The sequence below is a fragment of the Cucurbita maxima genome, unplaced genomic scaffold (assembly GCF_002738345.1).
Source record: "Cucurbita maxima cultivar Rimu unplaced genomic scaffold, Cmax_1.0 Cma_Scf00033, whole genome shotgun sequence".
NCBI classification, from domain to species: domain Eukaryota; kingdom Viridiplantae; phylum Streptophyta; class Magnoliopsida; order Cucurbitales; family Cucurbitaceae; genus Cucurbita; species Cucurbita maxima.
This window is the reverse complement of record NW_019272049.1, coordinates 1398370-1449648: the sequence shown is the minus strand read 5'-3', so window position 1 is coordinate 1449648 and position 51279 is coordinate 1398370. Positions and strand designations below refer to the sequence as shown.

Below are 51279 nucleotides of genomic sequence, written 5' to 3'. Positions count from 1 at the left end.
TTTTTTTTTTTTTTTTTTTTTGTATTTGCTTAGAGAGGCAATTAGGAGGAACTTAGAAGTGAGAGTGTGAGAGATACATTTGTAAACACTTTGGTTACAGTGAATAGCTACCACCAGTGGATGTAGGAAATTTTTTTTCTCTCCAAGCTATGTAGATCTTTGTGTCTCTTTGTTTAATATCTGTTTGTGTGTGTGAGCGATCAATTTTGCTTCCACTTTCGCTACAATAATTAAGTATCATAACATTTTGGTTGTGTCATCCCGCTACAACAATTAGGTAGATTCGAGTAGTCTAGGATAATATTTTCATACTTCCCACCTTTTTCATTCGTCTTTCATACGAATAGTTTTATGAATGTTTTGAAAGATGATCTTTCCTTAACTATATAGATAGTTTTAAATTTTTTTTGAAAAGAATCTAAAACCATTAACTATGACAATATTTTGAGTTGTTCATCAAAACTAAATATTAATATTTTTTTAAACAATGGTTCGCCTTTCGTGTAAAGTTTTTTACCCACTCACGACCCCTATTTCATTATTTTTAAAAGACGAGTTGTTATACTTCAACTTATTAGAATTAAAATTGTGAGATTCCATATCGGTTGAAAAGCAGAACCAAGTATTATTTATAAGGGTGTAAAAATCTCTCCCTACTAGACCCATTTTAAAATTGTGAGGCTGACGACGATACGTAACGAGTCAAAGTAGAAAATATCTTCTAGCAATGAGCTTGGGCTATTACAAATGGTACCAGAGCTACACATCGAGTGGTGTGATGTGTCAAGGAAGACGTTGGATCCCCATGAGAGGTGAATTATAAGATCTCACATCAGTTGGAGAGGAGAACGAAACATTTCTTATAAGGGTGTAGAAACCTCACCCTATAGACGCGTTTTAAAATCGTGAAACTGACGAAAATACGTAATGGGCAAAGCGAAATGCATCTCCTAGCGGTGGGTTTGGATTCTTACAATTGGTATTAGAGCTAATCACTAGGAAGTGTGGTGATGATGTTAGCCCCCAAAGGGTAGATTGTGAGATCTCACATCGGTTGGAGAGAAGAATGAAACATTGCTTATAATAGTGTGGAAATCTGTCCCTACCAGACACGTTTCAAAACCGTAAGGCTGACGGTCATGCGTAACGAGCTAAAACGGACAATATCTACTAGAGTTTAATTTCAAATGTCTAATTCGGCCTAACTTGGTGATTGATTTGACAAAATAGCTTTTTCTTGCACTTAAAAGCAAACATGACAATTCCTTTGGTTTGGGACAACAAAAATCAAATAGGACTTGAGAGTCATCATCATGCTCACACCACCAACCCCTATCAGTGCTTGCAAATCAATATAAGAATCCTAATCCTACCTCTTTGTGCAATCTTAGCCTCTCAATTTGTAGCCCTACAAGCAATCATATACATCTAAATCATTTTCCCTTTGAATAAAACATTATCACCCAATGGATGAAGATCAAAAGCTAATCTCTTATTGGTTGTTGAAATGACACAACCCAATTTTAATTTGTTTGAACAAAGAATAAATTTAAAGTATTGTTTATGTTCATTAGAATGATTTCTTTCGCTATTGTTGGATTTTCGTGTTAGAAATACCAACTTATTACATAGTGGAATCAACAAAGTACAAGGGAATTGTCCATGGAAATTATAATTACGTAGCTAATCAAACCACCTCCAACTCGAGGTCTTGCACCTTACGAGAAAGAGTAATAAAAAAGGTGGCAAAAGAACCGAAACTGCTATAGATGGTAGAAAACATTCTCAAATCGAAGTGTATTTTCATCCTTTTGTCAGTAAACAACTGATATAACGCCCCTAATTTTCTTATATAGATCAGAGACGTCATTGCATACATGAATGTCTCTGTTAATATATGTAGAAAATTTAATAAAACCTTTCAAATGAAGCCATGGACCTATACATTTAATTTAATCATAAGAAATAAAAGTAACATCAACGTCAAAATAAAAACATCAGTAGTTTCTTAGGTGGCTTTCATTGAAAACAATACATACTACTATCATATCTTAGATTCCATGGTCATTTAGCATTCACGATCATTCGTGCATGGACGCTTTACCTTTACCTATAATATAAGGGTAGCACGTGGTTTGAGTATTTTAAGAAATACTCAGTAAGTAATTTCACCACCAAGGCCAGGTAATGCAAACGCACACATTGAGATCTATCCTTTTAAAAAAAATATAGCATGATCTTGAGCTATTTCCAGTCCAGGCAGAGTTGGATATATGGTACTTCCCCCACACAGCCCGAGCATGCGAACATGGACCAACTAGGAAGCCATCACGAAGGGAAAAACCAGCATGATATCATGGCGAACATAGATATCGAAGATATACATGAGTACTAACATAATATAACAGGGAAGTACCCGATGCACATGACATATAAATGCATGAGGTCCCTAAGACTTAAAATCATAACACATAATAGGTATCATTCATGTCAGAGTAGACATAACGCATAGTACTCATCAAGGCTTTTATAATACCTCATCAGATTAGAATAATAGGTTTGTAGGGATAGTCTTCGCTTTTAGAAGCGAAAGGTAAGAATGCAAAAGAATGTCGTGGACATGAGGTGCTGAATCCAGATTTCGAAACTTAAACATGAAACGTTATAAATAAAACTCATGTTTATGTTAGATTTTTATATACTTAATAATTTCTTAAAACCCGATCATAAAAATTAAAATGATTTTTCAATACTTTGTTAACCACCAACAAATAGGAACTACTTTTTAATGTAACATTTTATCCTTGGCTAATTTTTTTTTTTACGAGACATTCCACACAAAAATATTTATAATTTGACGGTAATATATATTTCTTTTATTCAAACTTTGGTACATCACTTATTGATATTATCTTATTTGGTGGGTCCAAAAGCATATAGTTCCACAAAATAGAAGTAAACCAATAAAAAAACGCCACACCCTTCATCATTGGAATAATAATAGAGAGAAGTGGAGTAGCACAAGCTTTCTCTCATTCGAGTTCAACAAAATAAATAATGAAAGAACTGAAAATGGACAAGTCAAAAGGCAATCAACACATGATTCTATGTGATAGCCTTGAAGAAAACGAAATTCCATTGCACCCACCACTCTCTAACCATATATATATATGTTCTTTAGAACAATGAAACTATGGGAAGCACAAACAAAGCAAAACAAAACAAAACATGCCTGAGAAGAAGAAAATGAAGGTAAAGAAAGGATGGTTAGCTGTGGAAGTAGGGTTGCTAGAGGAAGATGGAAGAATAGAACGATTTGTGGTTCCGATATCCTACTTACATCACCCTCTTTTCAAGAACCTCTTGGACAAAGCTCAAGAAGTCTATGGCTACCATGCCAATGGCCCTCTTCGACTTCCGTGCTCGGTCGACGACTTTCTCCAACTTCGATGGCAGATTGAGAAAGAATCCGACCAAAACAACGACAAACAAAACCACCAGAACCATCGCCATCGTCATTACCCTTACCACTATTACGTTCCGCTTGCTTTGTCTTTCCAGTCTTGTTGAAGAGTTTTGTAAGTTTGAAGTTTTTAGGGTTAGAACCCTAATTCCAAAACATGTGTTTTGGGTTTCTTCTTGCTGTATATCTTTTAAAATTGGCAAAGAAGATGGATATGTGTTTTGGCTTACAAGGTTAATGAATTGGAGGTTTACAATAATTTGAGTTAAGATGCTTTCTATATGTTTAAAGAATTTTAGATCCAAGAGCTCCATCATTTGACAAGACCTAACTTTGAGATTCTAGATTAAAGAATTCATTGAGAAATAGATACATCAATTTACACATATAAAATTATCATTACAATATTAGAAAATAGCCCGGGTTGTTAATTCGTTTTAAGTTATAACGATTTGAAATTAAATTTTTACAGTAGAATTCTAATTTATGGTTGTGGGACTTTTTAGGTAGAATTAAATTTCCAAGAGCAATATTAAGATAACATCAAAAGGTTGTAGTAGTTTTGGGTTAGACCAATCAAGTAAGTGGCTTGGTTGGAAAAATTGTTTTAGGTATGATGATGCATACCTAGTGGCTCTGCACGTGTCATATGTGTGATATGCTTTGATACGTGAGATTATGTTATGCTATATGATATGCCAAATAATATTATGATATAAATAAAATGTCATGTTATGTTACGACAAACTATATTATGTTACGAGATGTCATGATGTACTATGATATGTTATGTTAGGCTATGATATGCTATGACATGTCATGATTTGTTTTGAAATAAGGAAATCTATGATGCACAACTTTCCTATGTCATGACTTGGAAACTATTTTATCTATGAGATGATATATAATATATACACATAATTATTGAGTTTAATATGTGAGGATAGAATGAAGGTTCTTGCATTATTTATTACTCTATGATGGAAAGCATGAGGACCTCATGCATAATTGTATGTTCACGTGCATCATTATACTTCCTCATTATGATGAGTACAGATGTGTACACAATGAGACTAAAATGACCATCATGTTTACTATGATGCTACGATGGTTGCTATTCCCTCCAAGTGTCCAGTAAGAGCTTGTCAGCGAGTTATAGCTCGACCAGTAGGCCCAGAGGGTGTGCGAACCTATCTCGTAAGCCCACGCTCGCACATGTGGATCTTATGTAGAGAAATACTACACATCCAACTTAGCTCGGACTAAAAAGCCGCCTAAAATAATGAAATGATATTTTAAATGATAGGTCCCCTTATGTTGCATGTGATTGCATTCCCGACCCCAATAGTGGGGTCACTTACTCAAACCTTGGACTATTCTTATATTTCAGTTAAAGGTAATGCACCCTTGTACGGATGACGGAGGGTCACGTTGGTGACCATGAAACTTGTGTCAGAGTAGTTGCTTTTTATTTATCCTGTCGCCCTTAGATTAGATCAAGACATTGTTTTATTGTTCTCTCTGTTTTATTTTCAAGTTTTTGGATACATGGTTTATTCTCATTTATATATGTATTGGATCGATTTAAGGTTTTATTTTTAACGTTTACGTCCATGGTATTATGAACTAAACTACTTAAAATTAATGTTTTCTACATAAAAAAAAAAAGGTCACGTCTTGCATATGGTAGCAACTCTATTGTAGTAGCAAAACAGGGGCGTTTACCTATTACTTGGGTTTCTGGTATTTGAGTTTTGTCTCCATTTAGCCTTAAAAATTGAGTTGTCGCCTCTTGATCATACTTTATTTTCCCAACGTCTCCTTATCAGTTTGGGAACACTTGCCTCAACATAATATTGACACGTCTCTTGGCTAATACACTCCTGACTCTCGACTCTCTATCTTCTTTAGTAGGATATGCAAAGTCGATTAAAGACAACACTCCTCGTATTCAATTTCTAGTTGATTACCTTTTTATTTAGATGCTTGCAGTATTGATTTTTTCATTCCTTAAGGTTGACACAGACAAGGGGCATAGACATAGCGCTGCCTATCAATCAATAATGTCTTACAGTGATTTACACGTTGCATGAACGCCACTCAACATGAGGAAGCCCGCACTCAATTCAAAAACTACTCGTGTAAGAGAGGAAGAAAAAGATGAACACCCAGAATAAAGTGGTTGGACACAGGGCTTATATCCACAATAGCAAAGACAATACAAGCTTGAAAATAAGTTCTCTTCAATAATATTTCCTTTTAAGTGTGTGTCTCTTAACAAAGTAGTTTGCTTGGGCCACTAAGGCCACTAAAGCTTCATATTTCATAGCTACATCAACCAAGAAAGCATTGGGATGGCCTTGATGTGAAGGCACTAGGATCTCTTGGCCTATTGGAGGAGAGTCCATTGAGTTGGCAGGGACTCTTTAGGGTTGAGGATGAGCTTGAAAAGTTAGTGTCATTTTAGGCCGTAGATGATTATTGAGTATTAACTCGAGTAACTCTGTGGTAAGACGTTATTCAATCTTCTTTTGTAGGATTCACTAGCCCTTTCTTTGATGTTGTATTTATAGTATGCTACCACATACACTGATTAATATAAATTCTTTAGAATCTTCAAACTCTAGAATGCTCGTTAGATTGAGATGAACCGAACAAGTTTCGTTAAAGAGTAGAGGCTCATCTCGAAGTAAAACTTCAACTGATTGTGATTGTCTAAAAAAAAAGAAAAGAGCAAACATATTTAGAATATTTGTTAAAATCACCGGATCTAAAAGGTAGTGAAAGTTCCATATTTATAATGATTTAGAGAATCAAATAGATTGAGGAAATGGAGGGAGGAATATGACACAATAGCTACCACTCAAAAGTGTGAATATATCTGAAAATATTATTACTGAATGAAATAATACAAAGTTAAAAATGAGAAATAGAATTGAAATCCAACGTTCAATCTTTATTGATATTCACAACGTTTAAAAGGTAGATACAAACTACCATCTAATACTACCGATAAAGAAAATATAAATTAACTAAATCTTGAGAATAAAATAAAATATACTACTAATCAAATAGAAAAATATTAACGGATTACGAATATCTAAAATATATTCTATAATTAATATATTCTTCAAATATTAACTCTAAATATTAATGGAACATCTTAATTAATTCAAACTAGCAATAAGTTGTACTAAATTATGATAAATACATCAGCGAGCTCATGGTTACTTTTAGTTTAGTCCCACAACCATACCTGCAGCCTGGGTCGTTTTGCACATTTGATAATGTGGCTTATATCTACAACAACGTCCACAAAGAACTGTACGGCTACCGCCCAACATGGCACAAAATCAATGGCGAATATTGCCCTGGCTGGCGCCGACCCACCACCACTTCTATGATGTTACTTCTTTTTCCCACTCTTCTTTCCTTCTCATTCCTTTTCTTTCTCTCAAAATATCCATCCTACATTTAGAAGGTTGATCAAAAGGAAACTGAATCAGACAGATTTCCTAAAATTCTTTTCTAAATAATTCTTAATGCCCTTAAAAGAAGGTGAGAAGTAGATGAATACTTATGTAATTTGGAAGAAATCGAAAAATTTCTCAAGGATCGTATAAGATTCATTTGTTTTTTTTCTATAACAATTGATTAGAGCTTTACGTGGGTTCGAATCTTATTGACAAGTCTGTAAAGATATTAGATTGTTGAAGAAAAAATAAGATTTCTTTTGTTCATTTCCCGTCATGGAAAAAAATAGTTAATATATTGAAGATAATTACGAATATAAAAAATACCATCTCAATTTATTATATTTCACGGGATGTGATATGATTCTGAAGGATGAGGCATAGTTCCAATAAGATTTCATTCTTAAAAAAAAAAAAAAAAATTACTTATTTATTTCATTTATTCCAGGATCGAAACAATATGGGATAACGGTACACCACGACCAACATGAATCCTTATGTAATGACCATAGTTTTCTACTAGCCTAAAGTCACTACTATATGCATGACGTAACTTTTTATGCGAAAACATTCATTTAAAACAACTTTATAAAACAATGTCATGGACTTATACTCTATACAAGTTCCATAGGTTTTAGTTGTGATGTCAGTCGTATTGCTTTTACCTGAAATGACTTGAGTATTTTCAGAAATATAAATGCAAACACATTATTGGGGTTAGGGAATGCAAACACATACAATCATGAACAAGGACCTATCATCCAGTACCGATAAATTGGATGTGTTGTAATTCACTACACATGACCCAGGCTTGCACACCTCCTAGGCCTGCATGGTCGGGTTAGTTGGCTGTAGCCGAACGCCTGAAGGTACAATAAACCCTCGTATATCATGCAAGACATGATGATCATCATCATAGTGTACGCGTTTGTACTCATCATAAAAGATGAAATATTCTAATGTAAATGAACATACAATATGCATGAGGTCCCTATACTTTTCATCTTAAATCATTCATGCAACACAACTTCACACATCCTTCACATATTACTCTAGGTAACGTGCATGCATAAGCATTTATACATTCATCATTCATACCATTACTTAGGGGTTGTGTATCAGAAAACAACATGCATATCATGGTCATATGAGGTATTATCATACTATGTCATATCATCGTACATCTCACATGATCATATCATTTTACATCATCATCATGACGTATCATAACATCATAGTACATCACATTATCATAACATAATGCATCGACATAACAGATCATAACATCATAGCGTATCACATCATCATAACATATTACATCATCATAATACATCATATTAACATGCATGACACATGCAGTGGTCACTAACCACGTGTCATCATACATAAGACAATTCTTCCTATCGAGTCGTTAGTAGTGCCACTTATTTGATTAGCTTAAGTTGGTGTCATCAATTTATCTTCAAGGAAAGTTCGATTCTGTCTCTTGAAATTCAAGTCAACCTATGTGAGCACATAACATCAATCTCAAGTTCAAACTTCTGCAAAACTGTTTCGCTAAATTTTATAATGGTTCATGTGGTGAACTTCATGCGGACATTAGACACTTTGCATGATTAGATTCTTGGAGTGTTTATATAGGTTTGTTATAATCTTATTTTTATATAAACAATTTAAATTAAATTGCTACATATCATGAGATGACTTTATGAATACGTAAATTGTTCTAGTTATTTAGTTTCTAACTAAAATCTAAATAATTGCAACAAAATTGGGATAAAAGAAAAGGAAAATCTAAGATATAACTTACTTTAATTTCGTAGAACATATGGATTTTTTTTTTTTTTTTAAACACAATTCTAAGAGATTTATAATGAAATTGATGAAATTTTGAAGAAAAGTGAATTGAAAATTGACATACCAAAATGACCTCGAAAATATAATATTATTTCTTAATTTGTGCAATACCGAGGACGAACCGTGTACATTTTGTTGGAAGTTTATGGAAAAATGGTACGTTTTGTAAAAATAACTTTTATGTTAGATGGATAATCTAAGAGGGAATTCTGTTTTTTTTTTTTTTTTAAATCTTTCCAAGTTGTTACATCTTCCATCCCATCCATCTCCCTTGTCACATGTACATTACTTACTCCACACTTTTAAGAGTAAGACTTATAGACCAATACAAGTTTTTTCAATATAAGGAAGACATGCACATGCATCCTAGGAAAATTTTCATGTTCGGGTAAAGGTTTTGACATGCTAAGAACAAAAGAATCTTGAGAAGGGTTCTAAGATAACGAACCAAGTGAAAATTGAGATTGAGTTGCAGAAAAATTCATCTAGTGATGTTGTAGCAGATACTCAAGAAACTTCTAAGATTATTGCTGAGGAACTAGAGGTGAAAAAAGTAACACTTGAGTGAGTGTTAAGAAGATCATCTAGAGTCATCAGAGTACCAAATAGGTATTCACCTTGATTACAGTTGTCTAATGAAGAGGAACTACAATCATTTGATGAGACCCTACAATTAGAGGATACAATCAAATGGTAGCAAGCCAGGATGATGGGATGAGTTGGATGTCTAGGTTTTAGAATTGTGTTGCTCTTACATCTACTTCGGTTGAGTACATGACAATAGTTGAAGCTTAAAAGAATATGATTTGAATGACAGACTATTTAGAAAAATTAGGCAAAAAGTAATGTGTAAAGATTCTTTACACAGATATTGAGAGTGCCATAAAGTTGGTGAAGAACCCGGTTAAGAATGTTTGATTAATCCACCACATCTAAATGGTGTGAAAGTTATCTTATTTATAATCAAATAAATTACAAGGATATGGAAAGAGTAATAAATGGAAAGATACCTATAGTAATAAGGCAAATATCTAAAATTTTCCTTATAATAAAATATCAAATATAATATATACGGTAAACTATAATTTATTACTAAATATCCTTAACAAAGAACCTGGTCTATCATTCAAATATAAAACACATCAAAAGACGATACTATTTCAATCACAAGTTAATGGAAGAAGGTGATATGTGTTTGGAGAAGATAGATGGTGCAAAGAATCCAACCGACATATTGACAAAATGTGTTGATGTTTGAAAATTGACATTGTGCAAAGCCTTAATTGATCTTGTGCAGGGAAGAAATTGATGGTTGTTTGAGAATAAATTTTTTAGTTGACTAGATCAGTCCAAGTGAGTTATTAGATCGGGAAGTGGTAAAACTATACATGGTAAATGACATATACAGTAAACAACTATGTACAGTAAGTGACTATATCTCGTAAAACTATATACGGAAGATAGTTATATATAATAGATGTCTATTATGTATAATTAAGTGAACTATATGTACCTTTTAGGTCGTGCTTTAAAGATGTACTTTCTACATTATCTATATTCTCTATTAGTGTACATACTTAAAAACATCAATATATATCTTAATTGGAAAGCACAAGGTCCCTCCCTTCTACTTATGATTATATATGCGCATCGACACGTGATGTACTATGATGAGGCTTTAGAGGGCTATCCACTATCCTTAGTAGTGATGAGTTATTTATGATTGACTCACATATGTATCTTAGTTAGTAGGCATTAGATCGTCCCTCTCATATTTATGATGTTATTATGATAGAACTTAACCGGGTCAGTAACCATAGTAATGAGTCGTTTATAGCTAACACACAAATTTAACTTAATTGGTCTGACAAGATTCCTGCTAGTTGCACAACAAGACCTGTTAAGTTTAAAAATATGACTTTTATGTTTCAAGATAAGTATGGATGAATGTTAGGACTAAGTAACGGTTAAGTAACAAGAGTCCACAATTTTATATTAACTCATGCTACTCATCTCTTTTTAGATGGTACTTGAGTCTATATGGCATGTGACGAGGGCATTCAAGACAAGAAGGCTATTAGAAAAATTTGACGTGAATTTTGTGCAAGGTTCATATAATTTATAATAAAACAATTCTACTTCCCACATTTTTTTCACTTTGTCCTTCATCTCAACCGTTTCACAAATATTTTAAAAGCAGATCTTTCGTAAACTATGTGTAGTTTTAAATGTTTTGAGTGGAATCCAAAATCTTTAATGGACAATATTTCAAACGGTTCATCAAAACTAAATATTTAAAGTTGGTTTTAACAATGTTTTTCCTTCCGAGTAGTCTTTTTACCCTTTATTTCAATAGCGGCCACTATTCGATTATCTTTCAAAAGACTCATTGTTACACCACCTAAAAAAGGAAAGGAATTAGAAGCAACTAGAGGTTTATCTCAAATGTCTAATTCATGATATCTTAAATCATTGATTTGACAAAATAGCTTTTTCTTACGCAAACCATTCCTATTGTTTTGATACAACAAAAATCAAATAGGAATTCATAGTCATCATCAAGCTCACACCACTAATAGTGCTTGCAAATCAAGATGAGATATCTTAATCTTATCCTCTGAATTTGAAGCCCTACAAATAATCATATGCATTTCCTTTTCGTAGAATTCACTAAATTTCAATCATTGTTCCTTTCAATAAAACATTATCACCCAATGGATGAAGATCAGTAGCTAATCTCTCATTGGTAGTTGAAATGACATAGCCCTATTGTAATTTGTTTGAAGAAAGAAAGTATTGTTCATCTTCATTAGAATGATTTCTTGCAAAAAATTTTAATAAAACCATGTAATTCCATGATCATTCTAGCATTTATCGTCATTTGTACAGGAGTGCTTCACCTTTACTAGAAATATAAAGAGAGTATGTTGGTTGAGTATTTTAAGAAATACTTAGTAAGTAATCTCACTATTAGGTTCAAGTAATGCAAACATACACGGACATGATGTGACTTATTCTTTTAAAGCAACATAGCATGACCTTGAACTATTTTCAGTTCAGGCAGTGTTGAATGTGTGGTACTTTCCCATACATGGTCCACACACTTACACATGAACCCACTTGGTGGACGTGTATACGTACTCCCTAAACCTAACTCGTCCGGCTGAACAGGCTGACTCGTCCCAAAACACCACAGAGGGAAAGGCTCCCATGATATGGTGGCGAACATAGATATCAAAGTATGTGTGAGTACTAACATTACATAGCAAAAAATTATCTCGATAAACATGACATATATAAATGCATGAGATCCTCATAGCTTAAAGTAAGAATCATTTTTTTCTTCATTTCATTCATGTCATAATATAGATAAGAGTCGTGTATGCATAGTACTTATCATGGCTTTCATCATACATCATCACTAGTATAGTATAATCTATAACATGGCTTCACATGAAAATACTCTATCATTGAAAGTATGTTTATAACACACATCATCACTAGTTGGGTATGCATAGTGCATAGCATTAAGATGGAAAGTCGTGTATAATCATGCATCATCACTAGTATAGTATAATCTATAATATGGCTTCATCATACTTCATCCCTAGTCGTGTATGCATAGTATTCATCATGGAAAGTATGTCTTGCATGATTTATTTATAATGGAAAGCATCGGAATCTCATGCATAATTGTATGTTCATATTTATCGGGATACTTCCCCTTTATGATAAGTATGGACATGTATACTATGAGATTGAAATGACCATCATGCTTGACATGATGCACGACGGTCGCTGTACCTCTGAGTGTCAAGCGACATTCCAGACGAACTAGCTCGACCAGCAGGTCTACGGGGTGTGCGAGCCCTCCTAGTGAGCCCACGCTTACACTTGTGGGTCGTGTGTAGAGAGGTATTACACATCAAACTTATCCAGAGGGAGGCCACCTAAGAGAATATGATTTTAAACGATAGGTTTCATTCATGTAGCATGTGTTTGTATTTTCCTATCCCCAATGGTAGGGTCACTTGATGAGTATTTCTTAAAATATTCCACCATTATGCTACTCTTATATTTTAGATAAAAAGCAAGTAACCCATGCACGGTTAACGACAGTGCCACATTAAAGACCATAAAACTTGCCTAGGGTAATTGCATTTTATCTTGAAGGGTAAGAACCAAATCACAATTTAACCCATATAACTTTTATATTTCAAAATTGACATTTTTTTTCCCCACATTTTTTTCAATAGGGATAGGGATAGCATGCATATGGTGGGTACATTTTTAGTCCTACAACCGTACCTGCAGGCTGCGTCGTTTTGCACATTTGAAAATGTGGCTTATATCTACAACAGCCCACCACAAAGATATGTACGGTCACCGCCTACCATCGCACTAAATCGAAGGGCGAATATCGCCCAGACGGCGCCGACCCACTATTTCTACCATCTTATCTCCTCTTTCCCTCTCATTCCTTTTCTTTTTCAAAATATCCCTACTACACTTAAAAAGGTTATTCTAAAATAGAACCAAACGAGATAGAATCAGACTAATTTCCTAATCGTTTATAGATATTTTTGAATGTTCTAACTATTCATAGAATGTGATGAGTATATATCAGACTAATTTTCTAATCGTTTTTAGATATTTTTGAATGTTCTAACTATTCATAGAATGTGAGGAGTATATTCATCTGAAAAAAAATCAAACAATTTTTTGGAAATCCTACTTGATTTATGTATTTGAATTCTATTGCGATGTTCACAACAGATAAAAAAAATTGTTGAAAAAAGAACATATTTCTTTTATCCCAATCGAAAAATAAAGAAAAAATTAATATAGTTTAGAGGATTATATTGGAAATTAATCTCTATGTTTAGCTAGATTAAGTTAAGCATGTTATATGAATTGTTATACATAAGAGTTAGGCCGTTGGATTGTAGTATTGAAGCGATTACTATATTGTTAGTGACTTCAGTCGAGGCCAACCAAGTAAATTAGCTTACTGTTGGAGTTAGTATATTGTTTGATGTATCATATTATATTGTTATGCTTATGTTAAGTGATGTTTATGTAATATTTGTATTGATACGAGACGTATGCTACGTATGCTTGTAAGCCCATTACTCTACCTTTATGAATGAAAGGTTATGTTTTACATTTTAGGTTTTGTAGATGTTTGTCATGCATACCTATTGCACACATGTATCATGTCATGAAAGAAAAGAGAAAGGAAATGCAAGGTTTGTTATGTCATGAATGTAAATTACATCACTTCATGCATGTATGTATGTCATATGCATCAGTATACTTCCCCATCATTCCAAATGGTGCATCGTCATGTGTCGTTCATAGAATATTACCTTTTCACAAGGGAGGGTTCCCTTTTGATGCTAAGTGGGAAGCTAAAATGAGGGCTTGAGCTAAGAGAAATCTCCCCCGAAAAGAGTTATCAATTCCTCTTGTACTATTTTTGTAAGAACTTTTACAAGAAAGGAGAAGTATTGTCCTTAATCGACTTTGCTATAATCCCACCAAAGAAGATAGAGAGTCAAGAGTCTGGGGATCATAGCAAAGTCGGATCTAACCTTATAGAAGCATCTTTAGCTCAATGTTCAAACCACTAAGATTCATGAACATAAATAGTGCTACATTATTCCTACACTGTTTTCTTCACTTATTGCCATAAAGTTAATATACTTTTAGCCTTTTTTTTCTAGAATCACTCCCAAATGAAGGGTGAGAAAAGGATTCTCTCGCCACAATCAACAATGAAAACGAGACAACAAGAACAACAAAATTATTCTAAACCTCCAATTCATTAACCTTGTAACCCAAAACACGGATCCATCTTCTTTGCCAATTTTAAAAGATATAAAGCAAGAAGAAAGCCCAAACACATGTTTTTGAATTAGGGATCATAACTTCTAACCCTAAAAACTTCAAACTTACGAAACTCTTCAACAAGACTGGAAAGATAAAGCAAGCGGAACGTAATAGTGATGTGGGTAATGACGATAGCGGTGGTTCTGGTGGTTTTGTTTGTCGTTGTTTTGGTCGGATTCTTTCTCAATCTGCCACCGAAGTTGGAGAAAGTCGTCGACCGAGCACGGAAGTCGAAGAGGGCCATTGGCATGGTAGCCATAGACTTCTTGAGCTTTGTCCAAGAGGTTCTTGAAAAGAGGGTGATGTAAGTAGGATATCGGAACCACGAATCGTTCTATTCTTCCATCTTCCTCTAGCAACCCTACTTCCACAGCTAACCATCCTTTCTTTACCTTCATTTTCTTCTTCTCAGGCATGTTTTGTTTTGTTTTCCTTTGTTTGTGCTTCCCATAGTTTCATTGTTCTAAAGAACATATATATATATATGGTTAGAGAGTGGTGGGTGTAATGGAATTTCGTTTTCTTTAAGGCTGTCACATCGAATCATGTGTTGATTGCCTTTTGACTTGTCCATTTTCAGTTCTTTCATTTATTACTTTGTTGAACTCAAATCAGAGAAAGCGTGTGCTACTCCACTTCTCTCTAACATTTATTCTAATGATGAACAATGTGGCGTTTCTTTATTGGTTTACTTACTATTTTATGGAATAGGTGTGAAATCTATATGCTTTTGGAACCATGGAATAAAATAAAATAATATATAATTTAGTGATGTATCAAAATTTGAATAAAATATATATATATATTATCGTCGAATTAAAAATATTTTTATGTGGAACCGCTCATTAAAAAAATTAGCCAATGATAAAATGTTACAAGCGTTTTATTTATAGATCTTTAATCTAAGATTCAAAATCTGGATTCAACATTTGATAGTTACGAAATTCTTTTCTATTCCTACTTTTTTTTATTCAAAAAGTGAAGATATCCCCACAAACCTTCTTCATTTTATATTCTCACTCATATAGTTCTTAGGAAAATTAATACGAGACTACAACATAGAATTACTTTGATAGTACTTTTAATTATTGCATGTCTTTCCTAATTTATCCTATTCTCATAATCGCTCTTATTCGGATCTGGTCCCGACTAAGAAATTCGAAGGAGCGATTAAGTTAATGAGATAAAACGAGCATAGGCCAAGATATTAGGTTAATAACATGCTAATTTAGATTAACAAGTGATGCTTTAGTATGATGTGATACAAATATAAATAAGTAAGCTAACACGAAAGAAAAATAAGAGTGGGCAGATACCAAAAGGTTCGATATGATTGTAGGTAGGCAAGTCGATTTCTCGGGTTATTTTGCTAGACCTAACTTTTATCCATGACCTACTCTCCATTACCACTCATTAATGTCAAATCCTCACTAATTAGTCTATTAATGTGTCGCAATGTTAATAACCTAAACTTTTTACAATTAAAATGGATACCTTTTGAAGTGAAGCTTGATGTGATATCAAGTAAATGACGGTTACTCCATTGAATCGTGACTACATTTGAATGAGAATAAGGTTGAAGATAAGATGGCTAAAAAGGCTTAAAAGAATTTAAAGTTACTACCTATACTAACAATATGCACCTTCATTTTTAGTGACTCAATAATAGGAACTCAATGTTTTTCTTGGAGCTATTTCATGACAGGTGATATCTTGAAAATTTTCCTAAGAATCATGTGAGTGAGAACAAAACATATTAAAAAGACCTGTGTGGGTTTGTGGGGATAGTTTTTACTCTTAAAAACGAGAAGGGATAGAGTTCTAGCGGTCTCTACAAAGTGTCGGATCCTAATCTAAATCATAGGTATGGAATGTTACACTCGAAAAACTAATTTTATATCCCAACTCGAAAGAACTAAAAAAGTAAATGGTAGAAGAGATTTGAGAGTTTTAACCACGTGTGAGAGCGAAAACTTGAACGTTTGACGTTTCGGGTAGAAAGTATATATCGAATTATGCTTTTCAAAGTTTAAAATTGATTGAGACGAGAAGAAAAAGCAAAGCATAAGGGTTGGGTGGTGGAGGGAGGAAGTATTTTATATAAAGAATTGAAGGATTTAGGGTCCACAGATTCTATATCCCGTACTGTCTAAGTGATACTTATTGATTGATGATATCGATGAGGACACTCTCTTTCGCCATGAAATCAAAGTTAGTGGAGAAAAAAAGTTGGTCTGTGAATTGGACCCCAAACTCCACTAAAACCAAACCCTTCAATGCATTTTTTGATTCCCCTAATCTCTCCTTCTCAAATTTGGCATTTGTAATCAAGTATATGCCTATTGTGCTTCTTATCCTCCATGCCCATCTTCTTCTTCCATGTTCTTTTTAATCATTCTCTTTTGTTGGGATTAAGACCGAAACCCTAAAACTCATGCAAGGCTAGTATTGAATTTGAGAAAGCACAACAATTAAAATGTTTGTGGGCCATAAATCAATCTAAGGAGGGTGTCAATTTATTTTGATGTGAGATCTCATATCGGTTGGAGAGAGAAATAAAAACATTTCTCATAACGGATTTTAAAACACTAAGGCTGAAGGCGATACGTAATAGGCCAAAGTGAATATATCTGCTAACAGTAGACTTGAGTTGTTACAAATGGTATCAGAGCTAGACACTGGGCGGTGTGCCAGCAAGGACACTAGGTTCCCAAGAGATTGGATTCTGAGATCCTACATCAGTTGGAGAGGAGAACGAAGCATACCTTATAAAGGTGTGGAAACCTTTCCCTAATAGATGCGTTAAAAACCTTGAGGGAAAGTCCGAAAGGGAAAGCTTAAAGAGGACAATATGTGCTAGCGGTGGACTTGAGTTGTTAAAAATGGTATTAGAGCTAGACACCGGGCAGTATGCCAGCGAAGACATTGGGCCCTCAAGGAAGGTGGATTGTGAGATTTCACATCAGTTGGAGAGGAGAACCAAACATTCCTTATAAGGTTGTGGAACCTCTCCCTAGCAGACGCGTTTTAAAACCGTGAGGTTGACGGCAGTACGTAACAGGCCAAAGCGGACAATACTGCTAGCGGTGGGCTTGGGCTATTACAAATAGTTTCAGAGTCAGACACCGGGCTGTACGCCAGCGAGGATGTTGTGCCCTCTCAAGGGAGGTGGATTGTGAGATCTCACATCGATTAGAGAGAAAAACGAAGCATTTCTTATAAGCGTGTTAAAACCTCTCCCTAGCAGACTTGTTTTAAAACCATGAGGCTGACGGTAATATGTAATTAAAATCGTGAGGTTGACGGCAGTAAGTAACAAGCTAAAGCGAACAATATCTAGTAGTGATGGACTTGGGCTGTTACAGGACATATGTATGTCTACATCAATTTTAACTTTGAGATCCCATGTCGATTGAGGAAAAGAACGAAGCATGCATTATTTATAAGAGTGTGGAAACATCTCCCTAGTAGACATATTTTGAAAACCTTGTGTGCAAGCCTGAAAGAAAAAGCTCAAATCTGAATAATATTTGCTAGCAGTAAGTTTGGGCCGTTATATTAATACATTAGACATTTAGTACATTTCCATCTTAGTTTAAATGTCTAGGATTCTGATCAGGATTCGACATTTGCATTTGGATTCGGCTCCTGATGTACCCAACATTCTCCTACATTCCCCGCTAAATAGTCACATTACCTACATTACTTAGGAGGTCGGCTCCTGATCGGTCTAGCATTCTCCTACCTATGTTACTCGAAAAGTCACCCAATATAAAATTCCTTCAATTAAAGCACGTTTTTAACCATGAAGTTCCTATGATTGAGCCATCGAGAAGGAAGGTGCATCTTGTTGGTAAATAAAATAACTTTCAATTCTTTTAAGTCTCTATTAATCATTCTATTGTCAAGATCACTCTCATTCGATTGTGATTTCGATTCATTCATATACTTCTCCTTTACTCTGATATCAAATTGGTTTTATAAAAAATTGATTATATTTTTTAAATTTAGTTTAGAATTTTGAATGGGTTTCAAAATTATTTTTATAAAAAGATGGTTAGAACATGCCTAAATAAAAAGAAAATCAATGTGAAACTCAAACGGATCATAGTACTTTTGTGCTTAGTATTCGATGTTTGGCAATAAAAGAAAGGGGGAAATCTTTCTAATATCCAAAAAGCTTTTGCATTTCTTCGTGGGCATTGTGGATTGGTTGTTTCTGTCGGAGATTCCCAATGGACACTGTTATGTATTAGCTTTTGACCATTAATTAGAATGGCCATCAAGAATCGTATAGCACTCTATCTTTCATTCCACTAGTTGTCTAGCGTTTGTTTAGGCATGTCTTTTCAAAGTGTTTTTAGGGCTATGGATTCGTTCAATGTTCCATTTAAAAGCATAAATTTCTCAAAACTTCTTTTTTTATTTTTATTATTATTGTTCATACGCCTCCCAGACAATAACCGAGACCGAGACCTGCAAAGGTTTCCTGTTTGGCCCTCAAATGCAAAGGTAGAAGGGAGTTTGGCCCTCGAGTGCAAAGGTAGAAGGGAGCTTAACTGCAAGACTCACCCATCGAATAGGTACGAAAGTTGACCTTACTGATTCGATGGTGCCGAGTGGAGAAATGTTTTCAAGTGGGTTAATAGCATAGGTTAAAACTTTAGTCGAACCATACTAATTTTGGGTTGGAGAAAAAAATGTGTTTATTGGTCTACCAAGTAATGTTTGAATCTCTATGAATCTTTCTTTGTTTTAAGGTCATTTTTCTAAATTTGTAAAATAAAATATACATATCTTAATGATTCAGTCGAATAAATTATCTAGATATCGGTAAAATCGATAAATCCTTATGAGCAATTCCATTTGGATAAATTAATAAAGAGCTTATAAGAAGAGATATCTTCGATCCTAATATATAAATAATACCAATATATCAAAAATGGCTAAAAATACCTCTTTTATTTTATTTCATCCTTACTTGTCAGTAGATATTATGTGTGATTATGGATTGTAACGAAACTATTTTTTTTTTTTACGAAATAGAGCTGTTACAATATGTCTGAAGTGACATTTTTATGTAGAGATATTCATTTAAAATAATTCATAACACGATGTCAAGTACTTAAATGTTTACAATAAAACCTTAGAACAAAAGAACGAAAAAATAAACTATGTAAAATAAAACAATATCTTGATCTAGCGACTATAAAATAAATAAAATGTAACTATTACTTTTCGTTCTAAAAACTCCTCGTTTTCTTCTCTTTTCATTTTTCTTCTTTCTTTTCCTTCATCTTTAGGATTGCAAAAATCCAAGTCCATCGCTAATAGATATTGTCATCTTTTGACTCTCGTTCAACGCAACAGAGAGGTTTCCACACCCTCATAAAGAATGTTTTGTTCTCCTCTCCAATCGATGTGGAATTAAAGACACTTTCGAGAACAAAGTTTGTTTTAAATGTATTACTTTTGGAAGAAAAATTGTCCCACCGCTTAAGTTGTCCCACCTGTAGGCTTAATATTGAACTCAATAGCTACAACAATTAAACCACATATCTCCCCACGCATCCCATCAAGTATCCATGATACCCAAATAAATATACTTTCATTCTCCTCATCCATCCACCCAAAGTGTACCCACCAACTGTCTGCAACCCAATCCCAAACTCAAAGCCCAACCCTAATCTCAATCCAAGCAACAACACCATTCCAAACCCTAGCTCAAGCGACTATAGCCCAGTCTCAATTCGTCCAACGCGTGCGACCAACTCCATCAAGCGTGCGCCTTGGTCCATACGACTCAGCCTCTACTCGGTTGTCGACTCAGTCAGTGGCTCGACTCCAATCAATGGTCAATGAGTGTTGGATATGACCTATGATAGAAATATACTGAAACAAATAAATGATGCAGAAACAACAACAAAGAGAAGTTGATCCTAGGTTTATAAGTAAGGAATACATTTCTATAAAGAGAAGTTGATCCTAGGTTTATAAGTAAGGAATACATTTCTATGAGTACGAGTCCTTTTGAAAGAAAAAAAAAAAAATCATCGTACCATTGTAGAGAGTCATAGTTTCTAACCATGACAACTAAACCAATGAGTAATGATTTTGAACAACTTAACATGTTCGACTAAATTTTTAGTTATGCAAACATGCATATAGTAACGAGCTCGAGTTAGTAAAAAATGTTAGAAAGTCGGGTCAATATCATTATATTTAAGAATTAAAAAAAATGGTGGTATGAAATAAAAGATTCAAATATAATTAAAAAACCAAATCTTCCATCCGAATAATTTGGTGAACCAAACTTGATGAACCCTATATGGTAAGCTTGCTAATATTATAATCAAGTCAATTTGTCTAATTTGGTATTCAAAACCATTGTTCACTCGATGAGACGTATTTTAGACTCACTTCAATTATCTGGGTTGTAGTATTTTTCTCAGACCCAAACAATTCTTATTAAACAGTGAACTCGACTCAATCAGAAAATGGGTAACTCAATTTTAAATTATGTTGGTTTATGTTGTTCGATTCATTTATTTTGGTTTTAATTGTAATAATCTCGTTATTTATTTTCAAATATTGAATTAAGATTTATAACTCAATTTTAATATATTTTAGAAAAAAAAATCATAAAAACTTAAAATTTGGATAAATAATTAAAAAAAATTTAAATCAATGAGGTATAAATAAGAGAAAAATTAGGACGTCACAATAATGGGTTGAGTTGGGGTATGGATTAGAACCAACCAAATTATTAGATGGTAAATTTTTTCGATTCAAGAATCCTTTATTAAATACAAACTCAACCATAACGAAATATATATATTTTTTAAAAATTAATAATAAATTTGGATGAATTCTATTTAATAAAAACTAATTTTTGAAAAATTTACGAACTAATTTAATTTATACCATTTTTATTTATTCGAATCTAATCGAACCCAAACGGTATGGTTTAGATTAGGTTGATCGAATTTTTTGAATTACCTAATTCTTTAAAATACCCATTAGCTAAAACAATTGAATTATATATTTTATCATATTTTTTCTCAACTAAAAGAGGGAAAGAGATAGTTAAAGAAGTTGAGCAACCATGAACCAAGCACATTTAATAGGTGTGTTTGGATTGACTAATTTTGAAAGAAAAAAAAAAAGAGATTTATTACCAAAATATCCTTACGCTACCCGACCCAAATCTCTCTACCTTCACTACTATGATGTGTAAAATGTCCGAAATTCGGAGAAGTAACCCTCTTGCTTGAAATTTGTCCATTTAATTGTGTAACACGAACACCCATCACTAGTGATCACTACTCACCATCCTCAAATGCCTATGTCGGTCGACCATCGACCATCAACCATCAATCATCCATCACTGCTAATGGGTAATGCCCCCTGGTGACTAATGCACCACCACCTACCTTTCGTGACCAGCGACTAAGATCGCCGGCTATGACCAAGATCAAGGATTAAGATTGGTGATAGATAACCAATAATCACTTCACAATGGATCGTCAAAGTGATTGTTGGTCATCAGTCCCCAGTCCTGATCGCTAGCTATTAGTTGTCGGTCTCGATTGCTAGCCATCGATCGTTAATGATAGAAACTGCCAACGATGATCAAGGATTGAGATTAATGATTGGAAACTAAAGATTCATGGTTTAACACCAAAAATCAATGGTTGAGACCAGAGACTAATGGCCAACGACCATTTCAATGACTTGTCATACCTAACTAGGGCTAGAAACCAACAACATAGACAAAGGAACAACAATTGACGACCACCACCCATCAACGATTACCATAGACCACCATCCACCATGGAAAAATCGGACCAGAAATTGGTGACCATCGACCACTTTGTTAATGGTTGGTGGTCGACAATCATCGATCTTGATCTCAATTAACTTGTCCCTAGTATCTCTCATTGGCCATCAGTCATCTACAAGTGAGATTGGAGACGGTAACAATTAGGGATCAGAGATGTCAAAATTTAGTGCAACTCATTTCGAGTTTAAATTAGTTATGAAATACATGATATTCGTAATAATTTAATGGAAGATTAAGAACCTTTGATCCAATTTTATTTCTCATTCTTAGATCTGTATTCTTTCGTTGAGTAATAATATTTTCATATCTATTCACACTTTGAGTGGTGGATATTGCGTCAAGGGATGTCGATAATTAGTATAAGAAATAAATGACTAGAAACTACGGAAACAACTAGCAACGGATGACCAAAGACTAAGACCAATGACCAAGATAAGAGATCTAGGACTAGCGATTAGTAACAACCACCATCGATGACTACAACTAACCACAACCCACCATCAACAATCGAGACTAGGGACCATGTTAAAATATAATATTTGAAAAATATATTATTTATGGAATATATCTTAGATATTATATCTCAATATTCTTTCTTTATGATTTGATTTATAGTATATTTTATTTTAATCTCAATATTTAATTAGTTTATATTTTTCTTATTTAGAGGTATTAGTTGTTATCTTGTATCCTTGTATTGAGAGGATATTTTGGAGATTTGTTATCTTGTATCCTTGTATTGAGAGGATATTTTGAAGATATATTAGTTAGAATATATCTGAGATATTTAGGGAGTTGTTAGTATAAATTTGATTAATCGTATATTTTATTTATTTACGAGATTTAGTTAGATATATTATTTTTTTTCTATTTTTAGGTATGAGTTAATAGTTTGTATCTATTTAAACGGGGTAAACCTGAATGGAAGATAATACACTTTTCCAGTTCTATTTTCTATTTCTATTTCTTAACATGGTATCAGAGCACCGATCTTAGTATTCCTAATATCTTCCCAATTCTATTTCTATTTCTATCTCTCATTCTTAACACCTTGTGAATATGAATGAAAACACACATTCATTTCTATTTCTATTTCTATTTCTCATTCTTAACAGACCAATTAACGGCAACTACTTCAACAATAGTCGCTAGTCGCTAGTCTTCTGTCACCAATCATTGGTTCCTAGTCCCGATCACTGTTGTTACCAAAGTTCCTTAACTAAATCAAAAAAAAAAAAAAAAAAAAAAAAANAAAAAAAAAAAAAAAAAAAAAAAAAAAAAAAAAAAAAAAAAAAAAAAAAAAAAAAAAAAAAAACATCTTCAATTCAATAGTACTAACATGCATGTAACTTGTTCGATACAAGTTCTAAAATCCCTTAATAAACTTGCAAATTGAATAGCTTGAATTAATAATATAAACAATCTTAAATCTATCATTTCACTCCATTTTGATTGAACAAATTCCCTTCAACTTTTTCATATATCACTACACTGAGTAGGCAAAAACGACACAGTTTCTTCTTGAAGATCATGAACAACCATGATGTTTTGTTGCTGAAGATTCCCAAAGATGGACATTCCGTTCGAACTCCCAATGGTCAAACATATCAACTCCGCCTTCGAGTCGCCGATCATGTAGTTCTCCCCCGGAAGCTCCAAATCGGCGCCTTTGAAATGGAACGTCAACTTCGGAACCTCCACCTTTGTTAACAACATAAACAAAAACATCAATACATTATTTTATGTTAGAAATCACGACACTATACAATGGTATGATATTGTCCACTTTAAGCATAACTCTCGTTGTTTTGCTTTTTGTTTCCCCAAAAGGCCTCGTACTAATGGAGATGTATTTCTTACTTATAAAATCATGATCATTCCTAAATTAGCCAACGTGGGACTCCTCATCAACTTAAGTTGTTAGGTTAACGTACCTGATTTGTCTTAGGTGGCAAGTTAAAGCAAAGGTCGAGGCCACTGGTACCCGAGTCGTCAACGGGAAGTTTCATTTGAGAAACGAACTCTTTTTTGAGTAAAGTGAAAGCATTTTTCTCAATGTATGTGATTGTTGTGCCTGAATCTATGATCACGCCACCACTCCCATCATCATGGAGCTCAAAAGTGTTCTTTGGTATTGGTAATTGAGTGCCACCAACCGAGATTCCTTGTAGAGAAAGATAGTAAAAAGATGGCTGAGATGGGTTTCTTATCAATGGGGTGGTTTTGATTTCACCATCGGATGCTTTAGGTTTCACATTTGCTAGAGATCCCAACAAAAGTGAGCTTGGTTTCGTGTCATCAATGGCGGTTAAACAATACGAAAACTTCTGTTCTTTTAGTTGAGAAACTAGCGATAAGGGTCCTCGGCCAAGCCCCACTAGCCCCTCACCTTGGCTGAACCCGTCTCCTTCGTTGTCATCTCCACATCCAAATCCAAGTCCAGGGATCGATACCTGAATTAAGAACGTGTATATAAGATCGAATAGAGTTTATATACCATTTTAAACTTTTTTAGTTTAGTGGTGATTTAACATGCTATTGAAACAAAGGGGAGAAATTAGGAGTTTAAATTGAACCCAAAAGACTCGACCAACCCACCCACCCAAATCGTAAAAGTTGAGTTAGGTTAATTTTCATGAATCAAGCTGGTTTGGATTAAGTTTCGAGTTTATTGGTTAAAGGTTCTATCCATCCAAACCAAATTAGTCCAAATTAAAATAATAATAATAATAAATAAGTATATATATAGCAAAAATTAGACAAAAGTTAGGTCTCAGACACAGCTCCTCGTCGTTGGCCACACTCCTTATCCTCACCATCGTCGTCAAATGTAAACAAGCCACCTCTCACAGATGCAGCTCCTCAGCCTTCACCATCGCTCTCACCAACCACCGGACAACCCAATCTAACCTGACCTAAAAATATAGGGTGACCTAAAAATATAGGGTTGGGTTAGGATGTGAAACAATTTCGAATTATTTGGGTTACCAATCCGACCAACTCGAAATTTTGATTTGATCCAAAAAATTTCATCAACCTGACCCAGCTCGATCCTTGTAACCCCCTATCGTTTATACTAGAACGAAAAAATTCTCAAAATTTAGAGAATTTTTATTAAAAACAACTATGTTAAGTAAACCATAACTTATCAAACTTTATAATTTTTTTTGGTTTGATGGTGGTTAATAACCTGGTCTTGGCTTGAATCTCCAAACGTGAAGGTCTCAGCAGCCAAAACGCCATGGGTAGAGGAATAATCACCATACGTGTAGAAATATTCGCACTCATCGCTACTACATGTCGATGTCGGGAGAGCATCACAGAGTTCGCTGGAGCAAGAAATCTTAGAGAAAGAAGAAGATTCTTTCGGATCAAAAATAGGCGTAGCTTGATCAAAACACTGTTGACAAGGCTTACACTGTGTCCAAATTAGGTCACTCCCCGTGTCCATGATCGCCGAGAAGCTTCTCGGTGGAGATCCGATAGCCAACTTCATAAGAAACTCACCATTACCCGCCACCACCGGCGCCTGCACTCGACCACCAACACCGATGTTGGCAGCCAACATCATGGCGTTTAGTCTATGCAATCTAGTCTTCCCACGCGCCACTCCTCGTTGCAACCGCTCGAATCTCGTCAAATTCTTGACATGATCCACATGGTTAAGACTCACTCGAAAGCCATCACTAGGCAACTTAGGTTGACGTAGAGCTCGCCTCGAGAGAGACGAACTTGAAGCCGAGGTATGAATGAATAACATGGTAATCGATAGAACAACCGAGACGATCAGATATCGTAACGAATCCGCCATGAGTTCTTGAATCCTTGAGCAATGAAGAGAATTGAGAATAGATTAGGGAGATGAAATAGAAAAAAAGAAGGAATTTAGAGTAAGATGGGAGCTACGTTGGGAAGTGTTTTGATTGGTTGGTTGGTGAGAAAAGGAAGGGAATTATTATTGTTTGATAGGAAACATTACAACTAAATTTGGTAAAAAGAAGTGGAAGTCTCTCACACGCTTTGATTTGTATTGAAAATTGTGCACTTATTTCAACATACTTCTTGGGCATCTTTGTTTTTTCATCCCTTTTAACGCCATAATTCTTGGTTTTGAATTTACAAATCTATAAATATATTTTATTTTTTTAGTTCGTGTGATATCCCACGTTGGTTAGGGAGGAAAACAAAACACCATTTATAACAGTGTGACAACCTTTCCTTAAAAGACGTGTTTTAAAGCTTTGAAGTAAAGCTCGAAAGGGAAATCCTAAAGAGAACAATATCTACTAATGGTGGGTCTGCGCCGTTACAAATGGCATTAGAGCCAGACACCAAACTATGTGTCAGCGAGGAGGTTGTTCCCTGAAGATGGTAGACATGAGGCAATGTGCCAGTAAGGACGCTGGGCCCTAAAGAGAGTGGATTGTGATATCATCAACCTTTATAAGGGAGTGAAAACTTTTCCTTAGAAGACACGTTTTAAAGCCTTGAGGGGAAGCCCGAAAGAGAAAGCCCAAAGAGAACAATATCTGCTAGCGGTGGGCTTGGGTCATTACCCGGATCAACTAGAATTAAACGTATTCAAAAAACTCGATCAACCAAAACTTCAATCCAACCCTTAATCACGAGTTAGCTAGAATTATGTGTGTTCAAAAAAACTCAATAACCTGAAAAGCTCTATCAACCCAAACCCTAAATCCATCCGGTACGTTGGATTCAAATAAATAAAAATTTTATGAGTTGAGTTGGTTTATGAATTCTAGTTCTCTAAAATTAGATTAGATTGAAGGGACCAATCTAAATTTATTATTAATTTTAAAAAGTACATTTTTACTACCAATAAGATTATATATATGCATACTTATTTAATTTTGTAATTATTTTTATTATTTATTCTCCAATCACTCCTAAAAATAATTTTTAACTATGTGTAAGATAATTTTTTAACATACATGTATAATAAATCTTAATTAAATATTTAAAAATAAATAAATTACGAATTAACATTTTACATTTATTAAAAACAAAAATTTGAATAAACTATCCGAACTAACTAACCCAAAAAATTTGTAGTTAGGTTGGGTTCATTGTTTAATAACAATTGGGTTGGATCTAAACAATATCTCAAATGAACTTAACCTAACGGCACCCCTAGGCTCTAACTAGAATCATATTACCCTTCCCTTCTGTGAAGTTATCCTTTTTTGACGACTCCCTCGGTTTTCATTCTGGTCATGGCACATAGAAAGAACGGTATGATTCCTCTTAGGACACCTTCGACAACCTTCTTTGTGGGTCGTTGATAGAATATGCAAAAACGCTATACTCGAGCATTATTAGGGGTATATTTGTAAAAAGGTTTGTATAATTGTCCTATACTATAGATGAATACCTTATTTAAGGCTGGTTTAGAGTAAAAGAAATGATAAGAAAATACCAACCGTTTTGGTAAATCAATCATCAATTTATCCAAAATTATTTTTTAATTTAAAAATAACTCATTCATTCATTAAATAATTATCTTACAAAAATATCAATATAATTACCCATTAATCTACCAAATTGAAATTTTACGCTAATTTACTTCATAACGTGGTTGATTGTTTAAAAAATACGACGGTGGAGAACATAATCCCTGTCCCCGTCCACCAACCCTATTTAGTCCACGCTTTCCGTTCAAACGGAAATTTGTCACACTATCTAGGGTGAGCCTCTATAAGGTCTCTACCACGGAAGTTAAATGGGCATTTCTATTTTCGATAGTATACAAATTTACATTTGAAAATATTTTCATTAGGTAATTCATCATCAAACTCATATCAAACCATATATTGTGACGATAGCAAATCTTCGATTTATAGAGTTCAAAATGACAATTCTAAATAGCACAAATCAGATGACAAATGAACTTTTCAAAGTTTTTAAAACGCTATCTACTAGGGATAAGTTTCACACCCTCATAAAGAATGCTTTGTGGGATCTCACAATCCACTCCCTTCAGGGTCTAGTGTTGTAGCTGACACTCATTCCCTTCTCCAATCGATGTGGACACCCAATCCACCCCCTTCAAAGTTTAACCTCCTTGTGGGCACATCACCCAATATCTAACTCTTATACCATTTGTAACAGCCTAAGCCCACTAATAGCCGATATTGTTCGCTTTGACCGTATTGTCGTCAGATTCACAATTTTTAAATGGGGCTGCTAGGAATAGGAGGTTTCTACACCCTTATATAAAATGTTTGGTTCTCCTCCTTAACCGATGTAGAGATCACATCTCCTATTCTCGAAACATAAGAAACAAAGAAAGAGATTTCAAAATTACAAAAAAGAAAGACGAAATATAGTTAAGGTTATCATATTCCGTAATACAAAATGAGTCTCTCAACCCGTACCTGTAACAGCTCAAGTCCACCCAAATATTGTCCTCTTTTAAGTTTTTCTTGAAAATTTTAAAATGCATCTACCCAAGGTTTTGACGCATATATAAAAATGCTCAAAAATGCTCAAGGAATGCCAAAACAAAGCAGAGCAGTGAAACAATTTGCGAACAGATTTACCTTTATCTCACGACCCGATTAAAGCTTCCCTGCCAATATGTCATCATGGAAGCTCATCACGACCTTAATAGTGATCCGTAACCCGAAATCACACATCAACAATGCCTATAAAGTTTTCAACACTAAGATTAATTATACTTTTTCATTCAGCTTATGAATGATTTTTCAAAAGACTCCAGAATCAAATGAACTGCCAATATATGTATTAGTTTTGACAAGTTTTTCAAATAATCTAAGAATCCATGAACAAAGAAGAATACAGTAAAGGAATAGAAGATGGACCTCTTTGAGTTCGTTGAGAACTCTTATCAATTTCCACAAGGTTCGGGTACAGAAGAAGCTCGTCGATAATAGCAAGGTTGTCTCAAGCGTTCGAGAAGCCTAAGAAGATACTCACGACATCACTTTTTGACTTCTCCTGGAGGAGCCAGCCAAGCCTAGTGAAGAATCCTGTCTGAACGACCACCGCAGTTTCGCCTGAACGGAGTAGTTGGACAAAGAGATGGTAGGATTAAGCTTCAAAGTGAAGGATTTAGGAGTTACTTCTTATCAGGTTCAGGAAATGACTACCACCATTCTTAGCTTGCTTGAGTTGTGCTAATAGGAAAACTCAGGTATCATCAAGAAATAGTAGTTTCATTCTCCAAGGTAGGTCAACAAAGACACGGGATCACTCGGATGGGCAGATAGAACAGAACCTGTCAGTTACATCTTTGGGGGACGCTACGGTGTTTTAGCTGGCTTCCGATACACCTCCCTTACCAAAGTCTCCACAAGAACACTTTCCCTCTTTGAAGTGATGGAAACAATTTAAGTCTCTCAAAAGAATGTCTCTTAAAAACGCTAGATATATATTTAAGTTTCATTCTCCAAGGTGGGTCAACAACGACACGGGATGACTCGGATGGACAGATAGAACAGAACCTGTCAATTACGCCTTTAGGGGATTCTACGGTGCCTTAGCAGGTTTCCGATCCTCCTTAAAAAGTGGTGAAACACCTCCCTTACCAGAAGTCTCCACAAGAACATTTTCCCTCTTTGAAGTGATGGAAACAATTCAAGTCTCTCAAAATAACATGCCGCTTAAAAACACTAGATATATATTTCATGGCGGAGTGACAGTCCCCACATACCCTAAGATTTTTGAAAATTCGAATCGGTGCTCTGTTCGGGACTGCGAGAAGTCCAAACGCAACGGCCAACTTTTCGCTATGATATGTTAAACTACGTTCCTTAGCCTCTTCGTCCATGTCACGTAACGCGAAGTTCATATCTGGAACATACCCAGCTTCCTTTATTAAGATCATCATTTCATCAATCTTAGAATATATTTCAGCAGCCATAGGGTGACTTCTATCTTCTGATATAAATGAATGCACTTGGCTCTTCATTTCAATCCAACTATATCCAGGCTCCTTGTTAATACCCATTCTTTTCATTGAATTACGTATATGTGTTGCATCTTCCCATCTACCAGCAACAGAGAACATATTGGACAATAAAACATATGGCAGAGAATTCAAAGGCTCCAACTTAATGAGGTTTTTTCCCGCCCTTTCTCCAAGTTCTAAGTTCCCATGAACCCGACATGCCGAAAGTAACGACTTCCATACGGTTGCGTCGGGCTCAACGTCCATTCGATTCAATAACTCTTCTGCCTCATTAAGCTTTCCAGCACGTCCAAGTAGGTCAATCATGCAAGCATAATGATCAGAACCCGGCTTTATTCCATAAACTTTTTCCATTGATTCGAAGTAAGATCGACCAGTTTCCACAAGACCTGCATGGCTGCAAGCAAACAACAAACCAATGAAAGTAACAGGGTCAGGCTTTACGCCATCGATTATCATCCGGTCGTAAAAATGAAGCGAGTCCTTCCCTCTCCCATTCTGTGCATAACCAACGATTATGGCAGTCCATGATATGACATTTCGAGTTTCCATCGAGTCAAAGACTCGAGTTGCATCTTCTAAGCATCCACATTTGGCATACATTGTTATGAGAGAGTTCTCTGCAGATAACAGTGAGCCAACACTTGATTTGATGAAGTTTCCATGAACCTGTCGACCAAACTCGATAATTGTTAGTTCAGCACAAGCACTAAAGACACAGGCAATTACAAATTGGTCTAGATCAACACCTGCAATTCTCATATCACAGAATAACTTGAGCGCCTTTTCATGGAAGCCATTATGAACATATCCCGTGACCAAGGAGGTCCAAGATATGACATCTTTATCTGATATCTTATTGAAAACCTCTAAAGCACAATTCAAGTTTCCCTGTTTAGCATACATATCAACAAGCGCATTGCTCACTGTTTTGCAGGCATCAAAACCAGTTTTCATTATCAGAGAATGAACAGATTCTCCATTTTTCAGGTCCCTGCAAGTACCCAGAGATTTCAAAACAGACGGATACGTGAAATCATCGATTACAATATCCCGATTATGCATCTTATGAAACAAAACTAGAGCTTCCTCCATATGTCCGTGTGTCACACACCCGACAATCATCGAGTTCCAGCATACAACATCATCGATTTCCATGATATTTAATAGCATCCTCGCACTATTCAAGTCACCACATTTCGCATACATATCAACTAATGCACTTTGAACATAAACATTAGCGCCAAAACCACTCAAAATAATACATCCATGTACCTGCTGACCAAAAGAATAAGCTGAAATTGCTGTACATGCTGTCAATATGCTGGGAAATGTGAAATGGTTAGACTCCATTCCCTGTATTCGCATCTCCTTAAAACACTGCATTGCCTTCAAACTCTCACCATTTTGAGCATAACCGGTGAGCATAGCGGTCGATAGAACATAGTTTTTCCTATCAGACAATGATACAAAGAGGTATTCAGCCTCCAGGAGACACTTACACTTGGAATACATGTCGACGAGACCGGTAGCAACGAAGATATTTGCTTCTAATTGTATTTTTATTACATAGCCATGAATCATTTTGCCACTATGGAGCAAACCCAAAGTCGAACATGCTCGTAAAACACTGCCCAATGTGTATTGACTTGGCTTCTGTCCCTCACTCCACATTTGGCTGAACAGCCTCAAGCCTTCAACTTCACACCCATTTTTGCAATATCCAGATACCAAGGAAGACCAAGTGATAGAATTTTTAGTTGGAGTTTCGTCGAAAAGCTTGCGAGCTTCGACCATGTTTCTTGAATTGGCATAAGCTGAAATCATAATATTCCATGTGTACGTGTCCCGGTAAGACATGTGATCAAACAACTTACGCGCTTCATCAACTCGGCCATCTTTAGATAACTCACTCAGACGCTGATTGGAGACGAAATTCGACGAATCATACACAAGGTTGTGGATGCAACGGAACGAAGCACTTGGTGAAAGAGTTTGAAGTTTGAAAATATATTGTAAACATAAGCACCTTCTTCTTGGTGCCCAAGTGTAACAGCCCATATTTTCCAATAGGACTATGATGACAATAATGTGAAAACATAACAACTTACACAATTCAGTAGAAGAAATTTCTTACAAACGATTATTGAGATAGACTAACAAGTTTTTAACATCTTTCAATGTCTTGTGCCAGAATGCTCAACTTCACTTCTTTCAGAACCTCCATCTGAAAACATTTTGGAAAAGCAAAAATGAATATAAAAATACTCAATAAGCCATTCCCATATCAAATTTTGAAATTCATTATAATAGCTCAAGCCCACCGCTAGCAAATGTTGTCCTCTTTGAGTTTTTCCTTTCGGGCTTCCTCTCAAGGTTTTTAAAACGCGTCCACTAAGGAGAGGTTTCCACATCCTTATAAAGGGTGTTTCCTTCTCCTTCCCAACCGACGTGAGATCTCACAATCCACCCCCCTATGGGGCCCATTGTCCTCACTGGCACTCATTCTGTTCTCCAATTGATGTGAGACCCTCACCAAATCCACCCCATTCGGGGCTCAGCCTCTTCGCTCACACATCGCCCGGTGTCTGGCTCTAATACCATTTGTAAGGGTTCAAACCCACCGCTTGAAAATATTGTCCACTTCGGGCTTTCCCTTTCGGGCTTCCTCTCAAAATTTTTAAAACGGATCTAATAGGGAGAGGTTTCCACACCCTTATAAAGGGGGTTTCCTTCTCCTCCCCAATGGATATGGGATCTCACATTCATTTTCTTTCAAAAAAAAAATTGTAAACAAGAAAATACACCCATTTACAACACTTTTAAAGCAACGCAATCTTTCATAAAACCTTCAGCTAAAAATTTCGTTACAAATGATGCTTTCAAAACCAAATGTCAATGAACAAAGCTTCCACTCAACCAAAACTTGCAAATTAAAACTATCAAACCTTGAATATCTTAAAAGAAAAAAATTCCAAAGACTAACATGAAAACAGAACTTTCAAGACTTTCAAGAAATTTAGTTGTTCATAGATATGAGAACAAAAATTTCTTAAATTTCTTGAATTGGCATACGATTGTACTGGAGGGATATTCTTACCCAAAATCAATCATAGACCATAATTTTCAGATTTGAAGTCAAACGAAGCGTTATTCATAAACCAAAGCAATTTCAGATTCGTTAAAGGATACCCTTGTTGTCCCCCCACCGTCGAGAATCGCGTCGCCGTCGCACAGATGGTTTGTTGCAGAGAACCCTGTCGGAGGTGGATGTCGTGGACGGGCAATGGACGGGCCTCTGTGAGTTCGTCGACGACGTCCAAGTTCGCTGCAGAGGTTTTAGGGGTTTTAGGGGTTTTAGCTAAAGAGCTTCGAGACCAATAAGACACCATCGTCACTTAGTCTGCTCTTTGCTTCTACGACGTCGTTTTAGTTGTTTATAAGGACAGTTCCTTTAGGACTTCGGCCCATAGACGGCCCACAAGTGAAAAAAGTTTTTTAATCAGCTCGGCCCAAACATCACAGGCCCAGTTTGATAGTCACGTAATTTATTATTTTAATATAAATATTAATTTATACTCTTCTTGAAACGACGTCGTTCTATTTTGGGCCAGCATTGAATAGGTCCAAGTCCATTAGAGTAGGCCCAAATCTTCAAGGACATGTCGAGGCCCAAATCTAAATTGAAAATTATATTACTAAACAAATAAGTCTAAAAATAATTATCAACCATTTCACGTTATAATGAAAGCTAAAATAAATTAGATTAAAAATAATTATCAACCATTAATGTATTTTTAATTATCAAATTTTAGTCTTAGTAAATCTTAAACATAATCCTTCAAAATTAACTTTTTTTTTAAATTCGTTAAACAATAATAATAATAACTTTAAAACAAGAATCTGAATAAAAGTTGTAAACTCGGTTCGAACGAGAGTTATTATCAATCATTGACCTCAAATGATAGAATCAGTCGAGTACGAAGTTATATGATAGCACTACATTTTCTAATTTATGGACCTTGATAAGATTAAGGTTCAAACAAAGAAGAACTTACCGTGAATACCCAGACACTCAAAGACGAGGAAGGGCACAGTAAGCGACAAAAATGTTTCTGGGAGTTACTAATAAGCATAGATTTGGAGATTTCCAAATAGGTCCTTAAATTTAGATTCTCGAAGAGGAAAACTATTCAATTGAATTGTTGTAAGAATTTTAGCCTCTCAAAACTACTGGTCGTCCACGACAATGTAACAGTATGAAATATACGCTCTAACCCTAATGGTGTANTTTTTTTTTTTTTTTTTTTTTTTTTTTTTTTTTTTTGTAAAGGCATCATTCATTTAGGCATCATTGAATTTTTTTTTTTAATTTTTCTAAAATGTATAAATTAAATTAATATAAACCAAAAGAAACATTTAAAAATGAATAAAAATTGAAATTATAAGAATTAAATTAAATATATTGAAAGTCCGAACTAAATTTTAATATATAGATACCAAAATAATATTTTAAATATTTACTAATTAAAAAAATAAGAAATATATTTTTTACTCCTTATAATAATTTAATTTCTGAAATTATTCATAATATTAATCATTATTATTAAATTATTAGGCGATGAAAAAAAAAAGTGGTCCCCACGGGAGACGGAAGAAGGGAGCAGAGAGAGAAGAGAGAAGAATGGGGTGGGGCCCACAGTACCACAACCGTTAAGGGGGTCGTACCGATTCCCACGACCATTGAATGCAATCACGTGGGCGCGTCTCTGCAGCGTACGATTGGGTGCAGAGATCTCAGCCGTCCAATATCTCTCTGGGCCCCACTATCTCACACACCTTCCTTTTATTTTATTTTTTTTTTTTTTTTTTTTTTATTTTTTGCCCTCCTTACTCGGGCTCTCCTTTCCTCCTCCGCAATCGCCGTCTTTCCCACTTCCCCAAAATGCCCCTCTATTTCCAATAATTTTAAAAAATAATTATATTTTCTTTCATTTAATGACTCAATTATAAAAATTTCAAAGTTAAACATGTCGAAAGTACTCGGGTTAGTTTATGTAAATAGTTTTCCATTTTAGAAGCGATGAGTAAGCAACATGATCATGTTATAAGAGAATATCCAGTCCATTAAGTATGATATTGGACATGGGACGTTACATAAATAACATACCCATATTACAAAATTAAAAATTTAGAAATTTATAAAATACAAAATTAATTTTTTTTTATAAAATTTTAAATGTAAAAATTATAATTTAATTTTAGATTTAAAAGATTGAAACAAAATGTTTAAATGACCATAATTATTTTTTAATTGATTTAAAAAAATTTAAAATAAACATTTAAAAATTAAAGATTCAAAATTAAGTAATTGTTAATTAAAATAATTAATTAATTAATTAATTTAATACAGCTCTATCTTGAAGTTCATCAAATTCCAAGAGGAAACCTTATTTCCAACGTTGTCAGTTTACTTGATCCATGCAAAAGAACAACAAATCCCTTTTAATTTATTTACTATTAATACTATTAATATTACATTAATACCCAAACAATCCAAGAATCTTTGGATTTTTCTTTCATTTATGTATTTTTTAAAAATTCATGCAGGGTATCGAACTCCCGGGTCATTTGATAACGCTTCAAATCATGAGTGTTTATATGATCCGATAACCCGACCAACTCAGATTGTCGTACCCAAATCGTAAAATTGGGTTGATTTTGTTTTTTTTAATTAAGTTGAATTTTTGGAAAACGAAGAAATAGAGTTACAACTCAACCTAATCGATTTTTTAAATAATTTTTGAAAAATAATAACCCGATAACCCTATCAACCTGAAAAATAGAGGGTTTAATTGAGTTGGGTTAACCCGTGTATAGTCCTACCTTGAATCAAGTTTTTGTTATGACATGCTATGGATTCTCTCCCAGTGCTAGTAGGTTGATGGGTTGCAGTCCCGACAAACATGTTTTTGGCAAGATTTGGCAAATGAATACAAAAGTAAAAAGCTTCATTATTGAAAAAGTGATAGGTGTGTTGACAAGAGATTTGACCCACGAACAAAAAGTCAAAATTTTTATTATTGATAAAGTCAAAGAAGTTTATTCAGAAGTCATCACGGGTCTCATTACTATTCTTCCATCCCTAATTTGTAAGTCGTCTCAGTCTACGACAACAAAAAAATGTTTAAAAAAACGTCAGCAGGGTTAGTTTACCAATTAATTTATTGCTTTAACGGCTCAACACAAAGATGCTTACAATACACTACTCGAAAAACGTTAGCTTCAGGACACTATAATTAAACCAAAGCTAAGCTCGTAAACTCGTAGATAAAGTAAATATAAGGGAGTGACAACTACCATATAATGAACATATCTAATGTGAAATGTCTATTATCTCCCCAACACTAATTATGCCCACCAACCCTCAATAATTTTGAAATATCTTCTTATTTGCTTCTAATTTTGAAGCAATTTATTTTTCTATAGTGAAATTATTACAAAAATTTAATAATTTTTTTTTTTTTTGACATATATAGACCAATAAAATTAATGAGGGATTAAATATTTTTATTAAAATAAATTAATTTTTTTTAGACTAATTTAAAATTTCGAGTTGTTTGGATGGGTTGACTCGAGTTGTCGGGTTGTTAGATTTTTAGAACGAAACATTTATCATAAGGATACGAAAATCTCTCCCTAGTATACGCGTTTGACAGGGACATGTAGGACGAAAGTGAACAATATTAGTGATGAATTTGAGTGGTTAGAAATAGTATCAGAGCCAAACATCAGATAGTGTTTCAACGAGGACACTAATAAGAGTTTGGATACCTCTCCTTAATAGATGCGTTTTAAATTCGTGAGGATGACAACGATACATAAAGGCTAAAATGGTATAGGTAGGGTTAAGTTCGTAATTCTATTTTCGAATTAATAAATTTGCAAACAAAATTTAAAATTAATTTTTAAAATATTAAATAAAAGAAAATATAAAAAGGGGAAAATGAAAGTCACCCGGAGCGTGCGGGTAGGAAGGAACAGGGGGAGTTTAGAAAGCAAACAAATTATGATTTATTTTATTTTATTTTTATTTTAATGAAAAATAAAAAAATAAATAATAAAAAGGTAAAAATAATAATAAGGTAATGATGAAAAAATGGCATTAAAGACTGACATGTGTGAAGTGTGCTTTTTAATTACTCCATTTGTCTTGTTGTGCATGCTGTGTCTGTGTCCATGTCTGAATCCAGAGAGACCCCGCCCACTGGCTATTGCAGGTCACACACTGTCCCCTTGACCGGTAACTGCAGGTCACCTCACTCACTCACTTACTCACTCATTCACTCACACCTCCATCATTTTCTTATCATCACACACCCTTTTATTATTTTATTTTATTTTATTAAATTAATAAATTAACACAATGCATTGGAATCTTGTAGGTATGGGTGCCAAGTCACTCAATTAGCGTCTCGTGTTTGTGAGTTGGATAAGGTCGAGTTGAGACATTTTTTAAACTTAATCTGATGGTTCACGTAGTATAATAAACTCAACTTAACTCAATCATAATCCGTTTAAGTTTGTTCAAATTTTTCGAAATTTGCAACTTAATTTCAATACATATAATTTTGAATTAATAAATTAACCGAGAGATTTATTTCCTCTGGAATCTGGTAGGTATGAGTGCCAGTGACTCAATTAAAGTTTTGTTATTAAGAGTATTCGTGAGTTGGATTGGGTCGAGTTAAAATATTTTTTAAGTTTAACCTAATGGTTCAAGTGGTAAAATTTTCGACACAAACAATTTTTGTTAAATAATTAACTCAACCTAACCCGATTGGTTCAAGTGGTTCAGATCCTTTATCATTTAATAATGGATACGTATTGTTAGACGAACACGACTCTCCACAATGGTATGATATTGTCCACTTTGAGCATAAGCTCTCATGGCTTTGCTTTGGTCTTCCCAAAAGGCCTCATACCAATGGAGAGTGTATTCTTAGATTATAAACCCATGACCATTCCCTAAATTAACCGATGTGGGACTTTCATCATCCAACACCTCCCCTCGAACAAAGCACGCCTCCCCTTTATCGAGGCTCGACTCCTTTGGAGTCTTAGTCATTTTTGACTGCCTTCGTACCTTCGAGGAGGCTTGACTCCTTTTGGAGTCCTTTGTTCGACATTTAAGGATTTGCCAATCTATTGACACGGCTAAGTTTAGGGCATGGCTTTGATACCATGTTAGACGAACACGACTCTCCACAATGGTATGATATTGTCCACTTTGAGCATAAGCTCTCATGGCTTTGCTTTGGGCTTCCCAAAAGGCCTCATACCAATGGAGAGTGTATTCTTAGATTATAAACCCATGACCATTCCCTAAATTAACCGATGTGGGACTTTCATCATCCAACACCTCCCCTCGAACAAAGCACGCCTCCCCTTTATCGAGGCTCGACTCCTTTGGAGTCTTATCATCCAACACCTCCCCTCGAACAAAGCACACCTCCCCTTTATCGAGGCTCGACTCCTTTGGAGTCTTAGTCATTTTTGACTGCCTTCGTACCTTCGAGGAGGCTTGACTCCTTTTGGAGTCCTTTGTTCGACATTTAAGGATTTGCCAATCTATTGACACGGCTAAGTTTAGGGCATGGCTCTGATACCATGTTAGACGAACACGACTCTCCACAATGGTATGATATTGTCCACTTTGAGCATAAGCTCTCATGGCTTTGCTTTGGGCTTCCCAAAAGGCCTCATACCAATGGAGAGTGTATTCTTAGATTATAAACCCATGACCATTCCCTAAATTAACCGATGTGGGACTTTCATCATCCAACACCTCCCCTCGAACAAAGCACGCCTCCCCTTTATCGAGGCTCGACTCCTTTGGAGTCTTAGTCATTTTTGACTGCCTTCGTACCTTCGAGGAGGCTTGACTCCTTTTGGAGTCCTTTGTTCGACATTTAAGGATTTGCCAATCTATTGACACGGCTAAGTTTAGGGCATGGCTTTGATACCATGTTAGACGAACACGACTCTCCACAATGGTATGATATTGTCCACCTTGAGCATAAGCTCTCATGGCTTTGCTTTGGGCTTCCCAAAAGGCCTCATACCAATGGAGAGTGTATTCTTAAGATTATAAACCCATGACCATTCCCTAAATTAACCGATGTGGGACTTTCATCATCCAACACGTATTAGTTCAATTCAACCCATTCGAGTTTTACCAACTTGATTTTATAAAATTTTCATTTATTTGAACCAGACCTAACTCAAATACGTTCATAATCCGAACCAAATGGGTTGATCGGGTTTTTGAGTCACGGATTTTTTGAACACCTTTAGAGTTTTTTACTCAAAATACCAACGAAGCTATACTCGAATCGAACGGTTTGGATTGAGTTTGGAGACAGTTAAAAATATATTTAAAAATGGATAGAAAATAAATGGGAAGAAGGTAAGAGTTTTAGTCTTATTTGGTATATTTTGCCCTAAAAAAGTGGGATTTTGCAGAAGTTAAATTATGTGTGAATACACATCTGAATGTAAAAAAGCATCATTACTAGAACTGAGTCTCAGTCGTCACTGTACGAACATATTATGTTGTTTTTTTCTTTGTTTAAATATAAATTAAGGAAACTTGTCTTCTTCTCTCTCTAGAATCATGAACTAGAGAGAGAAAGAGAGTAACAAAAAAAAAAACACATGACCCTATAAATTAAGGGCAAGGGAGTGTGGGAAGTGCCATTGCGTAGGGCAGTATTCTAGAGAGAGAGAAAGGTTTTTAGAGAGAGAAGTTTAGGGTTGTGGGGAATGTTGGCTGGCTCGAGGCTTTTCAAAGCAACGAGAGAAATGTTAGGCTTCGGACCAGGCTTCATTCCCCTCAGCTCGAGAACTTCGCAAGAACCCTAATATATATATATTTTTTTTTTAGCTTCCATTAGGGTTTTCTTTACAAGAAATCTATGCTTGTTCTTGAATATATTTGCTTATTAACAAAACCCCATTTCCTAATTTTGATTTTTCATCTCAAATTTGCAGATTCTCGATATTCTCGAGCTGATCGCTTTCTTGTCCTGATGTTTTACGCGACTAGTTATGAATGTGTAATGGCGACGTTCGGTCCTCTATTGTTGTTCTCGAGCGGGTAGCTTACAAATTCTTGTCATTTCAACGTGGTTGACAATTTAACATGTATAGCTATAAGGGCGTGTGGAATAATTTCTTATCTTGAAAGGTCTCGAACGTCCTCTATCGCTTATCTCGAGCGGATTGCTTTTTCATTCCTCTCCTTCTTCTTGTAGCTGACACTTCTTGAAAAGTTTCGAGTTTAGTTTTCATTTGATTGAGGAAAAAGATTTAGAGTTTCTTTCATCTTTGACCTAAAAAGAACTTTTTTTTTTTTTTTTAATTGAGTGATGTGAGAGAGACGTAAGAGTAAAGATTGAGGCATTACTTTACCAAAAAGCAACTGAAAAACATATATTTGAAAGAGTGAATGAAAGAAAATATGCCCTAATAAGTTATGTAATATAAAACCCATATTTTCTTTCTCTTTCTCTTTGTGGGTTGCCTAAAGTTTCATCCTTTTAACCAACCAAGATGCCCAAGAATCCAATGGGATTGACAATTCTACACGATTCGATGTGTAGAACGAATAATCGAACACTCACAAAACAAATCGTGCAAAGTCTTAATCATGCTTTGACCCTCGGTTGCTTTGTAACGGTTAATGAACTTCTCAATGCATGATTATCACATCCCACAATTCCAACCTGATGCTTATTGCTCGGGATTGAACGCGTCGGGCTAATTGACTAACAATGTGAGATTCCACCTCAATTGGGGAGGAGAACGAAGCATAATTTATAAGGGTCTAGAAACTCAAAAGGAAAAGCCTAAAGACAACCATATCGGTTAGCAGTGAATTTGAGCTTTTTCAAATGGTAGGAGGGTGGATTATGAGATCCCACCTCGGTTTGGAGGAAAACGAAACATTCTTTATAAGGGTATGAAAACCTCTCCGAGCAGACGTGTTTTAACAAGCTTGAGAGGAAGCTCGAAAGGAAAAGTCCAAAGATGACAATCTCTCCAATTAATGGACGAACTCGGCAACCATGGTTTGGTTTTGTAAATGAGGAGGTGAGGGATGTGTAAGTGTAGAGAGAGAAAGAGAATGTTAAATGGAAAGAAGTATTAATGAGGGATTGGAAGTTGTTGAAAAATCAGAGGGCATCCTTGGAAAAATGAGGTGGGGTTGTTGTAGTGTTGTGTGTTTTTAGGGTTTTTGGAAGAAGAGAGAGTAAATGAGGAAGACGACCAGCAGATGATGTCTGATGTCTGATGTCTGATGTCTAATGTCTGATGTCTGATGACTGTGTGATGTGTGTTGTCTGAGCTGAGCAAACCTCGGGAAACTCAAAAACACAGAGAAAATGAAGAGAAAAGAGAGTAGGAGTAAGTGTAGGTATTGGGTCATCAGATTTTCAGATTCAGATTCAGATAATGGATGTCTTAAAACAGGGAAACCATTACCCTTTTATCCTATCCTATCATCCTATCATTATTATTATGATTATTATTATTATAATTACATTTTCATTCTCGAGACTACATTCAAATGAGAGCGATTCTCAAGAAAGGATAGTTAAGAAAATCGGTAAAGAATTGAAAGTCATTACCTATTCCAACAAGGTGTACTTTCTTTTTCGATTGTTCAATCATAGGAGCTCCATGATTAAATGTGTTTTACTTGGAGAAATTCTATGTTGGGTGTCCTCTTAAGAATTTACCTAGAATGCATGTAAATGACGACAAAACATGTTGGTCTATGGGATAGTTTTGACTCTTAATAGTGAGGAGTAGTAATGTGACCATGTTGAAAAGAATGCAGGGGAGTGTTGGGGCCATCAGGTGCCAAATATAGATTATGAATCCTAGACATGGATGTCACAAATGGTATCAGAGCGATACATTTCCTAGTAAGATGTGGTTTGGAGACGAACCAAGGTGAAAGTTGGTGGGCATGTGATACCTCAAGTAGAGAGGGGGTACACGAATGAATCGAGACCATATATGAATGAGAGTGATCCTGAGGATAGGATGGTTAAGAAAATACTTAAAAGAATTGAAAGTCACTTCATATACCAACAAAGTGTATTTTCCTTTTCGGTTGCTCAATCATAGGAACTCCATGATTAAACGTGTTTTACTTGGAGAAATTCTATGTTGGGTGTTCTTTTAAGAATTTACTTAGAAAGCATGAAAGTGATGACAAACATACTAAAAGGACTCATGTTGGCCTGTGGGATAGTTTTGACTCGTAATAGCGAAGAGTAGTAACGCGACCATGTTGAAAGGAATGCGGGGGAGTGCTGATGCCATCAGGTGCCAAATATAGATTATGAATCCTAGACATAGATGTTACAAACGATATCAGAGCGATACATTTCCTAGTAATATGTGGTTTGGAGACAAACCAAGGAAAGAGTTTGTGAGCATGTGATACCTCGAGTAGAGAGGAGGTACACAAATGAATCGAGACCATATATGAATGAGAGTAATCATGAGGATAGGATGGTTAAGAAAATGCTTAAAAGAATTGAAAGCCACCTCCTATACCAACAAGATGCACCTTCCCTTTCAATGACTCAATCATAGGAACGTTATGGTTAATCGTGCTTTACTTGGAACAGTTCTATGTTAGGTAATTTTTTAAGAATTTTTTTAAGATGCATCTGAGTAAGAACAAATCCTTTTGAAGGACTCATGTTAGCATGTGGGGATAGTTCACTCTTAGACGTGAGAGGTAGGTAATGTGAGCATGTCGGAGGGGATGTAGGGGAATGAACTCCATGGTTAAACGTGCTTTACTTGGAGTAATTCTATGTAAGGTGACGTCCTAAGAATTTTAGTGGGATGCATGTGAGTGAGGACAAAATTGTCTAAAGGACTGATGTGGGTATGTGGGGATAACTCCCACTCTTAGAAGCGAAGAGTAGGCCATGTCGGAGGGGATGTAGGGGAATGAACTCCATGATTAAGAATGCTTTACTTGGAGTAATTCTATGTTAGGTGTCACCTAAGAACTTTCTTGAGATACATGTGAGTAAGGAAAAATTTATTTGAAGGGCTCATGTTAGTAAGAAGCATGTTGTAGAAATTTGAGTCTGAACTGAGTTGATTCGATGTTTGAAAAAACATGTTAAACGTTATGATGCATGTTTTATGAGAAATGAACTATTGAACTCTGATTTGAATATAATTGAAAACATCCATTTGGTATCATTGAAAGCATGTTAGAGGAAACCTATAATCAAGATTTGGACGTGAAATGAGTTGATTTGATATATATGCATGTTAAAAGTTATGATGCACGTTTTTTTTTTCGAGAAATGCATGAATTGAGCTCTAATTCGAGTGAAACTGAAACTATGACGGGGTGTTCATGTTTAAGGTCATTATGACATGTCTCTCTATTCATGATTTGCTCACACATGTAATTTTTATGCAGTTATACGAGGATGATTAGATGTTTGCCAACTAACCTCTAATCATAAACCTAATTCGATTGTTAAGGATCCGGATAACTATTGAACTGATTTATGATTTATGGCTATACTTTGTGGGAATTATTAAGGAATTTTTCAATTAATTTCCACTAATTAAAACTTTCACGAGCAGCAAGGATCTGCAATAGTACCTTGTTTGTAGATTCGAAGATGTATAAGCTTCAACGACTTCTTCTTTCCCTTGTTCCAACTTAAGTTTGGTTGTGTTTTTGTATCGCAGATAATGTCTCTTATGCTTCAAATGCGATAATTATCAATGGTGAACGATGCATTATCTTCTCGAGTTCAATTTACTATCCACGCAGCACCAAAGAGATGCAGCCCTATCTTATTCAAAAAGCTAAAGATGGCGGATTTGATGTGATAGAGACATATATTTTTTGGGATCATCATGAGTCTCAACGATGAAAATATGATTTTTCTGGACGTCTAAATTTTATCAAGTTCTTCGAGCTTATCCAAGAGGCTAGACTTTACGTTGTCACGATGATTGATCCTTACGTGTATGCCGATTGGAACTACAGAGGCTTTCCACTATGGTTGCACAATATGCCGAGAATCCAACTATGAACCAACAATAAAGTCTACAAAAATAAAATGCAAACTTTCACGACGAAAATAGTGAATATGTGTAAACAAGCTAACCTCTTTGCATCACAAGGAGGACCAATAATCTTAGCTCAAATTGAGAACGAGTATGGAAACGTGATGACACCTTATGGAAATGCAGGAAGAACATACATCAATTGATGCACTCAAATGACCAAATCTCCTAATATTGGCATTCCATGGATCATGTGCCAACAGAGTGATGCCCCCTAACCTATCATTAATACATGTAATGAATTCTACCGAGACAACTTTAGTCCTAACAATCCTAACCGCCGTCCTAACCATCCTACCATCCCAATAATGTTTACGGAAAGTTGGGTGGGATGGTTCAAGAAATGGGTTGAAGATGTAGCCTTTCATGTCGCAAGATTTTTTGAATCAGGTGGCGTGTTTAAATGCTTTCATAAATAGAAGGTACATTGGGTCGCAATTGCTCGAGTTTTGTTTTGAGAAACCCGTTCTATTAAAATTGGGAACCAACACCATAGCCCTTTTGAGCGGCACAATGGTAATGAAGAATTACGATGCATTTTATGACATGGTGCCAACATGAATTGATGGAGGTCCCATTTATGTAATTGGACATGGAAACGTCATAACAGATTTGTCATCAAACTTGTGGTCTTATAAGGTCGGATTAAATGGAGAAATGAAGAAATTTTACAACTCGATGTTCTCACATAGAACCAAATAGAGCACATTAAATGAAAAATCTATTGGAAAGCGAATGATACGGTACAAAGCTAACTTTAAGACCCCTTCGAGAACTGACCCAGTAGCATTGGACATGCAAGGAATGGGCAAAGGTCAAGCTTAGGTAAAGTTGCAGTTCGACCTGAGACTACAGAGGTGCATATGACCCAAGCAATTGTGTTAAAAATTGTGGGAATCCCTCTCAAAGATGGTATCACGTTTCTGTCGAATGACACAAACACCTTAGAGTTGTCTTGTCAGGGAGGACATATCATTTCGCAAATCCAATTTGCTAGCTATAGAATCCAGAGGAACAATGTGGTTTGTTCAAGCAAGGCTCATGGGATGTGACTAGTAGCGCTAATGTGGTGGAAGATCTAATATCTCGTTCCTTCAGTACAACAAGTGGGGTACGAGAATCCGAACTTTTCACCCAAAGAGAAAGAATACATGTCAAATACCATAGGAAGAATTGTTTTCTCCTCTATTAAGGGAACACGAGGAGAAAGTGTGGAATGTATTATGGATGATGGCTTATTCCGATCTAATATATTAGAATATAATATCTTTATTCAAAACATATTTAAGTATGAATGTTAAATATATATTTAATTAATTTGAATTTTACATTTTTATTTAATATAAAAAATATATTAAAGATTAATTTCAACTCTTCAAATTTCGAGCTAGCAACCGGACAACAGGACCTGTGAGACCTACATATCATAAGTTTCAATATACACAATTATTTAACAAAACTCTTTTGTTAGTTAATTTTCATCCATTAATGATAAGTCACTCCACAATAGACCTAGAGTTGTACTCTAGAATACGACAAGTTATGTTCATTGATACAATCATTACAAGCAAATCGATCATTCATGAGTTATTTGTAATTACGACCAGGTTAAAAGTATGTTTTATTACCTCTGTAATTACATCTTACACCTTCTTAAGTATCAATAATTCTTTAAATAACAATTTGTTTATGATTCAACCCTAAACCAAATCCCTCTTGGGTAGTGAGAAAGTGAAACTCTAATGTTCAAGTCTCGAAATCAGCGCTTCAAACAACTACTCTTCTACTTACCCAATACGAGAATTAGTGAATTAGTCAAATTATGTTTCTAGCTCTCTATTTGGTCAAATCCTCAAAATGGTAGGTATAAATTGGTCACAAAAACCATCCTCATACATGCAAATAAAAAACAAATCATCACAAAGAGTATTTTATAACTCACTTCGGATTTAAATCGAGTCACATATGATTCTCGTGAAATATTTATTTTCTCAGTTAACAAATTTATAAAGAAATATTAAATATTTCCTAGTCTAGTCTTATACAAACTCATTATATAGAATGTCTCAGCTCCATGCCTTCACATGAATAATATGAATCAAATCATTTGTAATAATTACAAATACGCGGATCGTATCATTAGTGTTACTAGATAAGACACTTTTGATATATTATAGTCTATTTAGGTTACTTAAACATTTTTGTATGTCAACCCCATATGGTTTAAGATTCCAACGGCAACGATCCCAATTGCAACATGTATTTCTATGGATTTTGACTATGCATCAATTATTACATCAAAAGTGAAGTCTGGAGCATATTAAACACCGATTGCTATGCATCAATTCAATGTTGACGAAGTTACTTAGGCGGGTTGGCTGATGTAAACACACATTCATGTAGTTGAATGATGTTTGATGTAAGCAGCCAAGCCCACCACTAGTAGATATTGTTTTCTTTGAGCTTTCTCTTTCGGGCTTTCCCTCAAAGTTTTTAAAACGCATCTGCTAGAAAAAAGTTTCTAAACCCTTATAAAGAATGTTTCGTTCTCCTCCTTCTCTAACCGATGTGGCATCTATAACATAAATGTACACATATTGACTACACAATGGAATGAAGGAGATTCTAAATTTTGTAGTTACAAAGAAATTAGCCCTAAAAATTTAGTGTCAAGAGTTCAATGATGAAATGAGATGGGTTTAGGGTAGATTTACATGTACACGAAGGTTCATTGGTTCATATTTAATTAGCTGAACAAATCATACATCGGTTTTTAGATCATGAATAGTATAGGGTAATATTCCAAATTATATATATAGACACCCTTATGTTGGCATTGGTGAAAAAGGTATCCCAAAAGTTCTACCAAATTTCTAATTTACTAATCGGGTATATATATGTTTTCAATTTACTAAATATAGGTCTAACATATTTAACGTACGAGATATAATCTACTACATATATCTCTACCAAATTTTTACCAACCAAATTTTTACCAAATATCTACCATACATATCTCTATAAAATCTTTATGAGATATCTACCAAACATATCTCTACCCGAGATCTTTAATGTAAATAGCCATGAGGCTCCATATCCCAACAATCTCCCCGTTGGTGAATAATCAAGTCAACCAAGAATTTCATTCAATTGCACCATATCACTTGAGGTGCACAACCTCGATGTTCTAACATCAACACAACATGTTTGCTGGATTCTTTGCACCAATATCTACTCCAAACACATCACCATCTTTCACTAATCTCCGAGTGAAATGGTATCGCCTTTTGTGTTTTGTCTTTGAATGATAGACCGAGTTTCTCACCAACTACATGACACTCTAACTATCTAATTGAAGAATTTTCTCACGATGCTTCTTGCCTAATTCTTCTAGATAGTCTGTCATCCATATCATCTCCTTTCCAACTTCAGCCATTGTCAAGTACTCAGCCTCAACAGAGGAAAAAGTAATGCATTTTTGAAGCCTAGACATCCCATCATCTATGGCTTACTTCCACTTGGTTGTATCCTCCAAGTGTAGGACCTCATCATGGGGCTCTTGTTTCCCATCATCAGTCACCAATCGATAGTGTAAAGAAGGTACATACCTATATGGTACTCAGATAGCTCTGGATGATCTTTTCAACACCTGCTCAACTGTCACTTGTTCTGCTTCTGGTTCCTCAACATCAGTCTCAGGAGTTTCTTGAGTATCCTCTACAACATCACTAGGTGAATCTTTCAGCAACTCAACCTTAACTCCCACTTTCTTCACCCCTGGTTCCTCAGCAACAGTTTCAGGAGTTTCTCTGCTACAACATCACTAGGTGAATCTTTCAGCAACTCAATTTCTAGTCTCACTTGCTTCATTGTTTCGGTACTTTTCTTTATTCTCTGATAGTTTTTGTAAAGCTAACTCGTTTTTGTTTGCTCATAACGCAATTCTCACAAGGACTCGTATCAACAGATTTCAGACCTTCCAAAACTCCTTTTATAGCTAGCATCTTCATTCGTTTAACGCTCATATGTCCAGGTCTATTATGTCATAGACTTGAATTTGAAGCACTCTTAGCAATAGCACATATGTTCATACACCCTGCAGTTGGTTTTAAGGTTCCATATTTTGTGCCACGTGCTACCACCATAGCACCCTTCACAATTTTTCACGAACTCTTCCCAAACTTTGTTGCATAACCAGTGCTATCCAACTAACCAATAGAGATCAGGTTTTCTTGAGACTAGGAATATATCTAACATCCTTTAATGTCCACCGATTTTTTGCTGGAGTTTTTACATAGACATCCCCTTTTCTTCAATCTCCAAATTTTTGTTGCTAGCAAGATACACCTTCCTGAGATTTCCAGACTTGAAATTTCGAAATAGTTTCTTATTTGAAGACGAATGAAAAGATGCACCCGAATCCAAAATCTAGGATTCAATTGGACTGTCCACGCTGAGGATCAGAGCATCCCCAATGTCTTCTGTTGAATTTACCAAATCATCGTCATCCTTTGATTTGTGATTCTGCTTCCTCTTTGTACAATCTGCCCGAAAGTAACCTTTTTCTCCACAACTCCAACTTTTTGCATTTTGTTTGTTTGGAGATTTTCTACCGTTCTTTGATTTTGATCACCCATTGTTTGGACCCTTTGATTCACCCATTGTTTGAATCCTTTAATCAACACTGAGAGCATTGCCTGATGAATCTCCGATTTCCCGTTTGCGAATACTTTCCCTGAGAACTACATTTCGAATTTCATTGAACTTTAGTTTATTAGATCCTCGTGAACTGCTGCTTTCGGCAACAACAGTATCCCACGACTCGGGTAAAGATGACATCAAAATCTATGCTTTAATTTCATCCTCGAAATTAATTTCCACCGAACTCAATTGACTTACAATCATATTAAAATTCATTTATATGACCAGCAACAGATCCATCTTCAGACATTTGTAGATTGAGCAACCTCTGCATCAAATACACCTTGTTCATAAACGACGATTCGTACATATTCGACAACACCTTCAACAGATCTGACGTTGTCTTCTCCTTGAGGATGTTAAACTCCATGTTTCTAGACAATGTCAACCGGATCAACCCTAAGGCTTGACGATCCTTGAGCTTTCACTACTCTGTGGTCATGGTCTTCGACTTCACCCCCAACATGGTTCCGTGATGATCTTTTTGGTACAGACAATCTTCAATCTGCATAGAAATTGAAATCAGATCTATCAAACTTTTCAATTCCAATATTTGAAATTTCCATATTCACAGATCGTGGTGAATCTCGCCTTGCTCTGATACCAATTGTTAAGATCGCTCAACAATACATACACTCGATCAACAACACAAAGAACATGAGAGAAAAAATTCAAGGAGGAACATTGGCTAATGGTTTTATTGATCACTATGTACAAATATAGAGAATGAAAAAGTAACACTGACAAATGGGATATATATGGTTTCAGTTTACTAAATATAGGTTTAACCGATTTAACCTACCACATATATCTCTACCAAATATTATTCTAAATATCTACCAAGCATATCTCTACCGGATCTTTACTGTAAATAGGCATCAGGCTTCATATTCAACAATATGAACAAGGTGCACCTTCCTTTTCGGTGATTCAATCATAAGAACTCCATAGTTAAGTTGCTTTGTTTGGAACAATTCTATGTTCGGTGACCTTCTAAGAATTTTCTGAGGATGCATGTGAGTATGTTGATTTATGGGGATAGTCTTCACTTTTAGAAGCGAGGAGTAAGTAAATGACCATGTCAAGCAATGTTGGAGAATGCCTAGACCATTCGATGCCTAATTTGAATTTCAAATCTTGATCTGAATCTTGGACAATTATTGTAACTCATTTTCATCCTTATTTTATAAGAAAATCTCTTCTAAGTCTTTTTTTAACCATTTCAAAGTTCAAAAACTAAAATAAAAAAAATTCAACGTCTAAAACTATAATTAAGACCTATCCCAAACTATAATTAATCTACGTAGGCAAAAAAATTCATTAAAAAATGATATTTTTACGACAAAACTAAATATTTATAAATTTTATCCTACTTGAACTAAATTATCACATGCTCTAAATTGTTTTAAAATTAAACGTTTAAAAATACTAAATAGTTGCGTACTAAAGTTGAGAACAAAAATATTGTTTTTTAAAACTCGAGCTATATGTTTGTATCTATCATAATTGTCTTTGTTTCTTATAATATTTTCACATTGTTTAAAATGATATATTTATTGTACCTAATTTAATTTCTTTATTTATTATAGGGTATTTTATCTTTTCAATTAAATAATGAAAAAATATTATTAATTGCATTTCAAAATCAACTATATTTTTTTTGGTTAAATTATATGCTTAGTTTTTTAACTTTTATGTTCGTGTCTAATAAGACTCTAAACTTTTAAAATATTAATAGGTCCCTAATAATTCTACACCATTAATTCCTCCCTTTGAATTAAAATTAAATTTTGTGTTTATTATGATGTAAAAATTTCAATTTCATAAGGTTCATAAATTTTTAATAATATTGAGGTCAAACACATATTATGGAGAAAATCAAAAAAAAAAAAAAAAAAAAAAAAAAAAAGGG

The 51279-nt window shown here is 35.0% G+C and overlaps 2 protein-coding genes and 1 pseudogene across 2 annotated transcripts; 1 reads left to right on the top strand and 2 right to left on the bottom strand.

Annotated features, from left to right (window-relative positions):
• Positions 1-23837: 23837 nt before the first annotated feature.
• Positions 23838-26422, bottom strand: LOC111467205 (aspartic proteinase nepenthesin-1). The gene is made up of 3 exons (XM_023112031.1): positions 25719-26422; positions 24463-24981; positions 23838-24229 (listed from the first exon to the last, which is right to left on the bottom strand). The coding sequence occupies exons 1-3, from the start codon at positions 26337-26339 to the stop codon at positions 24005-24007; spliced, it is 1365 nt and encodes a 454-aa protein (XP_022967799.1). The 5' UTR covers positions 26340-26422; the 3' UTR covers positions 23838-24004.
• Positions 26423-28320: 1898 nt separating this feature from the next.
• On the bottom strand, positions 28321-33841 carry LOC111467160 (pentatricopeptide repeat-containing protein At2g03880, mitochondrial-like). Its single transcript, XM_023111947.1, is given in 6 exon segments — positions 28321-28808; positions 29089-29193; positions 29371-29841; positions 30088-32454; positions 32456-32706; positions 33580-33841. Coding segments are annotated over 2 exon segments (2487 nt in total). The 5' UTR covers positions 32581-32706; positions 33580-33841; the 3' UTR covers positions 28321-28808; positions 29089-29193; positions 29371-29841; positions 30088-30092.
• A 10371-nt stretch (positions 33842-44212) lies between these two features.
• Positions 44213-45858, top strand: LOC111467135 (annotated as a pseudogene).
• The last annotated feature ends 5421 nt before the right edge of the window (positions 45859-51279 follow it).

Excerpts from the sequence above, each read along its gene's own strand:
- LOC111467205 (XM_023112031.1), bottom strand. The coding sequence starts at position 26,339 with ATGGCGGATTCGTTACGATATCTGATCGTCTCGGTTGTTCTATCGATT. Across the intron at positions 24,982-25,718 it reads GAGATTCAAGCCAAGACCAG|GTATCGATCCCTGGACTTGG; the intron begins GTTATTAACCAC and ends TTCTTAATTCAG. Across the intron at positions 24,230-24,462 it reads TGCCACCTAAGACAAATCAG|GTGGAGGTTCCGAAGTTGAC; the intron begins GTACGTTAACCT and ends TTGTTAACAAAG.